General features: G+C 35.3%; 1 protein-coding gene and 2 pseudogenes across 4 annotated transcripts; all 3 read left to right on the forward strand.

The window, feature by feature from the left end:
• Positions 1-8,674: 8,674 nt before the first annotated feature.
• Positions 8,675-11,803, forward strand: LOC149547902 (mitochondrial phosphate carrier protein 3, mitochondrial-like). 4 transcript variants are annotated; one of them, XM_089794811.1, is made up of 7 exons: positions 8,676-9,045; positions 9,675-9,773; positions 9,883-10,024; positions 10,097-10,140; positions 10,813-11,027; positions 11,179-11,303; positions 11,388-11,803. In XM_089794811.1, the coding sequence occupies exons 2-7, from the start codon at positions 9,758-9,760 to the stop codon at positions 11,440-11,442; spliced, it is 597 nt and encodes a 198-aa protein (XP_089650937.1). In that variant the 5' UTR covers positions 8,676-9,045; positions 9,675-9,757; the 3' UTR covers positions 11,443-11,803. The 4 variants fall into 4 exon arrangements, with proteins under 4 accessions (XP_089650936.1, XP_089650937.1, XP_089650938.1 ...); XM_089794812.1 differs by having other exon boundaries at positions 8,676-8,909; XM_089794813.1 differs by lacking the exon at positions 8,676-9,045 and adding an exon at positions 9,049-9,137.
• Positions 11,804-32,840: 21,037 nt separating this feature from the next.
• LOC149547903 (glycine dehydrogenase (decarboxylating), mitochondrial pseudogene) lies at positions 32,841-36,865 on the forward strand (annotated as a pseudogene).
• Position 36,866: 1 nt separating this feature from the next.
• On the forward strand, positions 36,867-54,416 carry LOC149547904 (glycine dehydrogenase (decarboxylating), mitochondrial pseudogene; annotated as a pseudogene).
• The last annotated feature ends 17,673 nt before the right edge of the window (positions 54,417-72,089 follow it).

Here is a 72,089-nt window from a genome sequence, read left to right on the forward strand (position 1 = left end):
CTAGAATCCATTAGGGCATACACTTTCTTTGTACCTAGAGAAAAAGTCACCATGTATTGATTTTTGGTGGCTATTTTTTCCCCCATTCAACCCATCACTCATAACCAATTTGAGAGATCTTCAATGGGATGTATTCTTCATAGAGGGTTAACACGCTAAAATTGTAGGGGTTAACATTTTATGCTATCTGCATTTCTCTACTTCACAATGTTCCCTTTTTCCCTTTGCAAAATAGTGACAGTCATTGGATTTAAAGCTTATCTTCATCAATGGTAGTGTCTTAATCACTCATTGGGGTTTCTTTGCTGGATTCATGCCATCCATTTCAAATAGAGGGATCTACATTGACATTCATCTCTTTATGGGGGCAGATCAGATCTTTTTTCACGTGGGTCAACTCTATATTTTTATGAAGGTGGGTTAACACTACACGTTATCCCTTCCTACATTTTGTGATAGTGACACAATTTGATCTCTTGCAACCATGACATGTCACAATGACTCTTTTTTTAATGTAAAGTACCCTTTTAGACCTTTTTTATGATGCCAATGCATCTCCATGCCTCTTCAATGCTTGGAATGATTAAATCTTTTGGATTGGATCTCCCTTATGATTGGGTGCACTCATTTTTGGGTTTCTAGTCACTTCAACAACAAATTTCACTTCATAATCATATTTCTTTCTAATTCATTTATTGCTTCCTCTACAACTCAACTCCAATGGATGAAGTTTGAACTTCATGTATAGATCTTAGTTATACTTGAACTCTTTAAAAATAAAAGTTGTAAATATTTTTAGGGTTCTTCTCTAGTTCTTTTGCAAAAGCTTATGCTCTACAATTGTAATTTCTTGTTTTACCATGCATTAATAAAATCTCTCATTTTACCTTTTTCTACATTCAACTATCTTGTGCATATTCTTATTGCCTTGTGTTGGGTGATTCTTGTCTCCATCTTTATCTTATATGTTGTGTTACTCAACTAGTAGGTGTTGTCTTGTGAATGTTATTACTGCAATATTTGTTATGTTATAACCTTCATATATGTATTTGGGATGGTATAAGATTAGAAAATGTGTATGTTTGGATACTTTATTGGTGTCATGTGTATTGTAGGTAGAGTTGTAACCATTGTTTTAAACTGGTGCATCACCCCACTTTCCCTTTGAACATTTTAATTTTATGCATTCCTTCTCCCTTTTCCTCCCAAGTTTTAGTTTAGATGCATCTTGATCGTAAAGAAGATGACTTTCTTCAAAGATTCAACCTTAGAGCTCAAGTCCCACACTTGGAAGTGGATTCCATGTTACACAGGGTCTCTCAAGGGTCAAACCTCAGGCAAGGGTGCATAATTTTGTGTCAACGGTTTTTGGCATGCCTGGTGGGAGAATCATTTAAAGATTCAAATCCATTTTCAGAACCTACTTCCATCATACAAAAGTTTTTGGTATGCCCAATGAGACAATATTTTAGCTTCATAAGTTCGCTGGTTATACAATTGATCTCTATTCATTGAGAAATTGGGTGCTATATTAGTGCAATAAGCCTTTGGAGAAATTCATCTAGCACCATGCCGACTCTATGCATCTATTGGTTTCAATAGACCAAGTGCAAGTATAAATAAATGATTTTTGGTTTTTTATGTTTCTTCAAGATTTCTATGAAGCTTCTTGCTTAAATGTTTTATCATGGATCCACTTCATAGAGATCCCTCCCACTTTCCCCATTATCATGAAAAGGTTATTCCTCAACCCTTCCATCCTCTATCTCAGACACAACCTAGTTATGACCAAAATGATTACCCAGATCACTAGGAGGTTTATTTTACTCCAAACCATCATGCCATTTATGGCCATGAATATGTGAATATTCCCCCTCCAAGTTCATCACAACCTAGGAATTGCAAGAGTGGCAATAGAGGAAGATGAAATCATATCTCAGTTTGAGGCTAGGAGAGCTTTATGATCACATAAATAATTTGTCTCTTGGATTTTCTAACTTAGAAAATATTTTTGAATATGTTCATAATCCTTATGGGGATACATATTGTGGGGATTCTTCTTATGTTATTCTTCTTATGAATTCTTGGATTAAGGATTTGCAAGATGATAAGGAGATGTAGAAGAATGAACCTTATGTTTGCAACATGGTGTCTAATGCTTTTGACATTTTCAATGAAGCTCACCAAGCCCTCCTTAGGTTGCACCAAGAGAAAGAATTAAGATAGAGGAAATATGAGTAGGAGGCAAGGCTCAAGCTTGTCCAAATGCAAGCAACTGAAGCACAAGAGCCTCCACAAAGAAACTTTTCTAGCTTTAGACAAAGGAGTCTTCCTCGGATCTCCACTTCAAGCTGCCTTGAATCTTAGTCTACACTTCAGACACCTCCACATATTGATGATTGTGAGCCCCCAAATAACTATTGTCTCTTCTTTATTGTTGATGAAGTAGTGGATATATATTTGCCCGTATCAGAGAAAACAAAAGGGTAGACACCAATTAAAGAACATGTGTTGCAGTAGGAGGTTAAGGAGGAAGAATGTCACAAGTAAATTAGTGTCCTTGAGGAGGAACACATTGATGTGCATGAGGCTACTCCTCAACTCACACGAAATATCACAATAGAGAAGACAATCCAAGAATAAGAGTTTATTTCTTCTTTAAGCCATCATAGGGACTATTGTAACATGGTAACATCACATTGGATGGGGAAGATTGATTTCTATGAGCTTGAGGCCTTATGTCTATCTAACAAGTAATATTTCCCATATGAAGAACATGAGAAACTCTAACAAGAAGAAAGCACATTACCAACCACATCATCAGAGAAAACCCATGTTGGCCATAAGGATTTGGAGCTTGTAGAGCATAACAATGTGGTCAAGGCTGATTTCTTAGACCCAGAGCCATCAAGAGCATGCCCCATAAGGCATCTAGCCCTAGAAAAATGCATGTTTCCCCCATTCATGCTCATTCTAGAGCATGAGGGTGAAGATCGCAAGGAAGAGAAAATATGTTTTTCTCAAAATGACAATATCCCATTGCTAGAAAGCTTCTTTTTTTTAAGCATTGGGAAAAAGGAGTTCATGTAATAATATGTCTTTCATGCTTGTTGCTATTTTTAGTTTCCCACATGCAAGAAAGCAAAAACCAACTTGTAAGAAAGAACAGCTACTTCAACAAGTCGCTAAATAGCCTTGTTTGATTTCTTTGTTTGTAAATACTTGTACATAGTAGAGTAGGTAATTTTAACTTTGCAAGAAGTGCATGTGCACATTTTTTCTCTTCTCTCGGAGCTTTGTAGAGCTGTCTGGAGCTTCTCGAAGCCTTTTTTTTTTGTTGGTTGCAGATATTTGTGAAGTTGCAAGTGGGATAACATGTCATTCTCTGCTGGTGACTCTATGCCCAATGGATTCTTAAGGCCATTGATCTATTCTTAGTAGGAAAGCATCCCCTTCGAGTCCCCTAGAATGTTGGCTATTTTTGCCCCCATTCAACCCATCATTGATAATCAATTTGTGAGATCTTCAATGGGTTGGAATTTTTATAGAGGGTTAACACACTAAATTTGGGTTAACATTTTATGCTATTCGCATTTCACTATTTCATAAATCTTCCTGTTGCCCTTTACAAAATAGAGACAACCTTTGGATTTAAAGCTTATCTTCATCAGCATTGGTGTCTTAATCACTCATCGAGGTTTCTTTGCTCCATCTGCATTGTCCATTTCAAATGGAGGGATCTACATCAACAATCATCTCTTTTTGAGGGTAGATCAGATCCTTTTCCACATGGGTCAACTCTACAATTTACATAGGTGGGTTAACATTGTAGGTTATCCCTTCCCTCATTTTGTGACAATGACCCGATTTGATCTCTTGCAGCCATGACACATTACAAGGACTTTTTCTTTAATAAAAAGTGACTTTTTGGGCCTTTTTTTTATGACACCAATGCATCTCCATGCCTCTTCAATGCTTGGAATGATCAAATATTTTGAATTGCATCTCCCTTACAGTTGGGTGCACTCATTTTTGGGTTTCTTGTGACTTCCAACAACAAATTGCACTTTATGATCATATTTTTTTCTAATTCATTTATTGCTTCCTCTACAACTCAACTCTAGTGGTTGGGGTTTGAACTTCTTGTCTAGATCCGAGTTATGCTTGAACTCTTTAAAAAGAAAAGTTATAAATATTTTTAAGGTTCGTCTCTAGTTCTTTTGCAAAAACTTATGCTCTGTAACTATAATTTCTTGTTTTACCATGCATTAATGATATCTCTTGTTTTACCTTTTTCTACATTCAAATATCTTTTGCATATTCTTATTGCCTTGTGTTGGGTGATTCTTGTCTCAGTCTTTATATTAAATATTGTGTTACTCGACTAACAGTTGTCTTGTGAATGTTATTCTTGCAACATTAGTTATGTTATAACCTTCATATTTGTATTTGGGATGGCACAAGATTAGGAAATATGTATGTTTGGATATTTTATTGGTGTCATGTGTATTGTAGGCATTGTTTCAATCTAGTGCATCACCCCCCTTTCCCTTTGAACATTTTAATTTTATGCATTCCTTCTCCCTTTTCCTCCCAAGTTTTAGTTTGGATGCATCCTGATCGTAAGGAAGCCAACCTTCTCCAGGGATTCAACCTCAGAGTGCAAGTCCCAAACTTGGAGATTGTTTCCATGCTCTCTTGAGCATCATACCTCAAGAAAGGGTGCAAACTTTTGTGTCAAAAAATTTCTTTGGTAAAGAAGTGTTCATCAAATCTCTATTTTGAACCTCAATGATATTATTATGTATATATTGGAGTAATTCCCAAGTTCTTCATCCTATTTCCAAGACATTCTAAGAGAATATTATTCCTCTGTTGGTTTCCTTAATGTGTCCATTACCAAAAAACTTGAAGGGAAAGTAATGATCTTAATTGTATTGGTTGGGATAAAGATTAATTTGAAAGTTCTATGAAGTAGTCTATCATGATAAAGTCAATCTTAGGTGATTGGATATAAAAGATAGACTACAAGCCTACCTATTCAATGTTTCAACATTGAGAGGTGGGTCTTACATTTTTTTTAAAAAGAATAAAAATCAATGATTTTATATAACTAAAAATAGTTTGGAGATAGAAAAAGCCATTTAAGTCCCCTTAATTTGAGGCTACTAGGAAGTTTTATCTAGTAGAGGCTTGGGAAAATTTGTAGAGTGGGATCATGCCCAACCTAATATTCTAGTACTAAAATATTAGAAAAAAGGATGAATGAAATCTAGAGCTAGGAAAATATTGAAAAGGAGATAGGAGGAGTTTTTAATATATTTAAAAAATTGTAATCTATAATTCTCTATCGAGGAAGAAAGTGAGGAGGACTATGTGAGGGACACAACTTGTTAAAACAAGACATTATCAAAGGCTATAGTTTAGTCACTAGGAAAGAGAAAAATCATAATATTGCATCCTAGTCATTATAGATATGGGGAAAATAAAATAAATTGGTTACAAAACTCATGTAATAAAAAGCTAAACTAATAGTCAACAAGGATTTGCAAAATGGTATGCAAACATCCATGAATTCATTTTTTACAAAGAGAATGATTTATTGTAATATTTGAAGTTTAAATTCCTTTTGAAAACATAATAGGTCAAAGATAATGACATAGGATGAAGGATTGGATATCTTGTTGTTATTGAAACTAAAGTCTATGGTGACTTTCTAAAAAGGGTAGTAATTTTTATTTTTTTGAGAGTTCATTCTATGAAAATCATTCTTATGGACTTTATTTGTGTCTTGAAAAACATGTATAATGACTCATTTTCTCTAACAATCTCCTCTTATTCCTAAGATTCTCTAAATATGTTTGTAACAGGGAAAATATCAAAACTTGAAGTCATTCTTTCAAATATTTATGACTTCAAAAGTGAAAGTAATAGGGAGAAGGTGTGGGATGATTTGCTAAAAAATGAATTTTATTATAACAGTGCCAAATGGTTGTTAGGCAGAGCTTCATTTTATCTCGAATATTTTGGAAAAGTCTAGAGGGAATCAAAAGGTGACAATCTAATTAATACCAACTCCTTCCAAGTTGTTTGTAACAATATTTCCTTGCTAGTTATAAATCCCAAATTTAACTATTTCAACTAGAGCAACATTTTTTTAGAAAAGATTGTGTGATGAGAAGATTAGGTAGATTCTTGATAAATTCAATCTACACCCTAAATCAAGCTAATATTGTATCAAAAGTAATTCCTCTAGTGCTTCTAATGATCATTCCATAATGTTCCAAGGGACACCCTTTCATAACATAATTATACTAGTTTGGATGCACCTAATCTTTGAAATCTTTTTTCAATTTTGGTGGGACATGAGGATTTTGGGTGTCATTGGTTATCTTGTGGTAGAAGTTGGCCTTTATCAAGTCTATTACTAGGGAATATAAACAAGTGTATATGAAGCACATCTTTGCCACTAAATAAATGATGAGAAAAAACTGTGAAAAGAATGAAGGATATTACAAAAAGTAGGATTTCTAAGGTTAGCAAGAATACAACTCTCAAATTAAAGGAGAAATCAAATACTAGAATAAATTTATTAGAAATAAAAATCTAAAGTGAAATGGTTAAAGGGTATTGAGACATAAAATTATTCCATCTATTCATCACATTTTATAGTTAAGAAGTTTTCACACAATGAATTTCAATCTTCGAATCCAAAGAGTTCGCAATCTTTGAAGACATCTCTTTATAAAAAGCTCTTAAGATAATTAATAAATTTTGATCTTGAAGTATAAATGTATCAGTTCTTTCAACCGATTAAACCTTATTGTCCAAGACCCACCTACAAACCAAGGGACCTCCTAAGATCTTTTACATATCTTCTTTTAAATGAGTATATGCTAGTACAACACTTATTGAAATGATAACTTTCTCTATCTTAGTGAAATTTTAACACTTTTTTTACTGTTCAAGCCTTGATCTTGTCTAGTGATACCTATATTTTTATGGCATTGTCTATGGTAGCCATTGTCTCCAACCTCCCAATTAATAGATTCAAATAACAACTTAGGATAGTATTGCAAGGGTTTTTTATCTCACCAACACATTACCATTCATAATAAGATCTTCTAACCTCACAAGTGTGTTCCATCCTCCACCAGTCTTCTAGATTAACTATCATAGGTAGACAAACAAGTTCTTGATCATATTTGTCGAACAAATTTACCACAGCTTTTTGTAGAAAATGTGTAAAATTATCCACTTACTATTTCCCCCTACAATTTATCAATCTTTAATTTTTCTTTCTTTTCTTTCCCCAATTTGTTTTTGAAATTTCATCAATTTTTTTAATTTATTAACATCGAACTATTAATATACATTTACAATTTCATTAAACATTCTCAAGTTTAATTACTTATATTAAATTATATCATCTAAATGTTTTCTAATAGACAACTCCCTACACTTAAGAAACAATATAAGCCTTGTTTCCACTCATAAACCATAGAGAATTAGTGTTGCCATTTTAAACGTGTGTTGTTAAAGAAGTTAGAATGAATAAGTTTAAGCTTTGATAAAGATATTGTATCAAGGGTATGAAAGCAACATGCAAAGGAGGATAAGCACTGATAGTCCCATAATGTTTTTGAAAAAAAGGAAAAGAAATCAAAAGAAAGCCGCCCTTATGGTCATTTTAGATTCATTGACTATGACATCCTAAGTTTATAAATGAGATTGGCTTTTTATTCTAACAAGTTGGCCAGCCATGCAAGTTTTTGAATCGTTGGAGTCACAATCATTTTGCACAATTGCAATGCAATATGATTTATAACAAAACCAAAACAAAGCCAAATCCATTAGTGTTCCTTATCTTTTGATTCCTATTTTTGAAAAAAACAACAAAAGTAGTCAATTCACAGGGAAATATGATTTGTTTGCTGATTAAAGGAAAGTTATAATTAATGTTAGAAATTTGGTTTTCTAAGTAGAAAATTAAATAGTTAGATATCTAGTTAATTAGTTTTAAATTTTTATTATAATTTAGAATTTAAATTTGGTTAAGTATTGTCTAAAAAATTAAGTATATAGTATTAGTCAATTATAATATTTAATTTTCAATAAAAGTATAATTTTGTAATAATAAAAATATTTGTTAAAAAGAAGATATTCAAGAAATAATATATAATGTATAATATTAATTGAAAGTTTTTCTTATAAGATAATAAATTAAATAAGTTTGATCTTAATGAAAATTTAAATTTAATAATTAAATGTGTGAAGTCAAAACATTTATAAAATGACTTATTCAATTATAGTTTTGAAAATTGATTCTCTAATTAAATCATTGTTCCTAAATTTATACAGAGAATTAATTTTTTTAATAGATTATTAAAATTATGAAAAAAAATATCATATAACATTATATATTTTAAAAAAAAGATAAAATACTTTAATAAATTAAAATAATAATATATTCTTCCATTACAGCATGATGTAGGATTACTAAATGATATGCAACTTGAATCTGAAAGTAACTTCAACTTCAACTATATAACCTTATAAAATGCCAAAATCCACTGTTAGAAATTTAATTAATTATTTTTCAGACTTTTGTTTACTGGTTCATGCTTTTAAGTTGCATTGATATAATTGCTCACTTTTTGGATACCAACAACAATAATAATAATAAGCACATGATGCTCAGAATATGCTCGCATCTTGACATTGTGATGGAGGAATCGAAAATGTACGCGAAGAATATACTCTCGAATCAGATTGTAATCAACAGCAGATTGCAAACATGGCATTGCATTTGAGTTTGTAACACTAAGAGATGCCTTCCATTCGTCACTCCACATATATAGCCATACTGGTTGTTCACCCTCTTAAATTCAATGGCTCTGTAATCCCTGGTAAGTTTGTTTGATCCATACCACCAAAATGAATTCATTTGAATTCTATTTAACCTCTGTATGTGGAGGCGTTCTCAGCTGTGGAATCACACATGCTGGTCTCACTCCATTTGATCTTGTCAAATGTAACATGCAGGTATATATACTTTGTTGATCAATGGTAGAGTTTGAACAGTCGAAGATCTTGTTATTTTGAAATTTAGTAGAATGATATAGTTCACATGTTAGGTAATGGTGTTTATGGAATTTATTATACTTGTATAATAGTGCATTTGGATTTGATTATATTTTAGAAAATTTAGATCTGACTCTGTGAAATAGTCGTGTAATGAAATTTCTGAATCTGACTTTGTCGAATTGTTGTTTAATGAAATTTCAGGATCTGGCTGTGACAAATTGTTCTGTAATAACGTTTCAAGATTTTACTGATTTGAAATGTCAAATAATAGTATTTTAGATTTTTGTTATGGAATTGTTATGTAATAGGATTTCTGAATTTAAATGTGTTAAAACTTTTGTATAAAATAATTTTTAGATTTAACCTCCTCTTGTCAGGATTTCTAAATTTCAGTGTTTTGAATAGTTGTGCAATGAAATTTTTGAACTTGACTATAGCAGAAATTTCTGAATTTGACTCACAGTTTTAATCGTCTTGAATATTTTGAGTGCTGTCTACTTTCAATTGTATAAATTAAGCTTTTCTTCACATTTGGGTGTAATGTAATGTAGAAGAGATCTCAATTGAGGGATTGTTTTTGCTTGCAGGCTAATCCATCGAGGTATAAGACCATTAGTTGTGTACTTGGACAGCTTTGTGATAAGCATGGCGTGGGAGCTTTGTTCAGAGGATGGTTGCCTACATTGGTGGGATACAGTGCTCAGGGTGCCATTAAATTTGGGTTGTATGAATTCCTCAAGATATTCTATGCTGACATTTTTGGACCAAAGAATAAGAGTCTGATATGCATGGCAGGATCTGCATCAGCAGAGTTAATTGCTGACATAGCTCTCTGCCCGTTTGAGGCTGTTAAACTTCAAGTTCAAACTCATCCTGACATGACACTTGGCTTCATCCAAGCTTTTGCACATATCTCGGCTACCCAAGGCTACAATGGGTATGATCTCTTTCTTTCTTTTTCATTGTTCCAGTTATAAAACTCATCTCATGGATTCTTATTTGTTGATAGATTTTACAAGGGCCTCTTGCCTCTCTGGGGAAGACAAATTCCATGTAAGTTGGCATCCATTTCAATTGCTTAACAAAATCAGCATTAGGGTTTGGCATCATTGTTTAGGCTGCATCTCTGGGCAAAATTATGTCTGTAATATGGAGACTTGTTCCCCCTTTTTCGCTTTATATTTTCAAGTTAGGGAGGCACGGGGGATTTGGGGACTTTGTTCTCTCATTTTAGCAAATTTCAAGGACGGGGTAATTCTAGTATTGATTATTTGATGGTTCGATTATTTATGTTCAATGTTCCATGTTCCAATTAAATGCAATGTTCAAGTATTTATACTTTCATATCTTTAAATCTTATATTGAAATACATCTTTTCATAACTAACATTTTTAAGTACCATATGTACAGTATATATAATCCCATGCCTAACTGTTTCAAATTAAGACCCCTCTCTCCCCCTATCCTCGGAAGCTTGTACCTGTTCCACCTCCCCCACAGGCCATATTACTATTAGGGTTTGACATTGTTTAATCTGGATTTCTGGGTATTTGTTTTGAACTCAACAATTCAATTGGAATGGATATGAACTTGTATATGCTTCGAATGGCTCTATCTATTGTACACGGCTTATGATCCTTACAAGACCATTTTATTGAAATCTATTATAGAAAGCTTTTCGGTTGATAAACAAAATGATTTAAGATTGGTGCTTTTCATTTACAGATACAATGGTGAAATTTGCTTGCTATGAGAAAACAGTGGATGGTATATACAAGCACATGATCCCTATACCAAAGGAGAAGTGCTCCAAAGCAGTACAGTTGGGAGTAAGCTTTGCAGCAGGTTACATTGCAGGTGTCTCTAGTGCTCTTGTTTCCCAGCCAGCAGATAACTTGGTTTCAATCCTAAGTTGTAGGAGCGGTCTATGTGTGATGGATGTAAGATTAATCTCTTACAAAGACTCGTATGAAATTAAAACATAGTTTTTTATTTGATTAAATAAATTGATTTTCTATATTCTATTATAGTTCTTCTTGTTGTTCTCAGTTTTAATTGTGTGTAATGTGTATTAATCTGTCATTTTTGTAGGCAATTAAGAGCATTGGTGTGGTTGGCTTATTCACTAGAGGATTGCCACTTCGTATCTTGATGGTGGGTACCATGACTGGAGCACAATGGGGTATATATGATGCTTTCAAGGTCTATGCAAAAATGTGAGTTTTTCAGTCTCCTACTACCTTGAATGATTTTGGTTTCCTGTCCATTCTCTCACTTAAAATAAGGCTTCTTTTTCACAGGCCCACTTCTAGAACAATGGCAAGAGATATTCAAATCCAAGGCTTATCCAAGTAATAATTCTCCAGTTTATATTGAAGACTATCACAAGGCAATGTGAATGAGGGTAATGCTTGGGTTGATGCAGCAGGTGATTGGATCATTTCAACAAACCAGGAAATCACATGTGAACCTTAAACTGACTGAAATCCCACACTCAGTACAAAGTCCGTCGAGAAGGAAGGCCCTATCCTTAATTACATAGGGTCTTTCCCATGTTTACTTCCCTGTATAGTTTATATATTTCTATATTCAAAATAATTGGTAGGATATATTGAAGAAGTTTGAATCCATCATACAGATGCTATTCTGTTGTAATATATTACTCTTCCTATATGTTTATATTATAGACTATTTCATAATTGATTTATTTGTATTTTATGTGTTAATATCAGTTTTTGTTTATTAATGGTTAATTGTAATTTTATTGAGATATTTTGTGTCTTTTTTAATTTATTGCATTTGAATCATTCATATTATTTTTCATGGATAGCCGTTGTAAATATTAATAATTTCAATTTTAATTTTTTATTTATTTTTTAAATATCAAAATATGGTTCTTCATAGAGTTGTTCTCCATTTAATAATAAAATAACAAGTTAGAAAAAGACGTACTATTTAATTATTTATAGAGATTAAAGATTTTTGAATACTTCTTATATCAATCAATAACTAATTCACATAACCACAAACTATATGTAACACTCAACCAGACAACCCAAAAGAAATTAACCTAAAGTTTTACTAAGTTTACGTTTTTTTTTGTTTTTTTGAAAAGATAATATACATAATAGTTATAAACGTAGCAGAAGCAATAACATACACTGAGACATAAACAACGCATTAATAGACTACATATCTTAAGGGTCCTATGACATAGAATCAAATTTAAGTTATGTGATTTTACTAATAAACAATGACTCTTGTTAATTCATTTTACTCTCATTTAATGTAATGTCATCACTTATTAAAATAACCTACAATGGGTTACCCGGGCAACCTCTTTAGGGCTCCAACCTCCATTGCAAGCCACTTCCCAACATAACATACAAATAACCTACCCTAAGCTCAATAAAAGCAAAAAGTTTCATATGATTGTAAAATACACATCAATTCTTAAACAAGCAACTGGAAAGCATCAAAATATCACTAATCAAAATAATAGGTTTCATCAATATGATCATCCTAACATGACTAATCCAAGATCAAGTACACATAAACCAAATTCATGACATCACATGACATTACCGAGAACAATAACTCCCGGCCTCTAGTAGACATCCTAAAATTGGTCAACACTCTATGTCAACCCAAAACCCAACACACAAGAAAACATACAACTGACAGTGTAGTTTCATAGTTTCTATTTGGTTTTGAAAACACACAGTTTTGGTTTAATAGTAAGGTCAAGTTTGCATTTCGTTGTAAGTTTTTAGTTTGATAAAGTTTTACAATTTTCCCCTTAAAACTTAACCCATTTTCACTTTTAGATTCGAATGCATCAATACCATTAACCTTTGAAACTAAAAATGCCTCTATTAAATATCATAAAATAATTTAAATTATTATTATTAAATTATTAAATGATAATTATCAATTATAAAACAAATTAAATAATAATTATTAAATAATTGAATAATAATTAACAATTAACATGCAATAAAAAATTATTATTATTGTTATTTTTGATTGGTAAATGACCGAAGCCTAGATTAATTATTATTATTTGTTTGAATTAATTATTGTTATATGTTAAGTGAAGGTAGATTCAAACCCAAGATCTCCCACATGAGAGGCTTGCAAGTTATTGTTGTGTTGAAGACTTTTGCCTTAATTAATAATAATATTAATTAAGTTAATTTATAAATAATTTCAAACCTTAATTAAAATATTTAATAAATTATATAAAAAATATTAATTAAAAAAATTGTTAACAAAAACATAAATAATAAAAAATTAATTAATAAAAAAATTTAAACGAAAGTCGTCGTGTTTAAAGGCTTGTCGGCCTGCAACAATATGCTGCCCCACCCTATGGAAGACATGGGGGGTAAGGGTTTGGTGGCCTCGCCCTCTAATTACTATTTTTTTTCTGAAATAAACATGGCCCCCCTCAATTCAATTTATCTATTTTAATAATATTTTTAATAAAAATTGTGAATTTAGATCTGATTGGAAAAAAAAAACCTGAATGAACAATTGGAAAAAAAAAAACCTGAATGAACAATCTCTTTTTTTGTTGTATTTTATAAATCAATTTCTCTCCCAAAACCCTACCTGATTAAAAATACCATCATATTAAATTAACAAAACGAGGGTTTCTAAAATCTCAATGCTCTTATATAGGTAATCTTAGAACGAAGATCGATGAAATATACAACAAGGGTTTCAATTTAATTAATTTGTTCACAAACAAAATCAAGAGAAAAAAAGCAGTATATTTCCAATCACAAGGGTTTTTAGTCAAATCTAAAATTCCAAAAATAGATTTATCTAGACACGGAGAATATAAGAAATTGAAGAATGGAAATCTACTACACAAATAACCCACAAGCATCTACCTAAATCTGATGCTAATACGACAATGCACAGAGCACGCAAATATTTTCCCTTTTTCATTTGAAAACCTCCTTCTCCGAAATTGCTCCTCCAAAACCAGCAGGTAATTGAAAAATAAACTCTCAATCTCTAATAAATAGTTCTCCCCTAGTTTAGGGCTTTGACCGTGTAATCACACGAAAACCCCTTTATCTTTTGTTATTTTTATTATATTTTAATATTCATGCACTTTTTTTTTCTTTTTTTAGGCAAAAGTGGCAAGCCACTGTAATTCATGCACATTTTTTGCAATTTAAAATATCATTATTTAATGAATTTCTTCCTCTCTTTAATTAATTTTTGAGATGTTTTTGATAAAAATATAATTTATTAAGTTAAGTAAAAAAGTATATTTCACATTTATTTTAAAATGAACTCCTAAATATATGATTATTAAATCAAATAAATATTATTACACCCAAAATTAGGCTTTAACTAAATCTTTAAATTTAATTCTTTTATTTAATTAATTTCTCAATTAATTAAATATCAAATTTTCTTAATAAAATTTTTATTAATTAAATCATTAAATACTCTTTTAATTCAATTCAATTATAATAGAAAATCACCATAGATCCACAAGACAAACTACGAAAACCCATCATAAAGTACTAAAAACTAGATGAATCATGAATTTACATTACTTGACGAATTCAAAAAGGTGAACATCTCAGATACTTGTCCTACTTTCTAGAACAATTGGCTTAAGGATGGGATTTAGACTCAAGAGTTATTTTCTCTCTCTTACCATTGAGATATTATGATAGGGTACGCTCATCCTAAAAATTCAGATAGGTCGATACTCGGTACCTACAATCTGCATAAAATCCACACATGTACATACACATATATTCTAAACTAAATAGGCAATGGTGGGAAGTGGTGCATCATGTAGATCCTGACTAGCAGGTCACTACAACTCCCTCCCTCAACCATATCAGAAACATCATACATAAAGTAAAACATACAGGTACACCATACACATGCAAGTATGGGGTAAGTATCCATAGAAAACACATAAATAATCCATCTAACTATCATCATGAAATAACTAAAATCAATGTATACAAGTATCACCATCGAATAATAATCATGCATACATTCAAAATAATTAGTGCCAAAGTAACTCATCGTATAATCAACTAAGTACGAAATAATATCCAACAATTTGGAAAATAAATGTCACTAATCATCAAACATAAACATAAAGCTGGCCTAAAAGAGTTCGACAATATAATATGAAAAGTCAACTAGGGGTAGGCACTACACCATAGACATCAAAAGAGATCAACAACATATTAATAGTGGCCATCAATTGTGGATTCGTAGAAAAGTTAGCTATCAAATTCAAGAGTGGGTAGATGGCTTACCCACAATGTGGTGATAATAGTTAGATTTTACAAAATGATTTTTTTACATGCCATCTCGACCATAGTATCACTAGATCCCCATGACAAGGAGGAGTAAGTGGTAAAATCCCCCTAGGGAGATTATTAGCACAAGGAACAATGATGCAGAGACACCTTAACTCAATAAGAACTCAAATAGATCTATTTAGGTAGTTCCAATTATCAAAGTGAATAAGGTTCTTTGGGAAACATTTGTAATCATTTTGGACCCACATTGTAAGACTAATGTCCTCAATAGGCCATGAGAACCCACTGGATCTATTGGATGCAATTGATTAATTGTGTGTTGTCTTTGATGTTACACAAATATCATATCAGTTGACAGACAATGTTAACTGAGCTCACTTGGTCAATAAAGATAGTCTTCCTTGTCTACCAAGCATTCATAGGTTTACTCTGAACAGATGATAGTATCTACTGAGCTCACTCAGGCATCAAAGGAATTTAGGTAGGAAAGAGTGTTAACTGAACTCACTCAATTAATGAAGGAAAAGTTGGATAGAGTTAGTGTTCACTGAGTTCACTCGGTTGCCAAAGGATTTTTGCAAGTTCACAATGTTAACTAAGCCTCTATTGGTTAACATAGAGAATCATTTCAAAGTTAGTGCCTATCGAGAAAGGTCGGCTTACGAAGGATTTTTTCTTGTTTTAGCATATGAGGCTTAATTACTTTATGTATTGATTGTAGCCAAGTATGATGATGAATATTGGTTATTGTAATTTGAATTTGGGCCAACTTGACATTTTGAAAGGTATAAATAAAAGGTCAAGTTGAGATTTCTAGTGTGTGTGCAAGTGTGTTGATTGAATTGAAAAGAAAAGAGAAGCAAACTTGAAGGATAAGCAGGTATCCTTGTGGAGCAAAAAAGTAATATTCGATTAGGAAGGATCAAGTTTAAGAAGAAAAGATATTTGGATTCAACAATGTAGTTGCATCACAATCAGGTCATTTCAATGTTACTCTCTAACCATTGTAGTAGTGATCCAAAATCTCTTAACAGAGTTGATTTAATAGCCAATTGCAAATCCTCTAACAAGATGGCAATCCCATTGAATTTTTTAAGACCTCTTGCAAGGCCACTCCTAGCAAGGTGATTAAATCCTCTAACAAGGTCACACCTAACAATGTGTTTTGTAACCTTTAACAGGGTTGGCTCCTATCAGGGCTCACTTCAGAAGAGTAAAAAATAGTAACTAGTTACATTGGTGTTTTTTTTTTCAAATTGGGTTTCCATGTTAAATCCTGGTGTCTCATGTGGTCATGTTATTTCTCTTATGCTTGCAAGTAACTAATGATAACATCTTAAGATTCACAAAGTAATTCACACTCTGCATTAACCAAGTTACAACAATCTCTATTTGTTTATCAAGCATCAACAATAATTAGTTTTCTTAGTCTAAATTATATTGTTGACATCTAAGGGATCTGGAACTTATTTTAGTGGTAACTGATTCACCCCCCCCCCCGCCTCACAGTTACTCTTTCTATATTTCCAACAATTGGTATCAAAGCTTTTGGTGCTAGAAAGAAAGGTTTCAAGGAGCTAAGGTAAAGATCAAGATGTCTTACAAGAGAGAGATTCCAAAGCTAAACAAAGATAACTTTTCAGCATGGTAGGGACTCATGAGACTTCATCTGGCCACCATTAGTGATTCAGGCTAAAAATACCTTAATGAAGAATACAAAACTCCTACTGGTACATTATCTATTGGATATCTTGTTGAGAAAAAGAACCATAACATCATGATGATTGATATTGAATCTACTCTTAGCTATGATGAATTTGATGAGATCAAAGAATGTAAAACTACTTTTGATATGTGGAACAAGCTAAAGGATATCTATGGTGGTGATGACAATGTAAGAAGAGCCAAAGCAGAAAGCCTTAGAGGATAGTTTGATCATATGAGAATGAGAGAAGATGAAAATGTTGCCAAATATGTGGAAAGAATCAAAGCTAGTATCAGCGCAATCAAAGCTTCTAGAGGAGAAATCAAGGAAGAAACTATTTAAAGTAAAGTTCTCTAGAACATTGCTTCCTATCTATGCAATTAGAGTATCTACTATTCAAGAAAAGAGATTTGACCCAAATCACAAGTTAAGTTTGGATGCCTTGGTAGGAAGATTGATAGCTTTTGAGCTAGACAAATTTGACAATTATGTTCTAGCTTCCAAAAATTTTGAGTCTGCATTTGAAGCTAAACTTTTACTCAAAGTGAAAGGCAAGAAAATAAAAGACATTCAGTCAAAATGTGAAGAGAAAACAGAGGAAAGTTTTGATAGTGATCTTGAAGTTGTTGAAGCTTTACTTACAGAAAAATATTCTAGAGGTAGAGAAAAGTACAAAGGTAAAGTTTCTTTAATCTTCTTTTCATGTGAAGAAATTGGTCATATTGCTGCCAGGTGTCCAAATAGAGAAAGAAAGGATGAGAAGAAGAGAGACAAGTACAAAGGCAAGAAGGAATCCAAAAGTCACAAATCTTTCAAAGACAAAGGTAAGAAGACTTGTTTTATGGCTAAAGATTCTGATAACAGTAAAGATGAAATAGTATACATTGTTGTAAAAGATGAATCTGATGAAGAAGAAGAAAAGATGGCACTTATCTCTCATGTCAATAAAAATGACACATGGATCATAGATAGTGGATGTTCACATCATATGACTAGAGACAAAACAAAATTTGAACACTTTGAACACTATGATGGAGGCAGTGCAAGATTTGGAAACAATGAACCTTGTTGCATAAAAGGGAAAGGCTAAATCTCATTAACCAATGAACTTGTATGTGACAATGCCTATTGGGTTGAAGGACTAAAATATAACCTACTAACTGTGACACAAATGATCAACATTGGATTCAAGGTAGAATTCATGCATGGCAAGACAAGGCTGTTGGATGACAAAGGGAATTTGATTAGATTAGGCAAACAAACAAGAGGTAACCAATTTTATCTTGATCTTGGTGATTGCTCATGTTTTATTGCTCAAATGGAAGAAAGTTGGTTATGGAATAGAAGACTGTCATGTAAACTTTGACAATATGGTCAAGATAAGAAAATTCAGAAAAGTAAGAGGTATCCCTAGTTTGAAGAAACCAAATGTTGGATTATGAAAAAATTGTCAGATTGGCAAAATGGGAAAGACTAGTTTTAAGAGCAAAAAATATCAATCTGAAGATGTCTTGGAAATTGTGCATACTAATTTATGTGCACCGATTAGAATAGAAAGTTATAGTGGAGAAAAATTATTTATTCTTTTTGTTGATGACTACTCTAGAATGATGACTATTATGTATCTTAGAGAAAAATCAAAGGCATTTGAGAAATTCAAATGGTCTCTAGCAAGAGTAGAAAAAGAAACTGGAAAAAGATTGAAATGCTTGAGATCAAACAAAGGTAGTGAATTCATCTCCAATGAATTCAATAATTTTAGCATTGAAAGAGGAATCAAAAGGCAAGTATAGCCCTTGGTACTCCTGAGCATAATGGAATAGCTGAAAGAAGAAACAAATCCATCATAGATTGTGCAAGGACTCTAATAATTGAAAATGATGTTGCTATCAAATATATACTAGAAGGAAGCCATCAGCACTGTAGTTCATACTTTGAACTGAGTACAATTGAATAAGGACTCACATAAAACTCCCTATGAATTATGGTATGGCTACAAACCCAATGTAAGTTACCTAAAATTATTTGGTAGTAAATGTTATATCTTGATTTGGAATCTGATTCATATTCTAAAAATAAATTTCTAGAGTCACCATTTGAACAAGAATCAGGTTTTGAACACATAGCTGCAATATTTAATTCATTAGTAGATAACAACTGCATCATACGAATAGTCTCTAGACAATTCTCACTATCATGATCTGTGGTCAAATGAAAGACGCACATATTTCCTTTTTTCGGTGCAACTTCAATTTGCAACCTAGGTTATGAACCTGTAAACTGCAGAAATCTACTTTCATTACTTCTTCCTAGTGAGTTTTGATAATTCTGTTGATAAGAGGTACTTTTTTATCGCTACTAGTTCATTAGACAACTTCTGAATCATCTCTTCTGATGATGTGGTATTACTAGAACTCCCTTTAGTTTGAAGTTCTTGTTTCCATTTTCCCATATAAATTAAATCATCCTCACATTCAATAGCTTTCTTCTGTGCGTCAGCCAGATCAGTGGGGCGTGCTCTTCTTAGATCATAATTGATATCTGGAGGCATAACACTAATAAAGAAAGTTTTTAGATTGCCAAGTGTGGGTCTATCAACAGTAGGAATTCTGCTATTAATCTTATTAAAATTGACAATGAAATCCCTCATGCTCATAGTTGGTTGCTTCTTAATTGAAGTCAACTGTGTTAGCAAGGCGTGTTCATCTTTTGCAATTTTGAATCTGGCCTCAAATTCAGTTCTCATCATGTCCCAATCAGTTATTGAGCTGTCAGGTAGATGATAAAACCAATCTGTTGCACTATTTGTGAGGGTTTCTACGAACAATCTTATAACAACATCTTCATGTCCCACTCCTCAGATATGAGTAGCCACAAAGAAAGCCTTAATGTGTTCATCTATAGTGACTTTTCCATCACTTGAGAATCTAGGAAAATTCTTCCTTAAGCCAGCCGAAAGTGGGTGATAAGCATTTAGCACTAATGGTCCTGTTGCCGCGGCCCATGGAGCAGCCATGATTGTTCTAGTAGTATATGGTGGAAAATTAATAACTAGAGGGGCAGTAACTCCGCAAAGTGCTAACACCTGACAAGTGGAATGTGAAGTGTTGGCGTCTTGATTTCTAACAGGGGAAGGGGGTCTACTCCAACTTTTACCTTCACCTTTCTGCTTTGGAACATCTAAAATAGGAAAGCCGAGCTCTACTAGTCTATCAAAGGTGGAATCTTGCCCAGCCTGTTCCTTGGTACTTTTGAGGAACCTAAATTGTTCCAGGATGTTGGGTCTAATTTATCTCTAAGCTTACTGTCTTAATTTTCTTTTCTCTCTCTGGATATCTCTCCTTTGAACAGCTCTTTCACAGGCTTCAGCTCTTCTTTATACCTCTTCTAATACCTAGCTAGCATTCTAATAATGTTCAGTGTTCCTTCTGTGCCTCCAAACGAATGTGTTAACAGATGAAATTATATCCTCTTGGTCATCTTGAAAACCAAGATTAGGTTGGAGCACTAGAATTATGTTTTCATGAGGTAGTACCATTTTCCCTCATGACATAGGCTTTCTGGTCAAGCAACTGTTCATTTCCCCAGCAGAGTCGCCAAAAATCTGTTGGTAAACAGATTTGTCCTTTCTTGTTTCTTGTGAAAATATGACTCTTAATGCCCGAATGATGAACAATATCTATTTACAATGGTTGAAAAGCCATTCTCTGATGACTAGCTTCTCTCTGAATTGGTAGGTACAGCTCCCTATGTGAATGATGTTCAAGGAATTATGTTTTGTTCCTAAAACTAATGCGGGGTATACTCTTAACCAAAGAGCAGAAGAGGCAAACCAAATTAAGCCTAACTAGAACTTAATTCAGGCAAGAAAAAATTCTCAATATTGAAATAGATTCGCGTACCCACACATCTTATGAATCCATAAATCTATTCGCATAAGGCTAGAATAAGCCAAAATTCAAATCTAAACTATAACTAATAAATCAAGAATGTTAACAAAATCTTTTAGCTGAATGAATCATAACAATACTTATCACATCCATTCATGATCTTGAAAATAGGGGAAAGAAGCTTTGTTCCTCCTTAATTCATTGTAAAGAAAAAAGGAAACATAGACTAAACACAATATCTACTAGAATAGAAAATGATTAACATAAAATACCATTTAATTGACTCTACAAAAAAAAAGTAATTCACACCAAAAAATTTCCGACCTTTCATTAATCATTTAACTTCATACATATAGAGTTGAGAGATGACCGTTACAATAGAAATTTTAATCGATTCATCTTCTGAGGATGACAAATGACAAGATGCCAGTTTGTCATATTACAAAATTTACATAATTTGCAAAATTTACATCAGAAAATGAAAAGGGAGTGTCAAATGAATTACTTAGACTTCTTTCCCTTTTCAGTTTTCGCCCTATATGCCTTGGAAACTACTATAATTGGGATCATTTCTTCATGACTAGGCACATGTACATTAGTGAATCTTAAGAGCCACTTTGAATGCTCCTGAGCCAACTCCTTTACTACATTTAGTTGACTTGTCAATTCTCTAGCAGCCACATGTACATATCCAGCAAGCATCTGCAACTCTACCACTCTATTTTGACCACTTGAAGTCATTCTAGATAGATTACTCGAGTATGTGGAGAAGTTATTTTTCATTATTTTTCATTACTTCTACCCCAATGAGAGCTTTTCCTTGCCCACTATTTTGTGGGTCAGTGTGTAATCCTCACATGAGTTCAAATGCTCTGTCTTGGATCTTCTTCACATTTTCCCTTGTTTCTTTGAGTCCTTCTTCAGCCTCTTGAATCATCTCCTGCTTAAATTGCATGTTTTGAAGCCATTTGAACAGAGGTTTTGTCCACTTCTTCAAAATATTCACTTCAACTACTTCTTTTGCTTTCATTTGGATGACCATATTCAAGAGAGAAATACATTCATCACACCTTGCCTTTTCTGTGGCCAAAGTGTTGTGATTAGAAATGATATTATCCTTCTCAATTTCAAATCGAAGGATAACATTTCCAATTTGATCAATCAAAACAGCTCCATCTGCATTGAGTTTCTCAATCCATTCTTTTCTGATCTGGCCAAAATGCCTATCCTTTTGAAGCTGTGAGATGAAGGCTTTCACTTCTTCTAGAGTAGGGTTCTTAGTAGCAGGCACACTACTAATGGTTGCCAATGGAACAACCAATTGCCTAATAAATTTTTTCAATTCTTCAATCTCGGCCTTCATTCTAATTTTTGACAATTTAAGGTTCTCCAATTGTTCTTCTATCACTTCATTACTTGATCTCCAAAGGCCCACCTTTGTATCATGCCTAGCCTCTCCAAGATCAATTGAATGTAGAGTGAAATCTTTGGGTGTCATGTCCTCAATTCTCCCTGCTTTGTTTGGCTTTGCTACCTCCATTGTTAAGTGTCCTATTTTTAGATCTTGCCCCAGTATTGATAAAGTCTTTTGCTTCTTAGCTTTTACTACTATAGATCTAGAGAAAACTACTTGAGATACAGTATCCTTTTCAGGGATACTCTCTTATTTCCTTTTTCTTTTCCTTTCTAAGGTATCTTCTAGCCAAGACTCTATGATGATCACTTTAGAAGCAGCCCCAAGTGACTCTATACTAAACATCTTCTTCCTCACTGAAGTCACTGGCACTGAAGTTGTAGAAAAAGGATTATTAGGATCCTGAAATAGAAGCCTAGAAGAACTCGAGACTTTCTCTTGCTCTTGATTTTTCCTTGCGGCTTCATCAGATTCAGTGGATTTGCTGCTACTACTCTATTCATCCCCGATCTCTACTATCTAAATGGGGGAACTAGTCAGCTTCAAAAGGGGAGTGCTTGCAGATGGACCAAGGCTATGATGAGGAGATGGAGTAGCAGTCACATGAGGAGGTGAAATTGGAGCAGCAACACCATCTTTCAGCTCTTTGGTCCTCTTTTCTCCGGTGTTGGCTTGGGCTCCAATAACTGGTAGAGGACCGCCTTGGCAAGTTAGAGCTATTGAGATGTTCTTCTCTGAGGGTTGATCACCTCCTCCTGTTGATTGAGTAGGTCCTTAAGTAGCCGAAGTTGTAACACTAGGTGTGGCACTTCGAGAAGAAGTGGGAGTAGCAGCAGTTGGAGAAGCATGAGTAGTCTTGCTCCTACTCCGGCCATTTTTTGCTGTCCACTTGACCCATTTTCGGGTTCTTTTGACAATCTGGGCCATCATAACATCAAGGTCTTCCTCCACATCAACATATGGCTCAGAATTGATTGGATTATTTCTCAATTTGGTCAAATATGTATTACTATACATATTTTTCCCATCATCCTCTAGCCCTTCCACCTCTAAGTTAATGCCATATGTCTTTATTTGTTCTATTGTCAATCTTGCAAAAGCTCAATCTCAGCTTTCCAACTCATTTTTACAATCCACCCAATAATCTTCCACAGTAGTAACATGCTTAATCACACTTTCAATTTGAAGCACATCTTTGGCATACCCATTTGGGTCAAACATAGGCCCCAACACTACATATTCTTCTAATTTGAACTTGTTCTCGAATGCCTTGAGCATGTTTTTGGCATCTGATCGAGACTCACAACTGTATGCCCCAACTTTTATGGGAAATTCGTATCCCTTTTTCTTCAAACTGGCACTCAGCACATTCACCTAGATTTCTTGTCGCATGATCTCAATGAGCACAATCATGTCATCCGGATATTTAGGCAGCTTCAGGGGAAATCCATCAAAAGCTACAAGATGCAAATATGAAAAAGATGAGAATTGGGTGAAATAACTACCCAACTGACTGATGGCCGCCATCACTTTTGGGCTGAATCTCCTCTCCGGACACCCTTGGAGTTCCCTGCAAAGCCTCACTGTAAATGCATCATTAACTCTGATATACTCTGCATAACTATTCTATAACTACAAGCATGGGTAAAACTCATAACTCTTTACATCATCTGGAAAATTCTCTATTCTGGGAAGGCCTGGCCATAATTGTAGGGAAGCCAACATATATATCAAGAAAGAAGACATATAAAATGAATTGTAGAACTTGGGTGCACTGAGAGCCCTAGACAAATGTTCACTTACCTCATACGCCTAGTCAACATATTGTGTTTTCGAGCAGATAATTTGCACTAAAAAGAAGTATTGTTCTACAAAGTTAAGGGCTTTGACCTCACCTTTCAATCGATGAAAAAGAACTAGAATGTCCACAATCTCGAGCTTGAGATCAGTGCCAAAAAGGGTTTTAGGAACTTTACTTTTAGCTCCTCTTGGCTTTTGGAACCAAGAACTCATGATCTCCCTTCGCCACACCATCTTCTTCAGAGTGAATTCAGACATAGCTCCTCCAATTGTTAATTCAGAGAACTCCTCTCTTTCTAGAATTCTCAAGCAATTGACTACTGCTTTCCTATCAATTGAGATTAACACCGTTTGATCAGGCAATAAGATTTGCTTCGTATCTGGGTTATAGTGATTGATACATTCAATAATTAGCTCTGGGGCTTGCACTGCTACGAGAAATCCTAACACTTCTTCAGAGTTTCTCCGTTATGGGATGGACTGGTTCTGTCCTCAACCTTCTTTGGAAATCTTGCATGTCAAAGAAATGGAGTGAAGTGTCTGTGATATTCTACCATGTAGACTTGATTCCACCCAATCCATCAAATCCAGCAAATCTTGTTGCCATTTTGATTGAGGTAGAGATAATTTGGAAATCTTAAAACTCAAAATAAGATAGAGAGTAGAGCTTTATAACTGTGGGGATTTCATAATCAATAATCAACTTAACTGCATAACAGTTCAAATGAGTAAGCAGTAGTTTGAAAATCCGTTATGTTCATCTCTATATAGAAACTCCAATCCACCCATTAATATTTAAAATCCATGCCACACAAATGACTTAAATGATAAATCTATTAGATTAGTAAATGTGGAGGTTACAATAGATTATTTCTTGTCTTTTCACTATTTCCGTTGGCCCAACAATTATTTTCCTTTATTATGGCTTACTTTCCCATTTTCCACCAAGCTGCGAAGAATTAAGAATGGAGTACTCTGTGAGTAAAATTTTGCTCGGCTAGAATTTGAACAAAATACCTCCCTCAAAGTGATCAACATGCTTCCCTTACCTTTTTTTAAGCCTCGTGTAATCGATTCATCAAATAACCATGCTTACAAGAGTGATCTTCTGCTGGATGCGAAAAATTGCCTTCTTGGTTCGAAACCCGTTGAGGAGAAGCTATTTCTGAGTTTTTTGCCGATGCCCTTTGTTTTACCTTCTCTACCCTAATCACTTTACTTTAAGCCTTTAGAAAATATAAAATTGACTTTGCAAGTGAAAGGTGGGACCCACTGGCTCACTTTATTCTTTTACAAACACCTTTTCAAAAAACTGACTTCTTGGTTCGAAACTTGCCAAGGAGAAGTTGTTTCTGAGTTTTCTATCGTTGCATTTTTTAATCATCTTAGTGAGTTTGGAAAGGTTCCCATAGTGAAAACATGGCAACACTTGAATGATATATCCATAAAATAATTTGCTTCTCTTCATTTAAGCTTGAGAATCACATTTGGAAATCTCAGCAGGGTTTCATGTTTGGGGTGCGAAACCTACCAAGGAGAAGATTGTAAGAATTTGGCTTAGGCCAGAATTCACCCAAAAACTAAAGAACTCAACACAAGCACACAATAGACCAAAATAGATAGAGTATGATTAGAATGATGATATTTATTCAATAACTGCTTGAGAGTACACTAGGAGTGCCTAAATATAAAGGCCTCAGGACAGCTTCTAGAATGCATAGAAGTCACCATCATGATATGTCATACAACTAGGAACATGTCCACCAAATATGGGTTATCCTCCATTAAGCACGAGATTAAGTGCGATGATGTGAGGATAAGCCTACAATGGTGTAGCACGCAAATCAGTGGTGTAGACAACATGTGCTAAATGAGGAGTGTGGATAATTGTGTTGTCATCATGACAACTCAGTGAATGATGCATACTCCTGTGTTGTAGACACCATGTGCATAATTAGAGTTGTGTAACTCAATGAGAGTTCACAAACTCCTAAGTGTCTCACCTAAAATAATAATAAAATAATGCAAAATAATTAAATAATGCATTCACCTAAGTAAAATAATTACCCTTTCCTTTATTTGAAGATTGTCCAGCTGAATGTTGAGAACCCTCATTGGCCACCAATGCTTTGGACTGAGGTGATTTGAGAATCCCCATTGATTTCAACTTCTTTTCTTCATCATCCAATACTTTAGCATATTCATCAAAAGTGACTTTCTTGTAGGCAGACCCTAAGGTAGTCTTTGAGGTGTTAAAAGAAGATACAAATGTGGAATATTCCGATGGCAGCTTGTTATGGATGAGATAGATCAGTCTATCATCTTTGATAGAACTCCCACGATCAGTAAGCTTTGTCCTTAATTCATTCACCTTGATGATGAAGTTTTGTATTGAGTCATATGACTTAGGATCTAAGGATACAAGATTATCTTCAATTTTGAACACATCCTCTTTAGACACTTTTCCATAAAGGCTTTCGAGGGTATCCCAAGCTTCCTTGGATGTAGTACACTTCTTGATTTGATACATGATCTTATCATCTACCCCCAAACATATATCACCTAGGCCTTTCCTATCCATTGCTACCAAATTTGAAACATCACTTGCAAAAACATTATCACCTACTAGTTTAGGAAGAGTACCATCTACATATTGTGAAACTCCATTATGCATTAAGTGATACAACATTTTGATTGACCATGAAGCATAGTTATGAGGAGTTAATTTAGGAAACTTAAAGTTTCCCATAATGCAGAAAATGAAAGAAAAGTGTAGAAAAGAGAGAACACAACACCAAGAACACCCCCCCTTTTCACTAAATCAAGAAACTCCCCCCAAAATAGATGCTTTGGGAACTTTATCAGTAGTGCGATTATAATGGACCATTTGCCAATTTTGTCCTTTGTGGACTTCTAATTTTTCTTGTTACAACCTCTATAAAGAGTACAAATCTAAAACTTTACAAAGTGTTGCAATTCTGAAGCATTAGAAAGCAAAGAAAGGCCCTATTGCTGAAAGTGACAATTTTGTCCATAGAACACTACAATCTGATCCCAAATCTAGAAAGTAGATAAAAATATACACACTTTTAAAAAATAGAACCTGTTTTCGACTCCAGATGTGCTCATACGGAGCGTTTGAAGTTGCAAAATGTAGGATTATTCAGGTATAATCGCTAAAAATTGCAATTTTGGAATAATCCATGTACAAAAACTAGAAAATAGCTACACCACTAAAAAATTTGGAAAATTCTACCCAATTTCAAAAAAAATTGCACCTGATTTGGTGTCTGGATGTGCGAATTATGGCCTCTTGAACTCAGACTACAAAAACCAAAATGAATCTAGAGAGGGGTTGCATCAGCGAATCATATGGTTAAATTTGATGGTCATACGGTCGTCAAAGCAGTTCAATTTTTCCCTGGAATGATGTCCAAATAGGCTTCAATTTTAAGATAGCAAAAAATGATGTCAGCAATTCCACTGCCTGAGATGACATCATGACGACATCATCATTGTATGAAATGTACAAAATGCCATTGTATTGTTGACTGGATTTTCCTACGTCAGATTAGATGCCACGTTAGCAGGTGCACTGTCGCTGAGTGGGCGCTCCACTAGCAGATGGGTTACAACATTAGTGAGAGATATGATGCTACGTGGCAAATAGTGACTGGTTCGCGGGAACAGGGTTGATACCTGCATAATCCACATGGCTGTCAGAGACTGCGTTGCATGGTTACAACTATAGGCGGGTACTATTGAATGATGTCAGATTTCTCATGCTGCGGCCAAGATTTTAAACGCTGGATTCCTTTTTGCGTTGCCAAAAATTCATGGGTTTTTGGGCACTAGTACATTTGACCCCATTTTAAGACCAAAATTTTCGACCATCTATTAAAATGGGGTCAAATTGGTTGGAATATGCAATGAAAAATATCTTTTTTTAAAACACATGCCTGTTTTGGTCGAAATTTCGACCAACACGAGCTTAACTTATGAAAAAAATTAAAAGGTTTCTTCATTGTTTCACTGAGTGTGCAAGTAAAAGGGTTTCATTTTTACGGAGCGTGCAGGAGCATAGGCATCAAGGAGCAGGAGCGAGAGCATTTTGTTGATAAAACCTTTCAATATCTTGTTCTAGGCATGCCCAATATGCAAATCTCCATTGGCATAAGGCGGGACCATCGTGAAGAGTAAAAATATCCCCCGTGTTCTTGTTTGCAACTATTTCTCATCCCACAACTTCTCTATTTTTGGTTCACGTGCTGTTGAATTGGCTCTTAATGGTTTGCTTCAGGTGAGTTCTGTTATACATTTTGGTGAACCTTTTAACTGGGAAACTTTGCTGATTCTAATCTTTTAGTTATGTTACTAGTTCAGGAAATTTTTTAGGTGTTTTCTTCCTTCTTCTTTTCATTTTGGGTTGGGGATTTGGATTTATTATTATGGGGCTTGAAATCGATGGGGGTTAAGGTTTTCCATTTGTATAAATGCTTTCGACTTTGCAAAGAAATGCCTCTCAGTAAATTGTTCCTGTTGTGATTTGTGGAGGGAATGGGTGTTTAAAGGTTTGATCGAGATTGATTGAATGGACATTTGGCTTCTAAAATTGTTGGCGTTATTCCATACCCCAGGAAAATTGGACTTCAGAAGGGTTGTTGGTTCAATGATACGCCCGAGTTTTAATGGGGGTTTTAGAGGGTTTAAAGGCTGCTCCAATTTTTCATTTTGATTCCATTGAAATCTGTTTTACGTATTGCATTTCTGGAAAATCATAAGACATGAGTTAGTATTGACTAAATAATTTCTTATGAGTACCAATCAATAATCATAACAAATAAAGTGTAAATCATTTAGTTTGTGTATATTAATAATCATAAGTAATACGAAATAATGTAAACTATGATTCTCACAAAATATGATAAATGGAAATCATTATAGCTTAAATCACTTCTAATAGAATGAGTCAGTGTGAATCAATAACAATAAGAAATGAGGTGATGTAAACCATTTTTCATACAAAATGATCAATAACAAGCTGGGGTAAATTAGTTTAAAAAAATACATTTTATGAATCAATAGTAACCATAAGAAATGTAATCTAAATCATATCTCTCATTAAATATAAGATATCATAAATCATATAAGCTACTAGAATGGCCATAAGAAATCTTTCCCGATAAGATATGAATCATTAATCAAGAAGAAATAGTATAAATAATTCCTCATAAGAATTGCGTATGGTGAATCAATAATGATAATGATAGAAGTTAGATAATGTAAATCATTTCTTATCAGATATTAATGTAAATGAATAATCAATGAGAAGTGAGGTAGTGCATGTAAATCATTCCTGATATGAATCAATAATCAAGAAGACATAGTGTAAATTCTTCCTCATAAATTTTGAGTCAATGTGAATCAATAATCATAAGAAAAGTGTTGATTGAAGTGATAACCGAGTGTAGATCATACTATGCTAAGCTACTTCAAAAAATGATATCTTTTTCAGTATGTAGCTAGAGAAGCTTCATAAATGAAGGGAAGAGAACAGTAGAACGTACATTTATTTGGGTATTCTGATTATCTTCAAGGCGATATTCATGCATAATCCATTATGCTTTCTAGCCATGAGGGGCTCTCCCAGTGTAGAAGACTAAGGTCTTTCTCATTCCAATCCTCTTGAAGTTCATATAAGTGGCCTTATCATGGCCAGTTGCCTTCCAAAACCCTATAGTTGTTGCTCTGTTTGTGCAGGTGCCTGTTGGATACTTCTTGTCTTTATGACTGAAAAAGTACCACTCATTTTGTGGAGAAGAACCTATCTTGCATCTCTTTGGTTCATTTGAAAATGACAATTAGGGGAAAAAGTCACAAAGATAACAAGTCTTAAAGAAAATTCTATTAAGAAGAAAGCAATCCATACCATTGAGGTCCCAAGGTTCAAGCTCGTTAAGATCAACATCAAGGTCAATGATCTCATAGGACACATTTTTCTTCAAATAATAGTGTAAAAGTTCTTCATTCATTGGATGAAACTTGAACCCTAGTGGTACGCATGAGGATTGCCCATTGTTGATAAACCCATCCCTGTAGTACAAGAAAACATACATATGTGCATCAATCATACACTTTATTTCGCCTCCAAGAGTCATAACAATTAGCAATACCAAGAAGGAAAAGAGAAGAATCAATAAGTCCATTCAAACGACAGAAGAACATATATATCATCTTCTCAAACTACTTAGTGTTCTTTTTTCAAAAGTCCTACAATGATTTTTTTTTTTTCTCAGAACTATTTTGAAATGAACAATATAAATTCATCTTGCTTATCTTGGTCTGATGAAGTATGATACAAAATATCCTAAAATATAATTCAAGATATCAAAAGTATCATGAAATATAATCCAAAAGATATTGAAATGTATTCTAAATATCATGAAATATGATCCAAAATCCTCAATATTCTGAGGAATTATCTAAATATATATACCAATTGAAGTTATCATGGATAGTAAAAATGTCATATTAGGGTCTACTATGTTTGGTGGTGCCTACACCCAGCTCTACTACAAGAGTTAGGTAGCTCACATACTAGTAGACCACCAGACACACCAGGATGTTGTAACATAATACATATATATAGCAATAGCAAACTCTACACTCTGCTATATGTTTTCTTCTTGGAAGAGGAAAGAAAGTACTACAATGTTTTTAGAAAGACAAAAGAATGATACATCAAGAAAACAGAGCTTGATTGCATGATAAGCTTATAGTTCTAAAGCAGTCCCCAGAAGGACAAGCCTCTTCCAAGCCAACATGAAGACCCTGGAACATGTGTTATACAAAAATTGGCTGCTCACAGGCACTAGATGCTTGAAAGAAATACAACCATGTGGCCTGAAGATGAAAAACTAAAATCAATTCCCAAACACAAAATTATACAAGTTTGAATCTTTCTTCTACATAATTCCATGCCCATTTTTCTGATCCTACAAATTAATATCAAAACCAATTCCACTAACCCCAAATTCAGGCTCATATCTAATCAACACTTAAACCCAAACCCAACCCCTACAAATACAAACATCTCAACTCTACAAAACATGAAATCTACTTATAAATCTTGATGACTACCTACAAAGTTTTAGTTTTCTCAACTCTGTACACTTTGAATAGATCAGATCAGCATGTGGGTATCAGCCAAAAGTGGTGAATTTGAGCTCCTCCCTCTGGATTCTCTATATCAAGAAACCCAATCAATCTGAATCCACCTAGTCAACAATAGAGTGGAGTCTTTTAGACCTTTCTGAAGAAGAAAAAAGGCCAAAAGACTACAAGATTAGCACATGAAGGTTGCAAGGTGCTGTAGATTGTATAGAAAAAATGAATGTTATAAAAAGCTAGCACATCTGAAAATGAAAATAGAGCTATTAAAACTGACAGTTGCAAGATTTAGATTTTCAGAAGATGAATGATTGAGATAATAAAATTATTGTTAGGCTTCCATAGCTACTTTAGGACTTGCTGAATCAATATTTGAGATCACTTTGTAACATCGCTCACAAAGTGTGGGATGATCCACAAATGAGCCAACTACCTGAGAGTAGATCCAACATCTTTTACATTTGGCACCATCTGCATGAGATACCCCAATCCACAATTCACCAACTCTTGGTGAGGAATAGATTCTAGTGTAAGCTACACCAGTACTAGATGCATGTTCCATTGAAGCTAGAACTTCAACCTGAGAAGTTATAAAAATCCTATGTAACTTGTCTATGTCATCACCTCGCATAGACATCTCATGGAATCTTCGAAGCAGGTTTACATTAGAGCTACATAAATAAACCTTAGCATCTAAACTTGCACCTATTAGCCTTGCACCTCTAGCCATCTCCAAGACTTTGTTTACTTTTGTTCTCATCTCAAGGACTTTTTCCTAGTACTCAACATCAGGTTTCATCAGCATTAGCCATTCATCATTAATCCTTGGCCATTGTGCTTCAAAAATAAACTCTGATGCTGAGCCATCTTCCTTGAAATGTGTAAATGGCATATGCTGCCATGCATCCTTGGCCATGTGAGGTAGAATTGGAGCTATAGCCCACACAATGCGAAGTAGATGAGCTGCACGAATAGTTTGACAACCCCTCCTTGTTTGGCTCACTACTACATTTGACCTTATTTTTCGACCATCAATTAAAAAGGTTTACGTTGGTTGGATTGGAGAAGGAAAAAATCCTCTTTTTAAAAATCTAAGCCTGTGTTGGTCAAAATTTTGACCAACATAGGCTTAACTTCAATATGAAAAAACATTTTTGATTTCATTGATGTTTGAGTGTGCGAAGGAGCTAGAGCTGTGCAAGGGTTTTCTTCTGGATTGTTTTCTTTTGTGTAACACTTGAATCCTCAGTCAGTTCTTGGGCCAATGATTTCTCTAAGAATAAAAATGCTTTGTGGATTGAAATTTTCTTTCCCTCTCTCCTCACACTGATTTTGGGAGGTTCCTTTACTTGGATTGCATGGGTGGTGTTCGACAGTGACAAGTTAAAAGAGTGGGGAAAGCTAAATACACATGGCTGCCAGTAGCCCTTGTAATAATCGTGTGGACTCTAAAAAAGTCAGAAATGGGCATTTCAAAGCCTGTAAGTACTCAACTAATGCAGTACGTGACATTCTCAGGTCATACAGAAAAATATATCCAGGTTTCCATGTTGAAGGGAAGAGTAAATATTGATGGTGGCACACCAAGCAGGTATTATAGTAATCATAACTCTGATGCAATTATATTGGATTTTGGGTTATGAGCAGACTTTCTGAGTCTTAATAGTAAGATTCAGCTAGGAAAAGTGAGCAGGAGACAGGAAAAAAATTAAAAAACTAAAGCCAAAAGGCTAAGACACTAAAAGGCACCTTTACAACTCTAATCTGCCATTTAAGGATACTTCTGCTTTTTGTTTTAATGCCATGGATTTTATAATCCACGAGCTTTTATACCTAAACACTCGCGAGAGTATATATAGGAAAATGTTGTTTCCCGAAACTCAAATCTTCTTTGGTACTAATTCAATGTAGCTTCTATTTGATTATTTAATATGTCTTTAAAGTTGGTTAAATGAGGGTTGCATAGTAAAAGACTCAATTTATTATAAAATATTTTAATTTCATTGTTTTATCAATATTTTGAGTTTGAGTGCCAAGCCCGAGTCTTGTAACTAAGCTTTGATGCTTTTTTTGTAGAAAAAAAGACAAGGAAAAATGAAATACATTACTAAAAGACCAGGTTACAATATATGATGACCCACTAGGCCAATTCAACAGTTAAAAGACTAATTTGCCAAAAGTTCAATACAAAGAGAAGAGCTTATGCTAGAAAGAATCCACAATGGGAATCACCACAAAAGGCCCAGGGGATAAAGAGACAACAAAAAAAATTTGCATCATTGACTGTCCATGTTCACAAAGTTTTAATTTAAGCTGCATAAAAATTAACTTCTATGTGCCTAAGCTGATATTGCTAAATGATTATAAATATTCTAGTCCACCCTGTAGTTCTAATCCATTCTGAATGTGTCCTCCAAACCTAATGCCAACCCTGGAATGGAGTGATGCCACCTTGGACGAGGTACGGCTAGCCATGGAAGCTAAGGGAAAGTCTGAAAATTTCTCCTTTGATCACTGATCTGCATATTGGAGTACTCATTCTGCCTGATACAATCCAACTCAATGATTGACCCATTTGAACTTCCTATCTGAGCTCATGCACTTGTGATTGTTGTCCACTATGGTCCATGCAGCCATTATCAAACATTGATTTATTTTCTATCTGGTTGGAGGCATTGTCCTAGGTTATTGTAGTGTTGTAGATGATAAAAGTGCATACTTAGCACTTCTTTCAACTTCTCTTATACACCCTTCAGCCATTTCATTAAATGTACCATTCTAATTGATTCAATGGATTTTAGCATTTAATTGTATTCAACCTCTTCCTAATCCTTTTATTTATTTTTCCACTATGGTCGGAAATGTGGATATGATTAATATTGTAGACACAAATTTGTGCAACTAATCCACATTCTAGTTGAACTTTGCTTGAGTTGGCTTTCCTCCAAAATTGGTTTGTTGCTTGTTTGCTTACCTGTATAATCTGAGAGGACCACTTTTTTTAATAGATTTGGTTGAAGAAAATGGGGAACCTGTTAATGAGGAACAACCTTCAATCTTTCAAGTAAATATTGATTTGGTTTCTACAAGTGTCCATGTTTTTCTTATGTATGGAAATTGACATAGTTTCTTTCTCTTTTGTTTTTAGGAGGCTCTATTTGGAGGCTTTGATTGGAGCACATTTGGTGGGAGGTGGTGTAAATGCAGCTATTGAGTTAATGCAGTGGATGAATATGGAAGTTGGCATTGAAGTCAAATCAGTAGACATTTCATCCCAACGCTCTTACAACTATCTGAGTGTCTTGGACACAAATTTGGATGAATTGGAATCGTACCTAAATTACCACTTTGTTAATCGATGTCTTTTAGTAGAAGCACTCACACATGGTTCACTTACTAAAGCTGAGGGACCTTCCTATCAGGTACATTTTGTTTCACCTTACCTTGAAAAATTTGTATATTACTTTGGTAGTAGTTAATTTAAAATCCTTTTAGTGTGCTGATTTTAAATGTGTAAATTATAATTATGAGGTTCAAATCTTACCTACACCACCACTCACACCTTTGCAATATGAAAACATCAAACAAATGGGTACCATTTGCAATTGGACATTAAATCTCTCCTTACAACAGGGTTGTCTAGATTGTTATTGAAGAAGACAATGAAAAGTTTGTGTGGTGCTCAATTTATGCTCCCATTGCACATTACGAGAGAAATGAGCTGTGGAAATGGATATATGGGCTTCAATACATCCCTTGGATTGTGGGAGCTGACTTTAACATGGTTGAGAGTAGGGAGGACAAATCTATAGGAAGTTAACAATAATTGACTTAAAAATGGCGATAAGAGTTCAAAATTCTTCTTCAGATGTATGAAAGTTAAGAATGTCTGAGAACAAGTTGACTATATATGAGTTGATAATAAATTGCTAAGTGATCTTAAAGAGATAGAGAAGAACTTTCGCTATTCTATAAGATACTTTTCTCATTTCAAGGACATAGTGCAAGAGATCTAAGCAAAAATATAATTCACAGTAAGATTACAGATGATATTGCAAAAATAATTAATATTTAAACTGTATCAAAATAAGAAATAGTAAATGCAATTCAAAAGCTGAATGATGAAAAGACCCCAACAACAGATAGTCTCCCAATTGAATTCTATAAAGAGAACTTAGATTGGTTTGGAGATGACCTGCTTCAAGTCTCTACTGAAGCCATTAGATAAAGTTTGTAATTTATTTATTTGCCTGATGTTTTCATATTTCAAATCATTTCCTTGTTTTCTTCTACAAGGTTGATGAATTATATGAATGAATGTAATCGTTTATGACTGAAGTGTGTGTGGTGTGTGTGTGGATGCAAGCCATACATCGATGATCTTGTGAACAAGAATGAGTGGAATCCAATGAGCTTCAATGAAATTGAACATGCATGAAGAGGATGATATCAAGCACTTTGTGAACTATGAGTTGTTGTCCATATATCTAAGGCAGTAAGACATTTTTTTAATTGAGCAGTGAGCTCTAGGCATTGTGCCTAAATGCAAGTGCATCCCTATTTGTAATAAGTTAATACTTTTAATAGAGTATAATTTATCGTAGGTTTCAGCCCCATCGTCATCCCTTGTCCCCTCCTAACATGGTTTCCATGATATACTAGAATCTTTTTTGAATCACTAGAACATGATATTAGATCTTACTGGGCTCCCATGTCAAATGATTTTCTTTTGGACGAGGCCACTACTAGTTTTGAGGCTATTGTGATATGTAATGATATAACCAAAGATAATAAGAAGACTTCTATCATTTTTAGTAACTCTCATCCTTAGACATTTGATGTGTGACATATAAGGGTAGGTTGGTTGGGGTTGAATGTCATGAAATCTGATCTAAAGTACTTTGATTATAGTTCCAAGGATGTTTGTGGGGTGCTTGTTCAACACCCTAGGATAGAGAGGGAAGTTATTGATTACTCTTATTTTGTTAAGAATGTTCATGCTAATGGTGTGAAGGTTGTCATGGCCTCTGATTTTTCTACACTAACAATACTGAAGCCTCCTGAGGAATTTGGGGTGGATATCATCTTTGGGTCTTCTCAAAGATTTGGTGTCCCCCTGGACTATAGGGGCCCCTCATTTATATTGCTTGGTTACATCTTAAGAGTAAAAATGAATGATGCCTAGTAGGATTATTGGAGTTAATGTGGATTCCCATAGGAATCCTGTGCTGAGGATGGAAATGTAGACAAGGGAGCAACACATCAGGCAAGCTAATTCCACTAGTAATATCTACATGATATAGGCATTAATTACAATATATCTTCTATGTATGCAATCTATCATGATCTGGCAGGATTAAAAAAAAATGTAGAATGTGTACATGGTTTGGCAGGAGCATTTATTAGTGGATTAAAGAAATTAGGCACTATTAATGTTGAGGATGCTCCATTTCTTGATATTGTAAAGGTTATATGCTTATCGTTAAGCAAGGGGATATGGGCATCAAAACTTCTATCATTACTGTCTCAACTCATGGAATGAATCCTGCAAGTGCTACAATGTGTGGAATGAAAATTGTTGTTGAACTGTTGCTAAAGAAAATGAAGGATGTAGAGGAAAATAAGGAAACCTTGTAGCACTTATGATTACCTATCCTTCAATGCATGGTGTGTATGAGGAGGGTATTAAATAAGATATGTTAAATCATTCATGACAATGATAATCAAGTGTACATGGATGGTGCAAACATGAATGTGCAAGTTGGACTAACTAGCTCAAGTTGAATTGGAGTGGATGTATGCCATCTCAATCTTTACAAGACATTCTACATTCTACATTCTAGTATGGGGCCTATAGGAGTAAAGAAGCATTTGGCACCATTTTTACCATCACAACCTCTAGTACCAATAAATGGAATTACTACTCCTGAAGGGAATCCACAACCACTTGATATGATATCAATAGCACCATGGGGCTCAACCATGATTCTACCAATATCAATAAAAAGGGAGATTACGGAAATTGAGAATGGGAAAATGGACATTAAACATACTAGTTTGATGGCAGATAATGTGTATAGAGAAAAAATTATAAATCCTTATGTTTTGGAATGACAAGCAGGGTAGATAGAGTTGAATGAAGGCTCTGACAGGAATAAAAAGAAACACAAGGCAATCAATAGTTGTAGATAGTTCAAGAATTGACTTATTCCTAATATAGAAAATAGTGCAAAAATTAGAGAGAGATTAACATTTATCAAGTGGATTTGATCATCTCAGGGTCAGATAAACTTCTATTTGTCAAGAATAAAATAGAAGATACAACTCCATTGTAAAATAAACAATTTGTAAGACAATATTATCAGACCCCAATTCTTGAGTAAATTAGGAACCAAATGCTGACAAAATATCATCACAACCCTATTCAAGAGAAAATTTTGACTAACAACCATTGATATGATCCCACAACTTAATTTTGGAGTTACCTACAGATATTTCAAATGCACTGTCAGGGGAGCTTCCACAAATTAGAGTGGTCAGTCCATTTCATGTCTGTCCGTTTCTTTTATTGGAAAATATTTAGAATCATAGAATGACTTGTCTATCTTGGGTTTAACTGTAGCACTAATTATATTTTTATTAAAAAAATAATTTTTTCTTTCAAATGATTTCATCCCTTTGACTTGAAGAAAATAACATCCTAGTTCCAAACACTACATGGTTTTCTTAACCTTTGATGAGTAGTTGCTGATGCACAATGAATTATGGAAAACAGATGACTGACACCAACCACAATTTCATTCTGAAAAGTGAAAATTATTAGTCGGGCCTGTATAATAAAGTTTCTTGTCTGTTCATTTACTCTTTTATTTTTGATTAATAACTTACTCATTAAAAATTATGCAGATCTTTCACCTCCACATTTTAGCCCTCTTGTGATCTGTGTCTTGCAAAAGTTCCTTCGAGTTGTCAAGTCAAGTTCCAAAAGTCAGAAGCTTGCCCACCGGACAATGATTTCATTCTATGTGGCCAGTGTGATGAACTTTATTTTGTAGGTTCAGGTGTGTATCTGTTCTTCCTCATATAGTTCATTCTGAGTTTGAAGTCAGATCCTTATGTTGACAAGTGGATATTTCCTCTCACAGGCTAATTCAAGGTCATTATCTTTCACAATTGTGACTACTTTGCTTCCAAAAATCAATCAAGTATATCAATCCGATCATGGTTCAGAAGATTTTCTTTGTGAATGGAGTCCATTAAGAAGTTTGCTTCATTTTTCCCAAGGCATATTATCCAAAGAGCAAGTGAGATCCAGTGTGGAATCAATAGATACTCACTTTTTGGGAAAAGGCAATCCTACTATTCAATGATCTCTTTCCCAAGTGCTGTCACTTGTAGAGAATACAGATTGTGAGAGGAAATCTGGTGCAGCAACTGCATTTGCATCCTCCATAGTATTTGCAATGCCAGAGGAAATAGTGGAAAACTTTCCTTCCCTTGTTACATTATGCCATAAAGTGTTTGGAAAGAACTTTTCTATCTTTTTGGCTTTGTTGTGTGCGCACAGAGATCTTTTTGGTAGAATTACTGAGGCCTGGGATGATTATTTCTTATTAGGTCTAAAGCTTGCCAGATATTTTTATCAGACAAGTAGAGATAATGGTAATCTCCAAGTACATCATGTTGATAAGCAAGACTCTTCTTTGGATGATGGGTTCAAATTTTATCAAATTTTATTAAATTTAGAGAAATAGATCAAGACTTGCTCCAGATATTATTTAATCATTTGTGCTTGGTGAATGCATTTTATGCCCAACCTGAAATTAAAATGGAATTTATCCTTGGCTTAGACTGTGCGAGTTTTCCTTTTTCACATATATGCCAAAATGATTTTTTTTCATTAATTGTAATTTTAATTCTATGAACCTCCTCTTCTTTTCCCTTCAAGATCTCGTGTCTTACTGTCTGATGTTTCTAAATAGTGGGCATATTCTTATGTATCTTTCCTATGTTTGTGGCAGCAGTAACACTATAAACAGAAAAATTGTCATTGATTTTGGAGCTGTAGTTTTATTTTAGACTTGCAGAACCTCTTCATCTAGAAGTAGAACATCCCTGATCCAAACTTGGCAGAAAGTGTACGTTTCATTTTACACGTGTTCTAGAAGGTTACTTTTCAAACAATTTTATCTCAAGTTGCACTTTGCTTAATGGATAGAATGCACTATGAACCTTTTAAATTGGTAGTTTCATGAATCTTGATTTTGTTTTAAAATAGGATAACAATTCAGTGGATGTCTTGTTTGAGATTAAAATGGTGGGTATATGTTTAATCTAGTTCTGTACCATATTGCCTATCAGCTTTCTTCAGCACACTAAAAAAGTTCTTTAAATGGCATTCTCTACTTTTTGTTTTCTACATGTTTTGAGTTTTTTGGTTTTGGTGAATTGCTGTGAAAGGAGATTCCTCCCATTATATTGAAAGAAAGTAATTTGATTACAATGACTTCCTATAATTTGGCTAAGATCATGATGCAAATGCCTTGAGTGATGTCTTGCAGTCTTTTGATCTGATCAGGAGAAAATAGATTTCATTGAAGTTTATAAAATAAGCATATGTTTGCATGTTATTCGTTGCCAGTCTTTTCATCAGAGTGATGCATGCATCATGTCTTCGCTCTTTCTTGCTGTTGAAATGCATCCTCAACCAGGCCTCCTTTTGAATCTCTTCTCAAACCAGCAAGTGTCGTCAATGCCACAAACCTATAGACTCGATTCACTGTGTTTTTGATCACTCTTCTACCACATTCAAATTTGTTGAGTGATTTGTATTTTGTTTAGTAGATGTATTCCTATTTTAAGCTGTAGACAACGAATCAGAAATAGACTTGGTGAGCGTACTTCCATTGTCAGCTTGGCGAGCTGACTTGGGGAGCTAGCCTGGCGATCTAACATGGTGAGTCGGCTTAAAGTGGCAACTTGGTGGGGCAAGTTGGTGAGCCAACTTAGCGAGGCCACTTAGAGACGTGACATGGCGAGCTGACTTGGTGAGCAAGCTCGATGAGCGGACCTAAAGACTGACCTTGATGAGGCACTTTGGTGGGGTGACTTGATGACCGAACTCAAAGAGTCAACTTGGCGAGCATACTTGAATAGTCGACTTGGTGGGGCAAGTTGGTGAGCCGACTTAGCGAGTACACTTGGTGAGGCGAGAGGTGAGTCAACTTGGTGCGGTGACTTGGCGAGCTAACTTGGTGAACAGACTTAAAGACTGACCTTGATGAGGTGCTTTGGTGGGGTGACTTGATGAGTGAACTTAAAGAGTCAACTTTGTGAGTGTACTCGAACAATCGACTTGGTGACATGACTTGGTGGGTTGGCTTGGCGAGCTGACCCGGTGTGCGTACTTGAACAGTAGACTTGGTGAGCTGACTAAAAGAGTCAACTCATTGAGGTGACTGGGTGGGAGTGACTTGGTGAGTTGACCTGGAGAGTTGACCTAAGGGATGGGCTTGGTGAGAAAACTTAAAGAGTCAACTTTGTGAGCGCACTTGAATTGTCAACTTGGCGAGAAGACTTGGGGACTTGGTGGGACATGTGGGCGAGCCGACTTGGTGAGGCGACTTGGTGACATGAATTGGTGGGCTAGCTTGGCGAGCCGACCTTAAAGAGTCCACTTTGTGAGTGTACTCGAACAATCAACTTAGTGACATGACTTAGTGGGCTTGGCGAGCTGACCTGGCGTGCGTACTTGAATAGTAGACTTGGTGAGCTGACTTAAAGAGTCAACTCGTTGAGGTGACTCGGTGGGGGTGACTTGGTGGGCTAACTTGGAGAGTTGACCTAGGTGGCAGACTTGGTGAGTGAACTTAAAGAGTTGACTTGGTGAGCGTACTTGAATTGTCAGCTTGGCGAGCTGACTATGGGAGTCAGCCTGGCAAGCTGATATGGCGAGTCAACTTAAAGTGGCAAGTTGGTGGTGCAAGTTGGTGAGCTAACTTATCGAGGCCACTTGGTGAGGTGATTTCGCGAAGCGACTTGGTGAGCTGACCTACTAAGTGTACTTAAAGACTAGACCTTGATGAGGCACTTTGGTTGGGTAACTTGATGAGAAAACTTAAAGTGTCAACTTGGTGTGCCGACCAAGTGAGTTTACATGGTGAGCGAGCTTAGAGAAGCATCTCTATGGAGCAACTTCGTAAGCACACTGAGTGAGCCCACTTGTTGGGGCAAGGTGGTAAAACCACTGGGTGAGTCAACTTCGTGAGCTGACTTAATGAGTCAACTCGTTGAGGTGACTGGGTGGGGGTGACTTGGTGAGCTGACCTAGAGAGTTGGCCTAGGGGGCAGACTTGGTGAACAAACTTAGAGAGTTGACTTGGTGAGCGTACTTCAATTGTTAGCTTGGCGAGCTGACTTGGGGAGTTGGCCTGGCGATCTAACATGGTGAGTGGGCTTAAAGTGGCAACTTGGTGGGGCAAGTTGGCGAGCCGACTTAGCGAGGCCACTTAGAGATATGACATGGCGAGCTGACTTGGTGAGCAAGCTCGATGAGCGGACCTAAAGACTGACCTTGATGAGGCACTTTGGTGGGGTGACTTGATGACTAAACTCAAAGAGTCAACTTGGTGAGCATACTTGCACTAGTGCATTTGGGTTCATTTTTTGATCTTCATTGATCAAATTTTTGACCAAATTTGACCAACCCATTGGTCAAAATTTATCTGGTCAAAATTTTGACCAACTCACTTGTACATGATTTGTCTCAATCATATAACTAATTATATATTTTTCATATTAGTTACTGTCAGTGTTTTTCAGGCATTCTATAAAATAGTTCACATGTCTTGCGTATGATATGACATTTTGCATGCATCCTGCACTCTCTCTCATTCGGCTAATGATGGATTATGTAGAGTGATCTAAAACCATGATGCTAAAAAACACACAATCAAATCCAAAATGAACTTTCACTACAAATGGATTGTGGAAATCTGATATAGTTAAAATTGCATGCATGTCTACCAGGACAATCACAACTTAAACATATATTTGTCCTAGTAGACATGCATGCAAAATTAACAATATCAGATTTCCACAATCCATTTGTAATGCAAGTTCGTTTTGGATTTGATTGTGTGTGTTTTTTAGCATCATGGTTTTAGATCACTCTCCGTAATCCATCATCAGCCGGATGAGAGAGTGCAGGATGCATGCAAAATGTCATATCATATGCAAGACATGTGACTGTTTTATAGAATGCCTGAAAAAAATTTACGCCTACCTGTTGGTAGAAATTTCTACCTTCATTGGTCAAAATTTCTACCTTCATTGGTCAAAATTTTTGACCTTCATTGGTCGAAATTTCTACTTTCATTGGTCAAAATTTTTGACCTTCATTGGTCAAAATTTCTACCTTCATTGGTCAAAATTTTGACCAATTCCTAGTAGAACTTGCACCATGGCTATGGAGGTTTTTCAACCAACGTATTGGTCAAAATTTTGACCAACCAGAAGGTTGGTCAAAATTTTGACTGAAAAAATTCCGACCAATGGGTTGGTCGAAGTTGGTCGAAGTTTGTTCAAAAATTGGGTCAAATTTTCGACCAATAATGGTTGAAAAATGGTCTCAAATGTACTAGTGGGGGTTTATAAGAACAATAAACCTTAACTGTAATTGCAAATCTAACTCTGCTCGGTCGAAATTTGGAGGATGTCGTCGGGTTGGGAATTGCAGCCCGTGTACGTGTAGGTCCGATTGGGATTCGAGCCTGTGATGGAATTTATTGCAGAGTATGGCCCACATGGGTAGAATATAGAGGCCCACGATATGAATGAATAACCCTGCGATAATTTAAAAATTCCATCAAATTTGCAGGTTGGGGGTTGATAGCCCGGTGTTGCTAAAAAAAAATTTCTGACCACGAAAGTACTTTCGAAAAATACTCGAATAATGGTAGAGAGAAAAAAAATAATTCAGATCTAAAAAATTGAATAAAATAGATCCAAAATTGACCATACCTGAATTGCAAATCGAGGCTTTTGAGTTCTGATTTGCAAAAAAAATTTGCCTCACGATCAACTTTCACCTAATATAGGCAAATTTATAGTCGATCTTCACCGAATCGATGCTCTAAACGCAATGGTGAGGTTAGATCTGACTCTAGATGCTCCCAATTTCTACAGATCCTCCAAATTTGTGTCGAGGTGCTAAAGCATGAACGGTCTCGAATGGCTACGTGAAGAGAATCTCCCTCAGCTCTGATACCGTGTAAGAACTTGGCTTAGGCCAAAAGTCACCCAAGAACTAAAGAACTCAACACAAGCATATAGTAGACCAAAATAAATAGAGTATTGATTAGAATGATGATATTCATTCAATAACTACTTGAGAGTACACTAGGAGTGCCTAAACATAAAGGCCTCAGGAGAGCTTCTACAATGCATAGAAGTCAGCATCATGATATGTCATACAACCAGGCACATGTCCACCAGATATGGGTTATCCTCCATTAAGCACGAGATTAAGTGCGATGATGTGAGGATAAGCCTACAATGGTGTAGCACGCAAATCAGTGGTGTAGACAACATGTGCTAAATGAGGAGTGTGGATAAATGTGTTGTCATCATGACAACTCAGTGAATGATGCATACTCCTGTGTTGTAGACACCATGTGCATAATTAGAGTTGTGTAACTCAATGAGAGTTCACAAACTCCTAAGTGTCTCACCTAAAATAATAATAAAATAATGCAAAATAATTAAATAATGCATTCACCTAAGTAAAACTTAAGTAAGTGTAATAACTAAATACTTATTTACACCAAAAAAGATGAAACTGGATTTTTCGCCAGTCCAACTTTCTATAAGTTTGGAACAAAATAACTCATGAGTAAGTTCATTTGAAGTAAAATAATTTAAGAATCTCCATCAAGCAAGGTCCTAAACTACCCCTAAGACTCATGATGATAAACAAAACCCACCCAACCATACAATGCGAGAGAAGGGAAAGATGAAAACCTGATGAAGATACTTATTACTTGAGGAAGGAAAAGGGGCAACCGACTCGACTAAACTAAAAACAATACAAGCTAATCTCCACTTTGCAAAATTGGTACATGGTGAAAAGTGAGGCAACAATATCTTAAGGATCCCATGACATAGAATCACATTTAAGTTTAATTAATACTAAAACTGATATATAACAAATCCACATTAAAGAATATTTACAAGTATGAATCCATATAAATAATATACAATTATCTTGAATGCCACTTGACAATAATCAGAATGCACAATCATCCAATCTACAAGTCACATGGTATGAAAGGCTAAAAGAATATACATCATAAAAATAGATTACATCATCTTGTAAGATCTATGAAATCAAATACAATACAATACAGTACAACCATCCATCATAGTACATAAGAAATAGAATGAAAGAGAGTATAGAATATGGAACTCTAGCCACAACATCAAACTATTGGATCTCAATGGTAAAAGTAAAAAGCACTATCACCCGACCTCATGGAACCTAAATGGTCCACTCCCACCATGCTGAGGAGATAGTCTTAAGTCTCAAACAAGATACAAACTCAAAAGTCAAATCCAAAACCTAGGTCAAGAAAATCCTGGAAGTAATCTACCTCAAAGGTTCCAAAATACAAAATGAAATTTAAACCCAGAGGCGACAATGACATGTAGGAAATCTACTATGTAAGTGGGCAAGTGTCATCACATGAGTCAACTCTAAGGTTATCCAGGCAACCTAATTGGACTTTGGCCCTCTATAACTCTATGCAGCACTAGTATCCTTTCGTATTGACAAGACATATTAATGAAGTAAGGTTGGAACCAAGCATCCTCCATACTCCCATCCTAGTCTGTACTAGCACTAGAGGCATGGGTGATGAAAAATAATGACTCTTGTTAATTCATTTTACTCTCATTTAATGTAATGTTATCACTTATTAAAATAACCTACAATGGGTTACCCAAGCAACCTCTTTAGGGCTTTGACCTCCATTGCAAGCCACTTCCCAACATGGCATACAGATAACCAACCCTAAGCTTAGTAAAAGAAGAAGGTCTCATATGACCATAAAATACACGCCAATTTTTAAACAAGCAATTGGAAAGCACTGAAATATCATTGATCAAAATCATAGGTTTCACCAATATGATAATCCTAACAAGACTAATCTAGAATCAAGTACACATAAACCAAATTCATGACATTACCAAAAACAATAACTCTCAGCCTCTGGTAGACATCTTGAAACTGGTCACCACTCTAAGTCAACCCCAAACCTAATACACAAGAAATCATTCAACTAACAATGTAGTTTTATAGTTTCTATTTGATTTTGAAAACACATAGTTTTGATTTAACAGTAAGGTTCAAGTTTTCATTTCGTTGTAAGTTTTTGGTTTGATAAAGTTTTACAATTTTCCCCTTACAACTTAACCCATTTTCACTTTTAAATTCGAATGCATCAATACCATTAACCTTTGAAACTAAAAATGACTCTATTAAATATCATAAAATAATTTAAATAATAATGATTGATTATAAAAAAAAATTAAATAATAATTATTAAATAATTGAATAATAATTAACAATTAACATCCAATAAAAATAATTAATTAATAATAATATTAATTTAATTTACAAACAATTTCAAACCTTAATTAAAATATTTAATAAATTATTTAAAAATTATTAATTAAAAAAACTACTAAGAAAAACATAAATAAAAAATAATTAATTAATATTTTTTTAAAAACAAAATTTGGCATCTTTAAAGGCTTGTTGACCTACAACAATACACTGCCTCGCCCTATGGAAGATAGAGGAGGGTGGGGGTTTGGTGGCCCCGCCCTCTAATGTGTATATATATATATATATATATATATATATATATATATATATATATATATATATACAATTTATTTTTTAAATAATTTTTTAATAAAAATTGTGAATTTAGATATGATAAGAGAAAAAACCTAAATGAACAATCTATTTTTTTGTTGTATTTTATAAATCGATTTCTCTCCCAAAACCCTACTTGATTAAAAATACCATCATATTAAATTAACAGAACGAGGTTTTCTAAAATCTTAATACTCTTATACAAATAATCTCAGAATGAAGATCAATAATACACACACACACACACACACACACACACACACACACACACACACACACACACACACACACATATACATATATATATACACACATATATATGTATACATATACGTGTATATGTATACATATACGTGTATATGTATACATACATACATATATATATATATATATATATGGCCCCCCCTCAATGCAATTTATTTTTTAAATAATTTTTTAAGAAAAATTGTGAATTTAGATATGATAAGAGAAAAAAACCTAAATGAACAATCTATTTTTTTGTTGTATTTTATAAATCGATTTCTCTCCCAAAACCCTACCTGATTAAAAATACCATCATATTAAATTAACAGAACGAGGTTTTCTAAAATCTCAATACTCTTATAAAAATAATCTCAGAACAAAGATCAATAAAAATATATGACAAAGGTTTTAATTTAATTAATTTGTTCATAGATGAAATCAAGAACAAAAAATAGTAAATTTCTAATCACGAGGATTTTCAATCAAATCTAAAATTCCAAAAATAGATTTATTCAAACACTGAGAAGACAGGAAATTGAAGAATGGAAATCTACTGCGCAAATAACCCACAAGCATCTACTTGATTTTGATGCTAATACGATAATGCACGAAGCACACAAGCATTTTCCCTTTTTCATCTGAAAACTTCCTTCTCCGAAATTGCTTCTCCAAAACCCAGTAATCGAAAAATGAACTCTTAATCTCTAATAAAGAGTTCTCCCCCAATTTAGGGCTTTGATCATGCAATCACGCGAAAACCCCTTTATCTTTTATTATTTTTATTATATTTTAAAATTCATGCACACTTTTTGCAATTTAAAATATCATTATTAAATTAATTTCTTTCTCTTTTTAATTAATTTTCGAGACATTTTTGATAAAAATATTTATTAACTTAAGTAATAATGTATATTTAGCATTTATTTAAAATTGAACTCCTAAATATATCATCATTAAATTAGATAAATATTATTACACCCAAAATTAGACTTTAACTAAATCTTTAAATTTAATTCTTTTATTTAATTAATTTCTCAATTAATTAAATATAATTATATATCAAATTTTCTTTTTAAAAAATTCATTAAATTAAATAATTAAATTACTCTTTTAATTCAATTTAATTATAACAGAAATCACCATAGATCCACAAGACGAACTACGAAAACCCATCATAAAGTACTAAAAACTAGATCAAACTCAAGGGTTATAATCACGAATTTACATCACTTGACAAATTTGGAAGGGTAAACATCTCAAATACTTGTCCTACTTTCTAGGACAATTGGCTTAAGGATAGGATTCAAACTCAAGAGTTATCTCCCCTCTCTTACCATTGAGATATTGCGATAAGGTATGCTCATTCTAGAAATTCAAGGAAGTCAATACCTAGTACTTGCAATTTGCATAAAATACATGCATATACATACACATATATTCTAAACTAAATAGGTAATGGTGGGAAGTGGTACATCATGTAGATCCCAACTAGCAGGTGACTACGACTCCCTCCCTCAACCATATTAGAAACATCATACATAAAGTAAAACATATAGGTACACCATACACATGCAAGTATGAGGTAAGTATCCATAGAAATCACATATAAATAATCCATCTAACTATTATTATGAAATAATCAAAATCAATGTATACAAGTATCATCATCGAAGAATAATCATGCATACATGAAATAACTAGTGCTAAAGTAACTCATTGTATAATCAACTGAGTATGAAATAATATCCAACAATCGGAAGAAAAAAAATGTCATTGATCATCAAACATAAACATAAAGATGGCCTAAAAGAGTGTCACAATATAATACGAAAAGTCAACTAGGGGTAGGCACTACACCATAAACATCAGAAGAGATTAATAACATATTAATAGTACATGTGTTATATGTTACAAGTATAAGCCATCAATTGTGGACTCATAGAAAGTTAGCTACCAACTTCAAGAGTGGGTAGATGACTTACCCACAATATGGTGATAATAGTTAGATGTCACAAAATGCTTTTTTTTATATGCCATTGGAAAACTATCTTGACAATAGTATCATTAGATCCCCATGACAAGCGGGAACATGTGGTAAAATCCCACTAGGGAGATTGTTAGCACAAGGGACAATGGTGTAGGGACACCTTAACTCAATAAGTATTCACATGGACCTATTTGGGTAGTTCCAATAAACAAAGTGAGTAAGGTTCTTTGGGAAACATTTATAATCATTTTGGACCCACATTGTAAGACCGATGTCCTCAATTGGCCATGAGAAGCCATTGGATCAACTTTGGTGAAAGGGTCATGGGAAGGGCTATTTAGGTGAATATGAGGTTTTTGGGGTCATTTCAAGTAATAATACTCAATTTGGGGAATTTTACGTCACTAGGTCAATAGGAATGTAAACTTGTCAAAATAATTACAAAAGTTAACAACAAATTGTCTAAAAGTTGAATTTTTGAATCCCAATGACTAACCAATTGGGAATTGGTTTGTTTGGTTGGAATAGTTATGAAATGAATTATCAAGTCATTTTGTAGAAATTCTCAAGGTTGTTAGGGTTTTCAATGGTGAAGAAGCAATCAAATATTCAGAATTTCTTGTTTATGGTACCTTGTTTTGAATGTGTATGGAGTTGCAGGGATTTGCATCCAATCTAAATGGTTTGAATTAATAGATTTATAAATTAGGTTTTAATTGTAGTTAGTTTGAAGTCATAATTTGATTCCTATCTCAAGTTATTATGATTTTTCCCTTTGTGACTTTGAAACATTATCATACATATGGTTTGGTCTTAAAACATAAATAAATACACTTTCCACTGTAGGAATTTCATGGCCTTGGGTAGAAAGTGAGCTCTTTGAATGTATTATAGGATGCAATTGGTTTTGGAGTAGGATGTTGAAGGAGATAGGAAATCTTTGATCTCTAACCAAATAGGTTCATGTGCTTGGTCAACAAAAGCATGCAAATAGGTGTAGCAAAGACCTTAAGGCTTGTATTGGACAAGGAATAAGGGTGGATTTAATTTTTTGGCATAGAGACAAGACTACTCCAAGTGATAGCTCGGGAAAATAAATAATTTTTAGTAGGATTCCTTTGTAAAATAGATCTAATTAGTTTTATTAGGCCTACCCGGGTTAGTGGAGTTTGATGCACAAAAGTGGAGTTGAGATCTACATTTTAGCCATGTTGTTGAGGCCCCAATGTGTGTCTGAATCAAGAATTGGATTCTTGTTGTCTTTGGAAGATTTTGGAGATAAAAGGGAAAATCAAAGAATCCAAACCTAATTGTCTTTAGGACCTTGATAAGTCAATACACCTTTCTAATTGGAATAGGATTGAGTGGGCCAATATTTTGACTTTGTAAGGATCCCTATGCCATATAAATATGTTGAGGATATCCAATGCAAGTCTAGGTTCCATTTGAGGGATAAGTGGTGAAGTGTGGCTAATATCTTACAGGCCTAATCTCTTGATTGGGTTCATAAGGGGCTAAGATGAATTGATAATTTGACTTGCTTGTTAATGAAGTTAGGAAGACCCTAATACTGTAGAGGGGTCATAGGTCACTATAGTGGAAAGGGGTGAGTGGATCTAAGTGGGCAAAGATCTCATGATTCAATCATTCAAGGAAGGAAGAAGATTCTACAAACTAGTTTGATCCTATAGCCTCTCTGCAACACATTGGTATCAAAGTAGGACTAAAGATTTTAGAATTGGGATTTGGGAGTTCTATGTTAGTAGAGGAGTCAAAGGGAGAGGTTAACCTAAAATTTTATCTCAATATTCACTTTAGAAGATGTTTGAGGCCAATATTGGGGAATTGAAGAAAAAAAAAGTTAAGGGAAAGGAAAGTGATTGTGATTCTAACAAGGAAGAAGGGGAAATGGATTAAGGAAACCCCTAGGAAACTAGTAGAGTTGGTTGCAGATTAGAAAGCATTCCTTGAAGCCTTAAAGTTAGTTTGTGGGGATAAGACTGACAATATACCCATGTTTCTAGGAAGGAGGGAATCAAAGGAGGTTTTGGAGTGGATTGAGTTCTTAAATAGTCAATTTGAATAGAAGGAGGTTCCATAAGAAAAGAGGGCCAAGATTACAAAACAAAAATTAAAGGGTTTTGCACTATCATGGTGGAACTTCATAAAAGGGGAAAGAGTCAAAGAAGGAAATGATATGATCTCATCATGGGAGAAGATGAGAGAAAAAATCAAATCCCAATTTCTACTAGCATATCATGAAGTACAATTATACAAAAAATTGCAAAATTTGAGGCAAAGGGATTTAGATGTGAATGCATATACAAAGGGATTCCACAGGCTATCTCTTAGGGACAAGATATAGGAGGATGATGCAAAAAAGGTGGCTAGGTGTGTCAATGATTTGAGGATAAATATACAAGAAAAAGTAAGCATATTGGCTTCTAAAATAATAGACAAGTGTATTCAACTTATCATAAAAGTGGAAAACAAGTTGAGAAGGAGGAGTGAACATAATAATGGAGGAAAAGGAGCGAGAAATAATTTGAAAGGTAGAGAGAGCCATGGGGGAAGGAACCAACCTCCAAATATCCAAGGGGAGTCTATTCAAGGAGACCAAAGAAATAATCACAAATTTAGAGGAATTTAGGGGGATGAGGCCAAATGACAAAGGTATAAATGGAGGATCAAGAAGAGGGGAGGTAATCTTATATGGAAAATTTTGTAGTTGTTGACAAGAGGGATACTCTATAAAGAGGTTTCCAATGGAAAATAAAAATCCAAGACATGGGGGAGAGAGGACACATTTGGTGCAAGATATCTGATGCTCACAGTGTACATTCTAGACTTGTAGTTCTAGAGAAAGGAGAGAACCTTATGATGAGAAGAACATTACTCAAAGGATCAACCCCAAAGGAACCTCCATGAAGGAATAATCTCTTCATGACTTAATACCAAGTAAAATGAAAGGTATGTCAAGTGACCGTGGATTCAAGATCTAGTGATATTCTAGTGTCAACTAAAAAAATGGTGGAAAATTTGCAATTAAAAAGGATCCCTCATCCATTTCCTTCCGAAGTGTCTTTGTTGACAAGAGGAAGACATAACATTATATATGAATAAGCATGGGTGGACTTTCAAACAAGGGAGTAAAAAGATAAGTCATTGTGTGATATTGTAGACATGAATGCTTGCCATCTTCTTCTTGGCAAGCCATGACAATATATGTCAATGCACAACATGATGGGAAGAAGAATGTATACAAGATAAAAAAAGGGGTAAACTATACTATGAAGTGACTACCTAATAGGACATAAGAGAAACAAGAACCAAATGATGTAGACAATAAAGAAGGGTAAGATTGGTTTTTCTTCGGTGTTGAAACCTAAGAATGAATTAGACCATATCAGGGATTGGGAAAGAAGTTTGTCAACGAAGGTAAAAGAAATGCTACAAAAGTATCAGGGTATTGCAAGAGAGGATATTCCCAATAGTCTACCAACCATTAGGGATATTATTCATCTCATTGAATAAATCCCTAGTGCAACCTTGCCAGATAATGCTGCCTATAAGATGACACCTACAAAAAATAAGGAAATTAGAAGATAGGTACAGGAACTATTGGATAGAGGGCTCATTAGGAAGAGTCTAATCCCATGTGTTGTCCCTACTATGTTAGCACCCAAAAAGGGAGGAAAATGGAGACTTTGCATTGATTTCATGGCCATCAAAAAGATCACAATTAGGTATATATTCCCAACTCCAACAATTGAGGACCTTATTGATTTTTTTGATTTTTTTTTCCGGGGTGGGGGGATTGTTATTTTTCAAAAATAGACTTGAAAAGTGGATATCTCATATTAGGATAATGGAGGGGGGTGAATGGAAAAATTCTTTTAAAACATACAAGGGGTATATGAATGGATGGTAATGCCCTTTGGGCTAGGCAATGCTCCTAACACATTCATGAGGTTGATGAATGAAGTGCTTAAACCATTAATAGGATATCCTCATTTTTAGTAAAAATAGAGAAGAACACCTTAAACATTTGGATGTGGTGTTAAATAATTTACATGAGGAGAAATTGTTAATTAATCTTGAAATGTGTGAGTTTCTAATGGAAGAATTAGTTTACTTGGGTTTTGTCATTTCAAGGGCAACCTTAAGATGGATCTTGATAAAGTTGTTGCTATATTGAGTTGGTCAACACCCAAGAGCATGAGAGAAGTGAGGAGTTTTCATGGGCTTAGTACCTTTTATAGGAAATTTATAAGGAACATTATCCAAGTGTGTGCACCCATATTGGATACTATAAAGGGAGGACAAAAATACAAATTCATAGGACATATGTTGTAGACCAACCTGCAATTCTTTTACTTGATTTTAATAAATTATTCATAATTGAATGTAATGTAAGTAATTTTGGGATAGGGGAATTGTTGAATTAGGAGGGAAAAATGATATCATTCTTTAGTGAAAGATTAAATGAATCGAAGAGAAAGTACTTATCTTATGATTTGGAGATCTATGTCCTAGTACAAGCCCTCAAGAAATGGAGACATTGTCTCCTACCCAATGAATTCATTCTCTATACAAACAATAAAACCTTGAGTTTCCCAAACAGTCAAGACAACTTAAGCCACATGCATATGAAATGGGTGGAAGCCATATAAGCCTATACTTTTACTAACACTTTAAGGGTACAAACAATAAGGCAGTACGTGCATTAAGTAGGAGGACAATGACAACACAAGAAATTCAGTGGCAAAGAGTAGGGGTAGAGTCCTTAAAATCCATGTATAAGGGGGATGTAGGTTTCAGTGACATCTACAAAGCTTGTTCTAATCTTTCCAACCTTGGAAATGTAGCATATTCAAAGTTACTATTGCAAGAAGGGTTATAATTCAAAGGGAGTCAACTATGTGTTTTGAGATGTTCTATAAGGGAGGACATGATTAAAGAGAAGGATTATGGAAGTTTAGGTGAGCATCTTGGATTGGATAAAATACTTGAGTAGGTAAGGAGACATTATTTTTGGCCTAAAATGCATACATATGTCAAAAATTATGTAGAAATTTGTGTGATCTTCCAAAGAGGTAAAGGAGTAGTCACTTATGCAAGTTTGTATCAATGCTTACCTATTCCCTCTAGGCTATGAGATAGTGTAAGAATGGATTTTTTCATGGGGCTACAAAGAACACAAGAGGGGTATGATAATGTGTTTGTGGTTGTGGATAGGTTTTAGTACAATGACACACTCTTTGCCATGTAAAAGAATTCATGATGCTTCACATATAGTAGACATTTTATTTAGGGAGGTGGTGAGAATCCATGGATTTCCATTAAGCCTAATTTCTGATAGAGATGTGAAAATTGCGAGCCATTTTTGGAGGATCCTATGGAAGAAACTAGGACCTAATCTATCTTTTAGTTTTGCCTATTGCCCCCAAATATATGAACAGACTGAGATTTTCAATAAGTCCTTAGAGAACTTACTAAGATGCTTAACCAAGCAACATAATAAGATCTATGAGATTGTACTCTTCCACATGTAAGATTCTCCTATTCCATTAACATAATCCATTTTTAATCCTTTAGGGTTTTGAATCTACGCTCTGTGTTCTGGCCATGGCTCCTCCTCGTAGTGCTTCCTCGGTAGACCCTATGACTGTTGGGATTGCATCTACTGAGACTGCTTCTTCTAGTGGTTGTTCAGGGTTTAGATCTGCTTCTGCTACTGGTGACAAAGTTGCCTCTTTTTTGGATGTGGCAACTTTTGCAGTTGATGTCCATGGATTAGGGATTCCAACTATGGATTGTTTAACTTTTTCCTTGGTTGTGAATCATGTCTCAATTAGCAGTCCTATTTAGTTAGTTTTGGAGGACGTTATAGCTAAAGAAATTGCTCATACGATTGCGGACTTCTCTAGGAGGGCTACTATTTTTAGATTTCATGGCTTCTCGCCTTTCCTACAAGCTCTTGTTACTTGGCTATCTAAGCACTGAGACTTGTTGATTTCTAAATCTATCCAAATTTACCTCGTGGCTAGGGGTTTTTTCATGGTAAAATTTGATGTTGTTGATGATAGGAGGGCTATTTTGTGTAGTCATTTCAGATGGGAGGATTTTTACCCTCTTTTGGCCAAACCCTAGCACAAGGATTTCGATCCTACATCAGAATCTTTTTCTCATATGCCTCTTTGGGTTAGGCTCCCAAATCTTCCCCTTCACCTATGGCTGGATTCGATCCTTGAAGCTATGGGAGATGCCATTAGTGACTTCCAAATGATGGATTCTAAATCATATGATATCTTTCATACCATGTATGCTCGCATCTTAGTGGTGGTTGATACAACACAGGGCCTTCTTGAGAAGATCAAACTTGAGGTCCCTAATTGTTCTTGGATTCGAACTCTAGACTATCAAGGAATTCCTTTCTATTGTAGGGTCTTCTCTGAGATTGGAAAGATTGTTGCACACTGTCTTGTGAAAGTATGGAAATCAAAGAAAAGACCTTCTTGGTGGCATTACTCTATCCTTAAAGAAGTTGCTCTTAAGGATCCCCCCCCTCCCCTATCTGTGGTTGTTGGTGATGCTAGTAGCTCTACACTGTATGATCAAAATTTTGATCTGTTGTTGGATATGGCTACTGAGGTTGCTCCTCCCTCTATGGGTCAGGTTCTGGTGGAAAAAGTTTCATGTGTGATCTTGCTTGGTTCTCCAATTGGGTCAAATGGTGAAGCTTTGGTTTGGGAGAGAAGGAGGCTTCTCGGGTGGAGGAAGGTTCAACAAAGGCTAAAGGTAAAAAATACAAATGTTCCCAATAGTCCTCTAATTGTCTTCTTAGATCTCACTCTTTTGGGAGTAGGGGGTCTTAATTGGGTCCTTTGAGTTTTATTTGGTGGTAGCAATGTACTGTGTTATCTATGAGGCTACCCTGGTCACCTTTTTTTGGTTGGTGACCTGTTTCACTTTTGGTCTGTTGTATCTTTTGTTCGAGCTCCATTGAAATTTTTTTCTTATGTAAAGGGTTTTAGGCACCTTTCAAAACATGTTTTCCTTAATAAAAAACATGAGCATTGGAAAGTCCATTTCAAATTACGTGTGGCATGAATCCCAAGTGAATCCTAGAATTCAAAGATTTACCACATGACTTCAAGGATATTGCATAAGGAGAAAATTTTGTAGAGGAAATAAAGGAGGCACATGGTCAAGTTAGGAAAACCTTGCATAAAAATGTCATCAAGGAACATGTAGATAAAGGGAGGAGAGATATTCAATATCATATAGGAGATCTAGTTTGGTCACATTTAATGAAGGAAAGGCTACCAATGAAGGACACACAAACTGATGATGAAGAAGATATGACCTTGTAAAATCCCAAAGAAGTTTTCCCCAAATGCATATTGAATTAAACTACCATCTAATGTGGGAATTTTCCCTATATTTAATGTCTCTGATCTTGTTCTTTTTTAAGGGTGATATTGTTATAGGTGGACCAGAAAAATGGGAAGCACTTAATCCCAGTAACTAGCGGTATGAGTTACTAAAAATTCAACCCAAGGAATTTGATTTCATTCTCGATGCCAAGATTTAGAAGACAAGGAGGAAGGAGTACACATAATACCTTGTGAAAAGAAAAGACTTTCTCACCTTAGAGGTAGTTTGGATGGATGAGAAGAAGATCCAGACCTATGTAGTTACCCTAAAAGACTTAATCTCAGGAGGCACTTAAGATATTTTTATTGGGGTGTATAGTGTGGGGATGGGTCTATTTGTGTAGTTCCAATAGACAAAGTGAATAGGGTTCTTTGAGAAACATTTACAATCATTTTGGACCCACATTGTAAGATTAATGTCCTCAATAGGTTATAAGAAGCCAATAGGTTAAATTTGGTGAAAGGGTTAGATGAAGGGCTATTTAGGTGGATTTGATATTTTTGGGGAACGATTCAAGTAATAATATTGATTTTGGGGAAGTTTGAGTCACTAGGTTAACATGAATGCAAACTTGTCAAAAAAGTTGCAAAAGTTGCTTAGCAACAAATTGTCTAAAAGTTGCATTTTTGAATCCCAACAACTAACTAGTTGGGAATTGGTTAGTTTTGGTTGTAATAGTTGGGAAATGACATTATAGGTCATTTTGGAGGAATTCTCAAAGTTGTTGGGATGTTCAAGGGCGAACAAGTAATAAAATATTTAGAATTTCCTCTTCACAATGCCTTGTTTTGAATGTGTACAAAGTTGTACATGTTTGCATCTAATCTTAATGGTATGAATCAATAGATTTTGAATTTAATTTCAATTACAATTGGTTAAAAGTATTAATTTGATTCATCTATCAAGTTATTGTTAATTTTCCCTTAGTGACTTTGAAACCCTACCATACTTAGGGTTTCGTCTTAAAATGTAAATAGTTGCACTTTCCACTGTAGGAATTTCATGGACTTGGGTGGAAAGTGAGTTATTTGAATACATTATAAGATTCAGTTAGTTTTGGACAAGGAGGTTGAATGAGATAAGAGAATGCTTGAGCCCTAACCATGCATGTTCATGTGATTGGTTAGCAAAAGCATACAAATAGGCATAACATAGACCTTAAGGCTTGTATTGAACAAGGGTGGATTTGTTTGTTTGGAATAGAGACAAGATTTAAAGTGATATTTGGGGGAAATAAATAGTTTTAGTAGGTTTCCTTTGGAAAATAGGCCTAATTAGCCTTATTAGGCCTACGCGTGTGATTGGAGTTTGATGCCACATAAATGGAATTGAGATCTACATTTTGGATATGTTGTTGAGGTCCCAAATGGGTATCTAAATCAAGAATTGGATTATCATGGTGTTTGGAAGATTTTGGAGATTAAAAAATATATATAGAGAGTGAAGGCCTAATTGTCTTTAGGAATGTGATAAGGCAACATGCGTTTCTAAATGGAATAGGGTTGAGTAGGTCATTGTTTTGACTCTATAAGGATCTCCATGCCATATAAATACACTAAGAATGTCCAATGCAAGTTTAGGTTTCCAGTTGAGGGGATAGGTGGTAAAGTGTGACTAAATACACTTGGAGGTCTAATCTCTTGATTGGGTTCATAAGGGACTAAGAAGAATTGACAACTTGATTTTCTTGCTAATGATCTTAGGAAGACCCTAGTACTATACAGGGGTTGTAGGTGAATAGAGTGGGAAGTGGCACATGGGTCAGAGTGGGAAAAGGTCTCATAGTTCCTTCACATATGGAAGGATGAAGATTCTACAAACTAGTTTGATCCTATAGCTTCTTTGTGGCACACAAAGTCTTGAGAAGATTGCATATTATTAGTTGAAGGTTGGAGCATACTAAGAGAAACAAAGAAAGATGTGTCCACATGGCTAGGAGAAACTATACTGCCCATAGGAAGAGTTATAAGGGATGTAGAGGTCACAACATTTGTGTCATCTATATTTACAATAGGAGCAACATCTAGAGGGAGTCATCATCAATCTGCAATTTAATGTTGGAGGAAGAATTAGAAGCCCAAACAATCAAATGTTCATCATTAGCATCCTTCTACCAAGTAGCAATTCCTTTATGCCTCAAGAGAGAACGATGTGTTTCCAGATGAATAGTATGGAAACACTAGTGACATAAAAATGGGAGACCCTTATAATCTATTCATTGAGTCCATGATTTATCTCCCATCATGAGAATAAGATCTCTAGGGAGACGTGTGGAAATGTGTAATGTCCCCAATATTATTAAATCATAATGTTTTTTTATGTGGCCGAGAATCAATATTTTTTTAATTCTTGGGCCCATTGGTTTTTTTTTTGTACTTGTCAGCTTATTGCTATTTTTGTAATCCTTCGGGAAGTTTCCCTAAAGCCCTTTATAAGGCCTTCTTGTAGGTTGTTTTAGGCATGCAATTTGGATTAATTTTATGTACTACAAATTTTGGTTGGATTTTTGTTGTTCACCATTTTAGAAGTGGAAGACCTTCCCTACTTTGCTATTTTTAGGTTTCGATGGGATTCAACCCTCACCCTATTTCGTCTATGTATTATTTGGCTCAGATCTAGCAAATTGGAGTGTCATCATTGTTTGGAAAATATTTATATCAATCTGTGATTATTATTCTTCTATTTTTTATTGGTATCTCCAGTGAAGGTGATCACTTGTGTATGGCTTAACTAGGAATCTAGAAACTTGGTGCAAAATCCTTGTTTGGAAACATTATTCGTAGCATTGTTGAATACCTCTATACTTCCTTTGCACAACCTCCTAATTGCATTGTACAAACATCTTGCTCATATGGCCATACCCAAAACACACTTGCCAATCCTCACCCCACCATATGTTGTCAAACCCTTCCATATACTCCCTGTATGGCAATCACCCCTCGCGTACAGTGGTAATCTTGCTTCACTGTACGAAAATCTACCGTACGGTTCTGTTCCCACTCCTACACCCATACTATCTCCCCAAGTTTCGTATGACCTTGCTATATATCTGGATTGTCATTTAGTGTGTCTAAATTGTTTAATCGGAAACCCCCCCATAAACAAAACATTACAGTGGTATCAAAGTCGGTGATCTTGCTAGCTTGTCAGTGGATGTTGCCAAGATCTCGATCAGTAGGAAGAATGGGTGAATCAAGTGCTAAAATGATGCAACTTCTAAGGGAGCTAACAAGTGGACAACAACAACTCAGTGAAACCTTGTTAAATGGACAATGACAGCTCTGTGAGACCTTAGTAAAGGGGCAAGATCAAATTGGCGAGACCCTTCGAATTTTGGCACAAGGAAGGTCAAATGGAGGACACAATGGGCATGGTGAAAATTCTATCAATGAAAGACTTCACACAAAGTGATCCCACACATGACCAATGATGCCAACATTTCCCAGATGATTGGAACAACCTAGGGAACAAGAGCCTACTTTCCTTGAAATGCAAGATCAATTCCGTCAAGACTGGTTTGATGTTGGATTTGGTGTAGAATTGTCTTTCAAGGATTATGTGGATTTGTGGATGAGGTATTCTAGGAGGCAAGGTGATTACAATGATGACATTAGATGAAAGATTGGAAAGATAAACTTATCATGCTTTGATGGATCTGTGCATACATTAGCATGAGCATGGGTTCAAGAGGTTGATACATACTTCCAACTCAACCCCATGCCTGAAGAAGAGGCTATCAAGTTTGCAACACTTCACTTGGAGGGAATTGCCCATGAATGGTGGCACTATGGGATGGTCACCCTCGGTCATAATCGAATCACTTCATATGTCAATTTCACGGACAGACTAATTGACCGCTTTGATGGAAGGGATCCAAAACTTAACTTCAAGGAGTTGGCACAACTAAAGCAAACTGGATCAGTAGAGAGCTACATTACAGAATTTCAAAGGCTATCTGTACTAGCGACAGACATTTCAGAGAGAAGACTTGTTGTTTTATTCATGGATGGGTTGACCGAATTCTTAAAGGGTTGGGTGAAGGGTTTTAACCTTGACACACTTGTGGCAGCAATATTGAAGAAAGCACAGGACATGGAAACATCCACTTCTTCGTCTAAAATTTATTCACATGCCAAGCCACCCACCCATTGTTCTAAAGGAGAAAGACAACAAGCTCGCTCCAAAGAAGCAGTCAATAGATGAAGCTACAAGACAAGATTTGAGGAGAAGGAAGCTATGTTTTAATTGTAAGGAATCATGGGAACCAAGACACTGATGCTTAGGGAAGGGGAAGATCAATTACATAGAAGTGATGTTAGATAGTGAAGAGGATGAGGAACCACGGGTCAAAGAAGATGATCAAAAAATTGCGAAAGAGGGAAACATAAATCATGCAAAGAGGATTGTTGCACTTGTATGTCGAGGAGGAACCATTGCTCTCGCAGGCACTCTAAGGTGTACTATTTTTTAGGTACGAGGAACTCTCCAAGGACAACGGGTCATAGTTATGGTGGATAGTGGGGCCACACTTAATTTCATTAATTCATCACTTGTGGAACGAACAGGTTTAACTACGGAGACACATGTGGGATTCCAAGTCAAGGTAGCTAGAGGAAACCTCCTATCATGTACCCATTTAGTCCCACAACTTAGCATTACCATGGGAAACCATACGGTGACCGAAGATTTCTTTGTAGTAGATCTAGATGACATGGAAATAATTCTTGGCATCCAGTGGATGGAAACATTGGATGAGTACACACAAAGCTTTAAACGAATGGAGTTTTCATTCAAAGTGGATGGAAATAAGGTGGTCCTCTGGGGAATTTCAAATGGAGGACCGAAGGAAATCTTAGCACAATGGATGGAAGCTATTCTTTGACTTGATGACATTGTTTGGGCAGCACAATGTTTGATATCAACAAAACTGATGAAAGGACAATGAATCAACCACCAGGATGATGAGCTTCACACAGTGTTGGATAAGCATAATACAATCTTCATCAACATCCCTCTGGGCATCCCTCCACATAGAGGATTTGATTACATCATTGAGTTGGAGGAAGGAGCCAAACCCGTCATCACTACACCCTACTGCCATCCAAAAAGGTTTAAGGAGGAGATAGAAAAAATGATCCAAGAACTCCTAGAGAAAGGATGGATTGGGCCTAGTTCCAGTCCCTTTGCATCATTAGTAGTTTTGGTTAAGAAGAAGGATGGAACCCTCTGAATGTGTGTGGACTATCATGCACTGAACAAGAAAACCATTAAAAATAGGTACCCCATCCCCAGGATCAATGAACTATTGGATGAGTTACATGGTGCACTCTATTTTTCCAAAATAGATCTTCATTTGAGATACCATCAGATCCACATGAGGGACAAAGATGTGGAGAAGATCGCCTTCTATTGCCACTACGAACATTATGAGTTCCTAGTTCTACCATTTGGTCTAACCAATGCTCCAGCTACTTTCTAGTCATGCATGAACCACATCTTCAATAAGCAACTATGAAAGTACCTATTGGTGTTTTTTGATGACATACTTATTTACAATAAGACATGGGAGGAACATTTGAGGCATTTGGGTGAAGTACTTGGAATTATGGAGTCACAATCACTATTTGCCAAGAAGTCTAAATGTGAGTTTGGAATGACACAAATATTGTATCTAGGGCATATAATCAGTGCTCAAGGGGTTTAGGTATATCCGGAAAGGATTCAAGCCATCTTGGATTGGCCGCCTCTCAAGACTCTTTCTGAACTACGTGGATTTCTTGGATTGTGTAGTTACTATAGAAGGTTTGTGAAGGGGTTCTCACAACTTAGTGCACCACTAATAGACCTGACAAAAAAAGGATCTTTTCATTGGGATATGAAGGCACAACACACTTTTGACAGTTGAAGGAAGTTATAAGTTCATACCTAGTGTTGGCACTTCCCGATTTCAAACTGCCCTTCATCTTGGAGTGTGATGCTTCAAGAGAAGGTATTGGGGTAGTGTTGATGCAAAGTCATCACCTTGTTGCATTTGAGAGTCAAAAATAGGGTATACTTTAAGAAACCCCTCCTTTAGAAAAGGTGTAAAAAATTGGCGAAAGGTGTAAAACACCTGACAAAAAAAAAAAAATTTGTGGTGAAAAAAATAGTTTACAAAGAAAAAATAATAATCTCCATTGGCGAATCATTCATAGTCTCTCAAACAATGTGTAAAATCTGGGCAAATTGTGTTATTTTAAAACCACAAAAAATTTATACATTGGCGAACAAAAAATAATAATCACAGTAAAATTTTAATTTTTTGGGCGAATCATTTCATTGTATTCAAGGTTAAAAAAAACATATGCGAAGTCGATGGCATCAGAGGTTCGCAAAGGGTTTCATTAGTTTGAACTTTTATGTTATGAAGTCGCAAAAAGGAGATCGCATCATCGGAGGTTTTATTCAGGCAGTTAGTTTTTTGGTTGCAAGACTGTGAAATGTTAATTTAGGTAGTTTTCACATGTTCACAACGGTTAAAGGGAAAGGACTTCTGGCAGTCGCGAAAAGGGAGATCGCATCATCGGAGGTTTTATGCAGGATGTTAGTTTGTTGGTTGCGAGACCGCAAAATGTTAATTCAGGTAGTTTTCACATGTTCACAATGGTGAAAGGGGAAAGATATGTCATCCTGCAAAGTCGTGAAAGGTTAAGATGAAGCAGTGTTTGCCAGTTCGCACCGGTTAGAAGGAAATGGGTTTTCACAACTGCGAAAATGCAATGTGAAACGTTTAAGTTCTAAAGCTGTGACAGAAGGGGAATCTCATTAGAAGAGGATATAAGGCTTATCGTAGGGTCGCAAGGATAAAGCCAATATTTGATTTAACATTTGCGATAGCCCGAGAAAAGAAAAAGAAGGGTTTTGCAGTTTTGTGAAAAGATTTCAAGGTTAAATTGAACCGATTGCGACAAAGCATAGAACGAAGGGTTTTGCAACTCATAAGATTGTACAATGATAATGTATTTTTAAAGCTTGAAACTTTGAAAGTACAAAAGAACAGGTTTTCAAATCTATTATCTGATTCCAAACAGCTGATGAGTTGACATTCTAAGGCAAATGAAATAAAGGCAGTAGTTACTACTGGTAGTGATCAATAATAGATATACATGCACGTGCAAGCTTTTAAACTTTAAAGCCATTAAAATTTAACAATTTAATGCCGTGGCCCATCACGAAGTTGTAGAAAACTAGAATTCTCAAGTATCTACAGCTAACAGAGCACAAAGATTCAAGAATTTGCAGTAAGATCAGAATGGCAGAAGCAGAATCATCAGTAAAGAAGGGCACTGGAGAGGGCAGAAAGGTTTCATTGTCTGCCAAATTTGCAGAAGAATGGTTGAAGATTCTCCCTAAATCTTCCAATGCTCAAAATGTTAATGTCCACGCGTTTAGAGACGCTTACAGCTTCTGTAGAGATGCTCAAGTACTGTACACCAATGGAACTGAATTGTTTTGGTACTTTTACAAGAATAGGGTGCAGAAGGTTCTTGTCTCAAATCCATGGATGAGGAACCTGGGAAAGTTGATAATGCCAGAGGTATACATGGATGTTGACCTTATCAAGACACTGGTAAATGCATATAATCCAACCACTCGGTCCTTTCATAGAAAGGATATGAGCATTCTCTGTACGTTAAGTAAGGATGCTTTTGTTGAAGCATTTGATTTGCAAGGTCCCATGTCAGTTCCTATTAACCTGGAAAAATTGGCAGCAACATTTGAGAAACAGAGAGATTTCTATACAACAAATGCAATGTTGTGACATATCCCGAGGGAAAATCAAAACAAGATGAAAAGAGAATTCCCGAAAATGGTTACTGATTTTATACCCTTGTCATATTTGTGTGCATACTTTCAGAAAATAGTTTTCGGATTGAACAAACTATTGGGAGTAGATGGATCCATGGATGCCTCCCCAACATTATATGTGATAGCCCTAGACATTCAGGACCCACATACTAATGTGGGGTATGATTTTGGAACATTCATTGGTGATAGTATTCATCAGCAGATGGTGACAGCTCAGCAAGGTGATCTTGACAATTTCAAATTTCTACATTACTCGGTGCTTATGCATCTCATCCTCTTATACGACGTGGGCCATGTGGATTCCAGTTTCATTGAAGGTTTGGACAATTTTGGAGAGGCATTGCCTGTTCAAAGATGGACAAGATTATGGCAGAGGTTCTACTCTTTTTATAATGATTTTGTTGCAACTATTCATAGGATGTTAGGTTCAAAATTGGAAAGATTACCTAGGTTAATCAGGAAGATTGTTAGACCAACTTTGTGTTTTGATGATGAAGGACCAATTGATCATGATTGGGGTAGTGCCTTTTTGTTAGCAAACTGTACAGTGATTAGAATTTTTGGTTGTTCCCAACCCCCTCATTTCTTGCCAAGATATGTACCAGAGAGGGTGGGTGTAGTGGAAATTTTCTGGCAGTTGTTATCCATGAATAGAGAATATCTAGGGCCAACCATTAAAAAAGGGTCTTTTGTGTGTAGAAATTTCAAAGTAGGGGATTTTGAAATTGGTAAAGAGGCCATTGAGGAAGTTGATGCCTTCCTAAGAGAGTCAAATTTCTCCACTGCCCCCACTAAGGTTTATGACCCATATAACATTGTTACAAGTGTTCTTAAACAAATGAGGGGTTATAATGTCATCATTGGAAGGAAAATTTGGGAAGAGGATGTCATTAGGGATGTATTGTATGAAGATGTATGTGCTGATAGGATGCGGAAGTGGAGAGAAATCCTCTCAGTAGAGGAAGAAATGAAGAAAGTAGATCCTAATTTCCAAGGCTTCTATTCTGATTTACCCTATTTTAAACAAATTGATAAGTGTATTGAGGAGTTTGATAACATTATGGCTCAAGTTCCTCAAAATGATAGAGATAGGGTAAACCCTTCTTCTCCAGAGGCAGATGTTGTATTGGAAATTAGTGATGAAGAAGATCAGCCTGGCCCTTCAGACTGGGATAAAGGGGGCAAGAAGAAACAAAAATTGATTGAGGTTCCGGAAAAGGCTATAGAGAAAGCCTTACAAGTGCTTCCAAAAGGAACTAGGTATTTTGATGATGCCAGAAAAAAGTTCTTAATTGATCAAGCTACTGAAGAGGAGAGGAGACCCAATAGTTTAGAACTGCAATCCATGATGTTGGATGACATAATTATGCAGGCTCAAGAATTCATGAAGGATGATGATTTTATCAAGAGTGAAGAATTCAAAAGTTTTCTGTATAAACTCAAACAGAATGAACTTTCTTTGCATGTAAAACCTGGAGACACAGATGAAAAAGTGACTGAAATGGTGCAAAAGCTCCAAGCCTATGATCCTAACAGTGAAAGCCTCACTGTAGAGGAGGCTAGGGAATTGGTACAAAGGAGTGGTATGATAGTTTTCCCAGGGTGGGATATTAGTTCATCATTCCTGCTTGATCAAATGAGGAGACAAGAAAAATCAATCTCTTATGAGGAGATTAATCCATTTGGTGAATTGCAGGGGGTAGGATTTAATATAGATACTAAGACAATGGCTATTTGGAGTGTAGCTCCAGAATCACAGAAGCCTACCCTGATGGAAATTAAAGAGACACCAGCAGGTAATGCAATTTTTTGGAATGCACATTCAACTTCTTTAGATCAAATTTACAACCTCCAAAACACTGCTGCTATGCTAGGTAAGAACAAGATTGATATTCTTCAAGTACAACTGGTGCAGACATATGAAAAGTACCTTGATGCCAGGAAGAAGTATGAAGAGGAAATCAGAAAAACATATGTTCTGCAACACGCTTTGGAGGAATCAAAAAAGGAGAATGAAGATTTGAAAAGAGAAGAAAGGTCACTAAGAGTAAGGGAGGTACAAGACCAGAATATTCAAACTGACCATATAGCAGAAGAACCACATCCAGTAACACATATGGATGTGGATGAGTTTGAGATTAGCAATGATGCAAAGATGAGGACAACGAAACAGTTTTTGATTCATAGAATCACTGCTTTAAAGAGAGCCTCTGTAAATGTACATAGTATGTACATTACTCTGTAGAGTAATGAATACCAATGCTCTCAGGCTTTATCACTATTATCTCCATTGTTTGCCTAGTGGGGGCCATACATTCAATTCTTTGATATGTTAGTTCCTTTACTCACACAGAAAAAGGAACTACCTAAGGAGATCATTGTTCCTATAAGGAAAATGATACATCAAGTTAAAGAATTGAATTCATTCTTCATTGGTAAGATCAAAGCAGTAAGGGGAAAATTGAAAAGCATACCATTGGGTACCCCAGATTTCATTCCAACAATTTTGAACAATGAAGGGTATGTCAAATCTTGGCAAGAGTGGTCTGAATCTTTTGATCTAATATTAGACAATCCAAGATTTATAGAATTTTCAAGAGGTGAATCAACTGATCAAGTTGTAAATGATATGATTGATATGACATTAAAAATTGAAGCAGATATGAACAAAATTACTAGAGAGGGTAAAGCTATCACAGATGCAAAATGGACTAAAAACATCAGTGAATTAGAGGCAGTTAGAAATACAGCATGGCCTATTGTGGATACAAATATTGCCATCTGGGAGGTTATAGCAGATATCAAAGCAATCCCTTCAGTAGAAGATGATTAGCACAAAAGATGGTGGCCCCGGGGAATCAATTGGAGGACAAGTGTTGCAGAAGAATATCAAAGAGAAGCTATTCATCATAACAGATTACCTTACCTTTATGATACATCCGCTATGGGTAATGCTGTAGTTAGAACTAGAAGACAGGCTTAATGATCACTTGCCACTTGTCACATTTTGTAATTGTTTCCCCTTTTTCTATTAAAATATGTCACAAAAGGTTTCAACATTATAACAGATATCAAAGCAATCCCTTCAGTAGAAGATGATTAGCACAAAAGATGGTGGCCCTGAGGAATCAATTGGAGGACAAGTATTGCAGTAGAATATCAAAGAGAAGTTGTTCATCATAATAGGTTACCTTACCTTTGTGGTACATCCGCTGTGGGTAATGTTGCAGTTAGAACTGGAAGACAGGCTTAATGATCACTTGCCACTTGTCACATTTTGTAATTGTTTCCCCTTTTTCTGTTAAAATATGTCACAAAAGGTTTCAACAAATTGTAATGATTATCTTAATTGTTGTTATCTTTTGTCTTTTGTAATGAATCATTATGTAACCTTTGTAAGCCTTAAGCTTGTTGCAACTCAAGTGATGTAAATATGAGTTCCCAAGGCTTAGAAATGGTCCGATCTGTTGTTATTTTTTAGATTAAGACTTAAGTATAATTTGCTTTAAGATAAGATATTGTTCCAACTCTATGTATTTCAATTTTCCATTATGTTTTGTAGTCAGTAGTTCTCTATGATGTTATGGGCTTTGCACACGTCTCTATTATCTCTTTTTTTATTATCAAACAACTAAATCAAGAGAAAGCTACAAAAACAACATTGTGTCAACAATATGAATAGAGTAACAAGTAACAAAAATCTTGAACTCAAATCAAGAGAAAGGTACAAAAATAACATTATGTCAACAATAGAGTAACAAAAATCTTGAACTCAATTTTTGTAAATTGTAATTGCAATATGACTGAATAATGAATATGGAAGAACTGAAGTAGACCTATAAATTCCTTAGAACTGAATGCTACATTACTAAATCACAATTCACTTCATTGACTCAGTCTCAAATGTGAAACTGAAGTCTGATTAGTACTAATAGGTTCCTCTTCATTCTGAATCGGGTATTCAAAATCCGTAAAATCTTCATCTTCATTTTGACTTTGAGACCTAAATTCATCATTTATGTTGGAGTCAGCAGTAGAAGTAGAACCACCATCTTTTAAAGTGTTGCAAAGGCCTCATCTTTCACGTGTGGAATTCCAAATGGCCAATGACCTATCATAAGGAAAATCTCTAACATTGTATTGAGTAACAAACAACCTCAAACAAGTTTCCAAATTTTTGTCTAGTTTGTTTCTGACATTTGATTTCAAAAACCCCAATGCACTGAAAACTCTCTCATCTTCCACCGACCCTAATACTATTGTTTGACATAAATCAAAAAGTTTGAAATATTCCGATATTGAAGTACGTAATACTTCACTTTGACTTATCCTTTTCCAGAGCCTTGTTATTGCACCAGGATCGAATGGATTCTCAAATTTTTCCATCTGGTTTTACATACACAATGCAAAAAGTTTACATTGATTTTTAAGATTATTTGAATCTAAGATTCCTTGTATTAGTTGTCCATTGCAATCTGTATGCTTTGAAAACTATGTTATCAATTCGTCAAGTTTATTATGAAACAACTTTGCATCAGTTGGATTATGTCCAAACTGTTTCCAAAATTGAGGAAACACACAACTCATGGCTTCAAGAAATTTCTTCTCGAGGGAATCTTTCACGAATCTCACTTGAAAGTTGGTAGGAAATAGACTTCACATTTGCACTAACAGATTTAACAATCTTGTCAAAATCATCCTTTCTAACTGGTAGTACTCTGCCTCTCTTGGTTGTTTTATATTGGTGCATTGGTATTTGAAATCCTTTCACAAACACACATAGCTCATTTTTTCCATTGAATTGTAAAAAATTCTCAGCATGATTCAAATCTGTAATTATCTCCCACCTTGAAAAAATTGGGCTATGACCTGAGAGATCTGAATACAAAGAATCCAGAGCCATGCATGTCATTTTACGTAAATCAGAATACTCATGAATATACATAGTTTTGTCTTGGGCTTTCTTAACAAGTTTTTTCATTAAATCCAGCATTGGGAGAAGACTGGCTAAAGTTAATAGGTTCTCTATATCACTTAACTTATTTAACAAATCAGGAGCTCTGTCCACTATAAGGCATTGCTCATATAGAACTCCAATCAAGGATTGATATTCTGCTAGAACTCGTTCTGCTGGTCCATGCAAAGATATCCATCTGGTCTCAAGATCCTTGAGAATCTTATTTCCTGTTGTTACTCCCTCAGAAAAAAATCTTAAATTCTGCAAAGCGTTTAGGACTTTTGCAAAAGAGTGGAGCTCACGGATTAGATCTTCAACTTTTGAAACTGTAGGAAAAGTACTTACAATCTTATATGCTAAATTCATTTGGTGGGCCATGCAGTTTATGCCAAGCATATAAGGTGCAATACTAGTTTGTAATCTTGCACAAAGACCAGTCCTTTTCCCCTTGCATTACTACAGCTCCATCAGCTCCGACACACACTAACTTATTTGCAATTGTCAAGTCATCCATACCAGCAATTTCATTCAAAGCTTTCTTAACTTCTAAATATAAATTTTCTGCAGTTGAATTGGCCCTCATTTTATGAACACAAAGTAGATTAGCTTGATGGACATGATCTTTTACAGTATATACATGCATACAGACCCAAGCAGTGTTAGCAACCGTAGTGACTTCATCTAAGGATAATGAAATGAACTTGGATTCATTTACTCTCTCCTATCATTTTTCTTTTCCACCTCAGCAAGATAGCTTGCCATTTCCCATCTAGCATATATTGACCAATGTGACATAGGATAGTGAGGAACTCTCAAAAAAGATAATAAATTACCATATTCTGAAAAGTCTCTCATAGGACGCCCTCTAGATAGAATATGAAAAATAACACTCATCTGAATGGTCTTTGCCAAGTTTGCATCATTGGCTACATGTTGAAGCCCATCCTTGATTGGATTGCCACTACTGCCACTACCAATTACCGGTATTTTCTTGAAATGTTCTTCATATTCTATGGCATACTTAACATGAAGGCATTCTTCCTTTGATTTCCATCTCACTGTCGTTACTTCCTTTCCATCTATGATTTGGTTTTCATAAACCTTACCAATATGTTTTTCTATAGTGTCGAGCTTTAACTGCAACTTTTTCTCTTTTTAGTTTTCCAGGTACAAATTGTACACATGCATTCTATTGGTGGTTCATCATTGTTTGTGACTGGTTCAATAAACCAGTACTTTGCTACCCAATCAACCTGGAAAGTCCTTTTCATTTCCCACTCCCGCCCCATTTTTACATTCCTTTTTCTTTTCTTCCTACCAACATCAATATTATCTTCTATTACAACATCTTCTGTTGTTTGAACATTGTTATCCTCGTTTGATGCATTTTGATTTAATTGAATAACAACCTGCTCTTCTAGTGGTGTTGAGGTATTGTGATTTCCTTCTACACTTGTACTTGCCAAAGTTGGTGGACCAGAAACATTGTCAATTCCAAAGAAAGCCTTTATGGTAGTATCTCTAAGTTTTCGTCATTTTGATGTAAGATTAATCCCTTCACTGCCCTTGGGGGTCTTACCCTTGTCACTTCCCTGAGATTGAGCAATATTAGTTACAGAATCACCCTCCCTTGACATCTCAATCCACTGATAATCCATTTAAACTTTACTTCCCTGAGAATAAGCAGTATTACTTTTAGTATCCATTTAAAACCACAAAATATTCATACATTGGCGAACAAAAAATAATAATCATAGTAAAATTTTAATTTTTTGGGCGAATCATTTCATTGATTCAAGGTTAAAAAAAACATACCATGGAAGGACTAGGGAATTGGTACAAAGGAGTGGTATGATAGTTTTATCAGTTTGAAGTTGGCAACTTGGCAGTTGCAAAACCATGAGAAAGGCTTTAACAGGTCTATCGCAATGTCGCTGTCAAAGTGAAAGTTAATAGTTTGTGTGTTGCGAAATCATGAGGAGCACAGAGATTGCATCATCATTGGTTGAAAAGATAAAGGAGATTATGTTGCGAAACCGTGAGGAGGGTAGAGATCGCATCATTGCCGATTTAAATGATGGTGAACTTTTATGTTGCGAAGTCACGAAAAAGGGAGATCACACCATCGGAAGTTGGCACTTCGCAGCGGTTAAAGGGAAAAGACTTCTAGAAGCCACGAGATTGCGATGGCAATGATTTCACATGTTCACAGCAGTTAAAGGGAAAAGACTTCCAGCAGCCGCGAGACCGCAATGGCAAAGATTTCGCATGTTCGCAGCGGTTAAAGGGAAAGACTTCCAGCAGCCGCGAGACCACGATGGCAAGGATTTTGCATGTTCGCAGCAGTTTAAAGGAAAGACTTCCAGTAGCCGTGAGACCGCGATGGCAAGGATTTCGCATGTTCACAGTGGTTAAATGGAAAAGACTTCCAGCAGCCACGAGACCGCGATAGCAAAGATTTCGATGTTCGCAGCGGTTAAAGGGAAAAGACTTCGAGGGAATCTTTCACGAATCTCACTTGAAAGTTGGTAGGAAATAGACTTCACATTTTCACGAATCCATGCATGCAAGCTTTAAAAACCATTAACATCGCCAGCAACTTTCAACATTGCGTCCACTTTTTGAAAAATTTCTAATGAAAATGAGATAAGAAAGGAAATTGTGGATAAGCTTCTGATTAAATTAAACTACATAAGCTCAAGGAGAGTATTTTACAGCACAGCTGCACATACCAGTGTACCACCACTTGTGGAAGCTATCTCTGGAGTCTAAGTCGTGCCCACGATGTGTCCTGCGCTGCCAAAAATTTGATGGAGTGCCAGCGGTATTTAGTGAATGTCTCATTGCTTGGGCGAATTTGGATTTATACATATTAAAAATCAATACAATTACCAATTTACCATGCCAAACGAGCCGACTCCTCCACGACAAAATGAAAGAGTGTTGGCGAAACAAGCCGACTCCTTGACTTCCCATAACGTGAAACGAGCCTACTCCTCCACGGTAAAATGAAACTGGGATGGTGAATTCTCCCATACTGCATGAAATGGAAACTTGAAACTCAGCAAACATTCCACAATAAGCGTTACCTGGTCGGCTGCGTGAAAGGCGATACCACCAAGGAAAAACTCAAACGTAACATTTGCCTTGGTGATTACAATGCTAGGCAACCAGGTAAACCCAACAAAGCTTGGTGACCAGAAAACCATGGAAGGGCTCAGAAATTGCCAAAAATAACATTGGCAAAATGTCAAATTCGCCAAAGTACAAAAATTTGCCACTATATTATACCCTGGTCA

Source organism: Cupressus sempervirens, chromosome 7 (genome assembly GCF_028749045.1).
Source record: "Cupressus sempervirens isolate cs-2001-9-10 chromosome 7, ASM2874904v1, whole genome shotgun sequence".
In the NCBI taxonomy this organism is placed as follows: Eukaryota; Viridiplantae; Streptophyta; class Pinopsida; order Cupressales; family Cupressaceae; genus Cupressus; species Cupressus sempervirens.

Coding starts and splice junctions, on each gene's coding strand:
- LOC149547902 (XM_089794810.1), top strand. CDS start 8,938: ATGAATTCATTTGAATTCTATTTAACCTCTGTATGTGGAGGCGTTCTC. Junction 9,046..9,674: donor TTGTCAAATGTAACATGCAG/GTATATATACTT, acceptor TTTTGCTTGCAG/GCTAATCCATCGAGGTATAA. Junction 11,304..11,387: donor TTCAAGGTCTATGCAAAAAT/GTGAGTTTTTCA, acceptor TCTTTTTCACAG/GCCCACTTCTAGAACAATGG.